The sequence below is a fragment of the Gallinula chloropus genome (genome assembly GCF_964237585.1).
Source record: "Gallinula chloropus genome assembly, chromosome: 3".
In the NCBI taxonomy this organism is placed as follows: domain Eukaryota; kingdom Metazoa; phylum Chordata; class Aves; order Gruiformes; family Rallidae; genus Gallinula; species Gallinula chloropus.
In genome coordinates this window covers 72306426-72377815 of record NC_140087.1, presented here as the reverse complement: position 1 = coordinate 72377815, position 71390 = coordinate 72306426, and positions in this window count along the sequence as shown.

Sequence of the window (71390 nt, the reverse complement as noted above, 5' to 3'; positions counted from 1 at the left end):
GGGAGCAGCTGCCAGACATGGCTCTGCCAGGAGCTGCTGAGCCCAGGTTACGGTTCCATCTGCTGTCTCCCCTCCCATCCGGCTGCAGCCCTCAGCACGGCCCTGCGGGCAGGCCAGGGCAGGCTGCGGGACTGCTGGCCTGGCCATCTCCATTGATGGGCTTTGCTCTTTTGCTCTTTGCAGCATGAGGGAGCAGCAGGAGGAAGAGGAGGAGGACGAGGACGAGGCTTCCTTGGTCTTTTTCTGCCCGGCAGAGCCCAGCTACAGCCCAGGAGCCAGGACAAGCGGGCTCTGCCTAGAGCCTCATGCTCTTTGGCCGGCCCCAGCAGCCCTCTGCATGGAGGACGGCACGCTGCTCCAGCCCATCCAGGTAAGCCAGCACATGCTTCTGGGCTCAGCCCCTTTGTGGCTGGACGCAGGAAGGTCTGGGGAAGAGCTCAGAGCTCTGGCCCTGGCCACCGCTGTTGGAAGGCAACTGCACAGCCAAGCCGCTGTCCTCCCCTATCTCCTGACGCAACTGCTGTCTGTCCTGCAGCAGGAAGAGCCTGTGCTGGAGGGCGCATTTTGCGGAGGTGCCAGCGGGGAGGTCTACGAGGAGCTCTGGGAGGTCTCTGGCTGCATTGCAGACGTGGGAGGCTTTCCCATGCTACTGCTGGAGGCCACCGTGACGGTACGCTCTCTTGCCCAGCCGGCTGCAGCCTTCCTGGCCCATCGGGGCTTGGCTGCTCAGGGGTCCCTGGCTACCTCCTGCCTTGAGGAGCTGCTGGTGGGGTGGCTGCCTGGAAGAGCAGCCCCACAGACACAGCCTCAAAGCTCCGAGGAGTGGGAGAGGCTGCCTGGTGCATTTTGAGGCAGCTGGGTTGAGACCAGGGCTTTGATCTGTGCAGACGTCGGTGCTGGAGGAGGTCACGGATGAGGCCTGCAGTGAAGTCTTTGGGGAGGAGCCAAGCTGGCTCTCCGTCCTGCCAGACGAGGAGTCACCAGCCCCCACCGAGAGCTCCTCAGGTATGAGGAGGGACTGAGGGCTGGGCTTGGGATGCTGGGGCCCTCAACATCGAAGAGGCAACTGGTGTAGGCCTTTGGGTAGGTGCTGCTTTAGGCATCTTTTCCTTCCGAGCAGTCACTTTGCTGCACATGCTTTTTCTTTCTAGACTCGCCTTTGGAAGAACAAAGTGGCCCTGCAGACAAGACAGCTCAGGCCTACGCCTTTCAGGGTGCACCCCTGGCCCTGCTGGACATCCTGGAAGAAGCCGGGGAAGACACAGTGCTGGAGTGTGGGATGGGAGAGGTGTGTCAGCTCCCCAAACACTCTGACAGCGTGTCTGGTGGAGGAAGGGACTTTCTCATGAGGCCCAGTTGCTGCTGTGCCTCTTCCATGATTGGGATTCCTTCGGAGGGGCATAGCTGTCGACTTCAGAGGGCTTCTGTTCAGGGTCTGCTTCAGCAGAACTTTGTCAAGGCTGTTTTGGGGGCCGAGGGGGCTGGGCTGCGAGATGTGGCTGAGGCAAAGCAGCCAAAGGAGAGCCAAGCTGCTCCAGGTCACCTCTTGCCTCCTGACAGCTCTGACACCTCTGTTGCAGGCACCTCCATCTTTGCCTGCAAGCCCTCCCGAGAGCATGGCAGACTCCCCGGGGCCCTCAGGAGCACTGGCCAGCCTTCCAGGGGATGGAAGGTAAAATGAGCTCGCTTTGGTTAACGTCAGAAGTGACTCGGGGGGATTGTGGCTTTCCCTACCTAACACCATGGTGGGATGGAAAGGTTTGCAGGCCCTGCCCAGGACGAGGCAAACAGCAGGAAGAGGAACAGAAGAGAGGCCTGGGGAGTGGAGCAGGAAGGCCGTGCAGGGAAGCGGATGAGGAAGAAGAGGAGAAGCCTGCTGGGGCTTCGAAAACTGAAAAGATGGAGGAAGGCACACAAGGTCTGAAAGCCCAGTTTCTTCTGAGTCCTCTCACTCCGGGCAGTGCTGTCACCCAAATGTACTCACTGGGAAGTCTAAACTGCGTCTCTGTTTTGTTTAGCTTGGGGGGCTTTGGTTGGCTTTCTTTGGTCTTACATGTTTTAGATAGTGGGGAGAGAGTGAGAAGAGAGAATCAGCTGCTTGCTGGCTTCTCTCTCACAATGAATACGTGCCAGACTGCCTCACAGAAGATGACATAATCACTTTTCTGTTCTAGATCGGAGTCTTCTCTGACTGCCTCCCAAGCAAGATTTAAAATCCACGTGTTTCTACACAAGGATGCCGTTCGGGAGTTTGTTGTATTTTCAGTTTTAAACTTAGTGTTATAGAATTTAGTTTGTTGGAGTTTGTTGTATTTTCAGTTTTAAACTTAGTGTTATAGAATTGAGTTTGTTCATTTCCCTAAGAGATTAAAGGACTTTCAGTTTTGTCTCAATAATTGTACAAGTAAATTAGTTCAGCGAGCTGGTGTCAGAGCCGGTATATTTTCAAGTTTCTATGAAAATACACACGTAATCACCCCTCTCCCAGCTTTCCTTCTCATCAGAGTCAAACAGCGTAGAGAACAAGACATTTATGCAAGACGTAAGCATAAACACTCTGATGTTATCAGGACACGCCACCTCTCTCCCACCTGGATGGCCACAGAAAATCCCTTGTTACCCCTTGCCCTTACCCTTGGCTGTTAGTCATGTGCCCAGCATTAGAGCTGCGAGCATTGGTGTCTCCGGCATTGGAATCAGTCCCCGTTAAAGCCTCGACGCTGAACCCAAGCTTTCAGAAGAGGCCCTTTCTCTCTGCACCATCCCAAAGTGCAGACCTGAACAACTGCTGCAATCGGAAGTGTTTCCAACCTTCCAGATGGCAAGCTGAGGAGGCAGCCCACAAAAGATGGGTGTGCAGTGAAATTTTCATTAACAGCCACCAACCTTTAGGAGTGAGGCATAGTCATCTGTGTACTATGCCAGACATCAGAGGTATCTCAGGAAACTGCTGGAGTGCTGCAAAATACCTTCTGCTGAGGTGGGACAATTTCCTACGGAGAGTCCAGTCACGGGATTCATCCCACCAAGTTTCAGGAATGGCCCTTAGCTCACAGCTTTCCGGCAGCACAGTCGCTTCCAGCTCCTCCTGCTAGTTGCCCTTGCTGCGTGTGCTTGTGGAGAGGTGCCGCGATGAGAGGGAAGAATGCTGCCGATCAATGTGATTGATAAAGCACTTCAACTTTATTGCAAGCACACACTTCCTTTTATAGTATTCCTACCACGTTTTATACTTGTCGTATTCTAATTGGCTCTTAACTAAAAGTTACATTTACATACTCCACCCATCTTGCAGCCTGGGAATCATGGCTTCTTCTCAGTCCCAGGAACACTGAATCCTTATCACACAGCCCTTGAGGTGTTACATGGGTGTTTCCCTGTGGACTCCGACCACCTCAGCAGCCCCTGCCTCATCTCCTCCAGCCTCTGTGCTGCAGTGTCCCCAGCATGCCTTGCAGCTCGGCTCTGCAGACTCTGTTCAAATCTTCACGCTCTTACAAAGGGTCTGAAGGTAAGACATGTTGGCTCCAGACTGTCGCCGATGGCAGGATGTAGTGCCTTGCAGGGGGCCTCAAAGCACCTCACACTTGGTGCCTGTAGCTTTGGTTTGTTCCAAACTTCAACTTACCCGCCAAGCTACACAATACGCAGGTGGAGGAGGCTGTCTACTTAATGGTTTCACACAAAGCACTTCACAAGACCTCTTAGGATTCACGAGCTTGTCTGAAATAGGGATGTATTTGGATCTTCCTGTAATAGAGAGAGGCAGCCGTAGCTAGACGAAGGAAGAGGTGCGCTCCTAAACCTCAGTGGAATTTACTTTGCTAGTACTGCTCAGAGGAGACATCCTGCCTGCCCAGAGGTGGGTAGTGTCATTAAAAAAATGGCAGTTACATTGAGAAAGAGCAGAAGAGAAAGAGTAAGGAATAACAAACTGGCCCTGCAGGCACCAAAGCTCAGGCCTACGCACTTCAGGATGCACCCCTGGCCCTGCTGGACATCCTGGAAGAAGCCGGGGAAGACACAGTGCTGGAGTGTGGGATGGGAGAGGCGTGTCAGCTCCCCAAGTTCTCACCAAGACGGTGTGGGGCCTGGTCTTACTGAGCTACACAGGCGACTGCTTGGACAACTGCTCCACTAGTAGCTCACACTGCTAGAAAACACAGTAATCTCTAATCCTTTGCGCTGGTAACTCATGAATCAAACTTCCAATATCCAAGTTTTTTTCTGTAATCAAATTCTTATTCATGTAATGATAGAAGATTAGATCAGGATGCATTTTTCCTACTGGAGCAAGTGTCCAGGCTACATAAGTCTGGCACATAGTTGGTGAATTTTTATGCCTTGTGGAAGCAAGACCCAATAATACCTTTTGAAAAAAAAAACAAACCCAATTTCTTAAAATTTTTACATGGTCCACAAACTTGCGGAAGGCTTTGTCAGTTACTCCTGTATTAAACGTTGCAAATGGGCAATTTTTTTTTTCCAATTAAGTAGCTAGTAATCAGCCCAAATGGGGATTTTCTGTTTTCCAGGTTAAATTTTTAAAGTAAGCTGCCCAGTTTCAATGATTGCTATCAAAAATCCTTTGGCTAAGTAGGCAGCCTTGCTCTCAGTGGATAAACACATCCCTGAACCTGCAGCACATACAAACAAACGCTGCAGAGCAAGTCATCAAACAAACCACATTGCAAGACGTGAGTTGTCACATCCAGTCTGTATGGGTGGGTGGGTGGGGGGTGTGTGTGGGGGGGCAGTTCTCCCACTTCTATGGCAATTCTGCCAAAGCACTCGGCTGCACAGCCTGGTGTCAGTGGTGTCGGCTGCTGCCTGCAGCGCCCTTCTCCCCGTGCTGTGAGCCACAGCGCAACCCCGACGGTCACCGGGGCCGAGCCCTGAGTGAGCTCTAGGACCTGGCGGAGCGCAAGGACCCGCCGCACAGTCTCCGTGTTCCATCCACCTCCCACCGGCCCACTATTAACTCTCTCCACCACCCACTCATTCCCACATGAACTTTTCCCCAGTAAGTCCCGCAAGTGAGTAGGAATCAAAATACCCTGATGTAACTGTTTTTCCCGCTCTGACGCCATCTAACGTGCTGTCCTGGTTTTGGTCAGGATGGAGTTAATTTCATTTGTAACAGTGGATGAAATGCTGTGTTTGAGAGTAAAATGGGAGTAGTGCTGATAACACCCTGATGTTTCTAGTTGCTGTCAGACAGTCAAGGACTTTCTCAGCTCTTCATGACAAAGGAGGGGCGAAGCCAGGACAGGTGACCCAACTGACCAAAGAGAGTATTCCACGCCAGTTACGTCCTGCCCAGGATATCGGGGGCTGACGGGAGGAAGGCCTGGGGCGGCTCCGGGACGCGCGGTTCTTGGGGGACGGTCGGGTTCTGGGACGGCTCTGGGTGGCACGGCCTGACTTGTATGGTTTGGTGAGAAACTGCATTGTGTATCAACTGCTTCATATATTTTGCTTTGAAGTCCTGTTAGTATTGTTACATTGTATCTTTCTGTTATCTTAGTAAACTATCCTTATCCCAACCCACGGGCCTCTTAATTTCTTGATTTTGGGGTTATTTGCCCCTTTCTCTTCCTTTTCCCTTCCCTTACTTCTCAACCCCCCCCCCCCCCCCCCCCCCTCCCTTTAACCTGCTTTTTTCCTTTAAGGAGCAGGCAGCTGCGTGGATCTTGGCCCTCAGCCGGGTGAAACCACGACAGTCTTTTTGGCGCCCAACGTGGGGCTCGAAAGGTTGGGATAACAGTAGATCTGACCCTGACCCGATTGCAATTAAGTCAAAGTTGTGATAAGCACTTTGATTTAAGCAGTCTCTGGTCACGATACTCTGGTATTTACTTACAAGGCTGTGCTCGCAGCTGTGGCAGCAAAAGCACCGTCTGTTGTATGCAATCCTAGCAGGATCCTTTAACATCCTGGGACTGCAGCTCCTGTTTTCGTTCCCGTACCTCATTTTGGTGTATTTTATGAAAACAGTTTATGATACAGTGATATCGATGGTCGTGAACTTGTTCTGGTACTTGTATGAGATTTTGCTGCCCTGTCCACTCTTTGGACAGGGAGGGATTAATAATGGCAGCTGGTATGGTGGGAGTACAGAAAGAAATATCTATGCTGCTTTCTCTTCCTTTGGGCTAAATACAACAGCTCTGGTAACAGTTTTTGAAAATTTCCAATATCCCTGGAATATTCAAACTAGCATTTTGCTGTTGTTATGTTTGGTGAATATGGTTCTGCTTTTGTTCAATATTAAGCAAAGGTTTATGAATACCACTCAAGAGTGTTCTGCGAGGCCAGATAATCACGAGTGGCAGGGTACGTGGCAGAGTATGGGCAACTACCTAGGCACTTTCTCACGTCCGATGTTTTGGAGTTTCACCCCTGAACAGTTACAGGACCCTGATAAAGTGGCTGCATATCTGAAAAGAAATTGCCGTAAGTTTCCCAGAGATGCACAGCTTACTGCACTGTGCTGGGCCCTGGCCACTATTTACCAAACACTGCTTGAGGGCAGTCAGCACTGTCAGAGGGAAAGGAAGGAAAACAGACCAGCAGAAACTGCAGCTACTGTAACCACTGGGACTAACACTGAGGCCTCTGTAACTTCTATGACTAGAACTGTGGCTACTGCAACCTGCCCAACTGAAACTGCAGCTACTGTAACCACTGGGACTAACACTGAGGCCACTGTAACTTCTATGACTAGAACTGTGGCTACTGCAACCTGCCCAACTGATGCTGCAGCTACTGCTGCCCCTACAGCAGATACTGCCGGTAAAACAAAAAAATCAACCCACATCAGTGTCTGTTGCTCCCGTACGAAAGAGGAAATACACAAAGAAAGTTGTTCCTGTAGTGAAGGATGAGGATGAGGATGAAATTGAATCAGGGCCACCCGATGAAGGTCAGGATAAAGCGGGGTCATCTGATGAAGGTCAGGATAAAGCAGGGTCATCTGATGAATCTCAGGATAAGGCAGGGCCATCCAAACCATCTCAGGATAAGGCAAAGCCATCTCAACCATCCCGGGATAAGGTTGTTCCATCTCAACCATCTCAGGATGAGGTTGTTGTTACACGATCTTTGTCCCTGAGTGAGCTGCGTGAGATTCGAAAAGATTTCAGCCGCCGCCCAGGTGAGCACATCATCACTTGGTTGCTCCGATGCTGGGATCACGGAGCCAGTAGTCTGGAATTAGATGGCAGAGAGGCCAAGCAGTTGGCATCCCTAGCTAGAGAAGGAGGCATTGATAAGGCAATTGGTGAAAAGCCTGAAATCCTCAGCCTCTGGAGGCGACTACTGTCAAGTGTGAGGGAAAGGTATCCCATTAAGGAATACATTACATGTCAAACACCCAAGTGTAACAACCTAGAGGCAGTTATCCAGCACCTGAGAGAATTAGCTGTACGGGAGGTAATTTATTATGATCTGGACAACCCACAGCTTCCCTCTGATCCTGATGACGTCCTGTGCACCCCAGATATGTGGCGTAAGGTTGTACGAAGTGCACCAGCAGGGCACACCAATTCATTGGCAACAATGGACTGGAGTGATACATATCCACCAACCGTATCTGAGGTGTCCAGCCACCTTCGGAGATATCAGGACAATGTTTCTCTCTCTGTGATCGCAGCAGTAGAGAAACTGGTCAAGCGACTTGACGAAAATGTGTCCATCTCCCAACCCGTATGCAGCCATGTTGCAGCTATTGGGAGAAAGCGTCCATCGTCCCAGAAGGGAGGATACAGTAGGTACACACCGCGAGAGACGCTGTGGTTTTACCTGCGTGACCATGGTGAGGACATGAGTAAGTGGGGTATGCAGCCCACCTCAGCCCTTCAAGCACGAGTAAATGAGTTGCGAGGTAAAGGAATTGCACAACGCGGTTCTGCCAGGAAGAACACTGCACCAGTGAACAGCCAACACAGTCAGCAACAATAGAGGTGCCCTGCCTCCAGCCAGGTGGAGGAGAGGGATAACCGTGTTTATTGGACTGTGTGGATCCGATGGCCTGGCACGTCAGACCCACAAGAGTACAAGGCTCTGGTGGATACTGGTGCCCAGTGTACGATAATGCCATCGAATCATGTTGGGACAGAACCTGTTAGCATTTTTGGAGTGACAGGGGGATCCCAACAATTGACTGTGTTAGAGGCTGAAATGAGCTTAACTGGGAAGGACTGGGAGAAACACCCAATTGTGACTGGCCCAGAAGCTCCATGCATTTTAGGTATGGATTACCTCCGTAGAGGGTATTTTAAAGACCCAAAAGGGTACCGATGGGCTTTTGGAATAGCTGCTTTGGAGACAGAAGCAATTGAACATTGCCTGGACTCTCGGACAATCCTTCTGTTGTGGGGTTGTTGAAAGTCGAAGAACAGCAAGTGCCAATTGCTACAACAACCGTGCACAGAAGACAATACCGTACTAACCGGGATTCCCTGATCCCCATCCATAAGCTGATTCGTCAACTGGAGAGTCAAGGAGTGATCAGCCGAACTCGCTCACCCTTTAACAGTCCCATATGGCCAGTGCGGAAGTCTGATGGAGAGTGGAGGCTGACAGTGGATTATCGTGGCCTAAATGAAGTCACTCCAGGTATGAGTGCCGCTGCACCCGACATGCTGGAACTGCAGTATGAACTGGAATCAAAGGCAGCCAAGTGGTATGCCACAATTGACATTGCAAATGCTTTCTTCTCAATACCACTGGCGCCAGAGTGCAGGCCACAGTTTGCTTTCACCTGGAGGGGCATCCAATACACGTGGAATCGTCTGCCCCAGGGGTGGAAACACAGCCCTACCATCTGCCATGGACTAATTCAGACTACACTGGAAAAGGGTGAAGCCCCAGAACACCTGCAGTATATTGATGACATCATTGTATGGGGCAATACAGCAGAGGAAGTATTTGAGAAAGGAAAAAGGATAATTCAAATCCTTTTAGAAGCTGGTTTTGCTATAAAGCAAAGTCAAGGGGCCTACGCAAGAAATCCAGTTTTTAGGAATAAAATGGCAGGATGGGCGTCGTCAGATCCCAATGGACATTATCAATAAAATAGCAGCTATGTCTCCACCAATCGACCTGGTCCTGCCCAGTCAAAATTTCCACGTACTGTGGAAGGAGACAGAGTCCCAGTGGTGCATATGAAGAGTATATTAGGGAAGACAGTTTGGGTCATCCCTGCTTCGAGCAAAGGTAAACCCATGTCTGGGATTGCTTTTGCTCAAGGACCTGGTTGTACTTGGTGGGTAATGCAGAAGAATAGAGAAGTTCGATGTGTACCCCAGAGGGATTTGATTTTAGGTGAGAATAGCCAATACAACTAATAAGGTAGAAATTGTATTATAATAATTGCTCTGTACATTCATTATTGCTATTATTGCTGTATGTTGTTGTATGTTGTACCAATGGAGTTACAGCCGGAGTCATACAAGTCAATGAAGGAAGAGTGCCACGATAACGGGACCAAGACCTGGTGTTCCAAGAACTTTTTCCTCCTTCCCTTTGAAAATGAACATCTTTGATTCACAGACTATGAACATGGACCATGTCAGATGTATTGGTCGAGAGCCTGAGATGCAGCATGCAACGATCCAGTGACGCATACTGACACCATGAGAGACTGTTACGACGAATGAAGCCTGAAGATCATCATGGACTAAATGTTCATTCACTCAACAAACTCAGAAGAATGGTCCATAGACTAAGGGAATAATACCTCTATGCACATGTGTGTGTATACATGTGTGCACACATATATATATATGTCTGAAACAAAAAATGGTTGGATTTGGTCATGACGTAAATGGTATGGAATAAGGGGTGGATAATGTCCTGGTTTTGGTCAGGATGGAGTTAATTTCATTTGTAACAGTGGATGAAATGCTGTGTTTGAGAGTAAAATGGGAGTAGTGCTGATAACACCCTGATGTTTCTAGTTGCTGTCAGACAGTCAAGGACTTTCTCAGCTCTTCATGACAAAGGAGGGGCGAAGCCAGGACAGGTGACCCAACTGACCAAAGAGAGTATTCCACGCCAGTTACGTCCTGCCCAGGATATCGGGGGCTGACGGGAGGAAGGCCTGGGGCGGCTCCGGGACGCGCGGTTCTTGGGGGACGGTCGGGTTCTGGGACGGCTCTGGGTGGCACGGCCTGACTTGTATGGTTTGGTGAGAAACTGCATTGTGTATCAACTGCTTCATATATTTTGCTTTGAAGTCCTGTTAGTATTGTTACATTGTATCTTTCTGTTATCTTAGTAAACTATCCTTATCCCAACCCACGGGCCTCTTAATTTCTTGATTTTGGGGTTATTTGCCCCTTTCTCTTCCTTTTCCCTTCCCTTACTTCTCAACCCCCCCCCCCCCCCTTTAACCTGCTTTTTTCCTTTAAGGAGCAGGCAGCTGCGTGGATCTTGGCCCTCAGCCGGGTGAAACCACGACACGTGCCCAGGCTGGGACGAGCAGCCTCTGCAGAGTCTCTCAGACGTCAGGAGACAGTGATGTGTTGATGAGTTCGCTGGGGATTGATGAGGTGTGGGTGGGAGTGGTGGATATTGAAATGAAATGTGTCCCTGATCTGATGGTTGTCGAAGCTGATAGTTGTCCATCTCTGTAGGATTCTTGTCCCACTGCTTAGGTTCCTCGTCCATGGGGGCAACATTGCTCTCTGCCTTAGGTGATGATTCTTCATAGAGGTAGTTTCTCTCTCAGTAGGTTTTCGGGTGGCGGGCTGGGCAGTTCTGCAAACCCTTTCACAGCAGGGCATGCTGACGCCCGCTCCGCTTTTTTCAGCTGTTCAAGGACAAGCTGAAGTTGTTGATGGAAGTTGACATTTTCGACTGCGTCATGGGGTGTTTTAGGCTCAGTAAAAGTTAAAGGCAGTCGGTTGTATGTTTGTTTCCACATTTTGCCTTCCAAAAGTACAGTAGTTAATGTTAATTTACCTAGAGAAGGACTTTTTATGATCTTTTACAGAACTGGCCAGTCTGAGTTCCAGTTCAGCTTTAGCCCTTCTGACTTTCTCCCTACATGATCTCACTAAATTCCTATAGTCAGCCCAAGACACCTGTCCCTTCTTCCAAAGGCCATATTTTCCCCTCTTTTCCTGAAGATCTTCCTGGATCTCCCTACTCAGCCAAGCTGGCTTCCTTCCTCGCCAACTCCTCTTCCAACACACTGGGACAGCCTGTTCTTGTGCCGCCAAGATTTCCTTCTTGAGGAGCAACCAACCCTCTTGGGCTCCTCTGCCCTCAAGGGCTGCCTCCCATGGAAGCTTCCGGAGCAGCTTCCTGAGCAGACCAAAGTCAGCCCTACGGAAGCCTAAGGTGCTTGTTCTGGTGTCTCCCTATCTTACTTCTCCTAGTACTAAGAATTCTATCAACTCATGATCACTATGCCCGAGGTTTCCTCCAACATTCACATCCCCCACTAGGCCTTCTCTGTTTACAAACCAGTCCAGCAGGGCACCTTCCCTGGTGGGTTCATTCACCAGCTGGGTCAGGAAGTTGTCTTCCAGACACTCCAGGAACCTGCTAGACTGCTTCCTCCCTGCTGTATTGTACATCCAGGAGACATCCGGTAAATTGAAGTCCCCAATAAGGACGAGGGCCACCACAACCAGGTGTTTTTTCCATCTAGCCTGGCCCTGTCCCCCTCCCCCTTCTTGGAGTTACACAACTCCAACAGGAACGCAACATGACAAGGAGTGCAAATTAAAATGCTCTTTCTGTGGAAATCTCTGGGTTCATGCGGTTCTGTCTTGAACAACACGCTACCTTAGACAGAGCTGTGGCAGCCCAGTATTCTTTGTTTTGCACAGCTGTGTTCATAGAGACAGCCTGGAAATCATACAGGTTGTAGGGATCTTTAAAGTTGTTCCTGTTTCGCTGAAGAGATATATATATATTCACCCCTATCTTTTATTAATAAAGGTCTCTGTCAAAGGAGGAAACTAATTTTCTATATGTTATGATTACATATACTTATCATTACGGGTTGTACACTGATATTTTTTACTTTAAGAAAAAAACCAACAGTACCCGAATGTTCTGATAAGAAGCTTTATAGAATCATAGAATATGTGTTAGGTTGGAAGGGACCTTTAGAGGTCATCTAGTCCAACCCCTGCAGTAAGCAGGGACACGTTTAACTAGATCAGGTCGCACAGAGCTTCGGAAATCCCTATCGTCTATGCCTCCAGCAATGGGGCCTCCACCACCTGTTCCCAGTGTTTCACCACCCTCAGAGTGAAAAACTTCTTCCTAATGTCTAATCTAAACCTACCCTGCTCTAGCTTAAAAGCTGTTGCTACATGCCGTTGCAAACAGTCCTTCCCCAGCTTTCCTGTAGGTCCCCTTGAGGTACTGGAAGTGTGACAGTTGCTATAAGGTCTCCCCAGAGCCTTGTCTTCTGCAGGCTGCTCAAGCCCAACTCTCTCGGGCTCTCTTAGTAGGAGAGATGCTCCAGCCCTCTGATCACCCTCATGGCCCTCCTCTGGACCTGCTCCAAGAGGTCCATGTCTCTCTTGTGCTGAGGGCTACAGAGCTGGACACAGTATTCCAGGTGGGGTCTCACCATAACAGAGTAGAGAGGAAGACTCACCTCTCTAGACCTGCTGGCCATGGTCCTTTTGATGCAACCCAGCATGCAATTGATCGTCTGGACTGCAAGAGCACATTGTTAGCTCATGTCCAGCTTTTCATCCATCAGTACACCCTTCTTCTGAAGGGCTGCTCTCTATCACATCATCATTCAGATCATTCATAACAAGGATTGCCATGGCCCATATGCAGGATATTGCACTTGCCTCTATTGAACTTCATGAGGTTTGCACAGCTCAGTAACCGGTCCAGGTCCCTCTGGATGACATCCTGGCCCCCTGACATTGCGACTGCACCAGTCAACTTGGTGTCATCTGCAAACTTTATGAGGGTGCACTCAATCCCACTCTCTATGTTGTTGATGAAGATATTAAGGAACACTGGTTGCAGTATAGATCCTTGCGGGACACCTCTTGTCACCCCTCTCCATCTGGACATCAAGCCATTGACCACTACCTTCTGGATGTGACTATCCAGCCAATTTCTTATCCACCATCAAATCCATACTTCTTCAATTTAGAAAGAAGGATGTTGTGGGGAGCTGTGTCAAAGACCTTGCAGAAGTCGAGAGAGATGACATCCATTGCCCTTCCTCTGTCCATTGATGTAGTCGCTGCATTGTAGAAAGCCACTAGGTTGGTCAGGTAGGACTTGCCCTTGGTGAAGCCACGCTGGCTGTCTCGAATCACCTCCCTGTCCTCCAAGTGCCTCAGCATAGCTTCTAGAAGGATTTGTTCCATGATCTTCCCAGGCACAGAGGTGAGGCTGACAGGTCAGTAGTTCCTGGAGTCCTCCTGTCTGCCCTTTTTAAAAATGGGTGTCATTTTTCCCTTCTTCCAGTCACCGGGGACTTCCCCTGACAGCTGTGACTTTTCAAATATCATGGAGAGTGGTTTGGCAACTACATCGGTCAATTCCCTCAGGACTCTGGGATGCATTTCATCAGATCCCATTGACTTCTGGACATTCAGGTCCCTCAGGTGGTCATGAACCTTGTGTGCAGTTACAGTGGGAGGAACTTTGTCCCCCAGGTCCCCATCATAAAGTCCTTCAACTCAGGAGATGTGAGGAGAGTATTTGGCAGTGAAGAGCATGGCAAAATGTTGTTGGGAACCTCAGCCTTCTCCTCCTCTGTTGTTACCAGTTTGCCACCCTTGCTCATCAAGGGCAGGTATACTGTCTTTAATCTTCCTTTTCTGGTTGACCTACTTATATAGAAGCCCTTTTTCATGTTCTTGCATCCTGTGCCAAGTTTACCTCCAGCTGTACCTTGGCCTTTCAGACCTCATCCCTATATAACTGGGCAGCATGCCTGTACTTTTCCCAGGATAGCTGACCCTGCCTGAACCACATGTGCAGTTCCTTCTTGCCTTTAAGTTTGGCCAGCAGGGTCCAACTCATCCATGCTGGTCTCTACTTCTTTGCCTACTTTCTTCCATTGGGTGATCCAGAGCTCAAAGAAAGAATCCTTGAAGATCTTCCAGCTCTATTCCACTCCCTTGTCCCCGAGGACAGTTTACCAGGGTGTCCTACTGACCAGCTCTTGAAGAGATGGCAGTTTGCTTTCCTAAAATTCAGGGTACTGACTATGCTCCTAGCCTGACAAATACACATTAGGCACCTGAACTCCACCAGAGCATGACCACTGCAGCCCAGGCTGCTGCAATCTTGACATGTGAGGTGGTTTGAGAGGCTAGAGGCCAAATACCCACCAAAGTCAATCTATCACTCCTCTTTTCAGCTGAAAAGGGGAGAAAATATATATTGTGAGGCTTGGGATTCAAGATAAGGACAGAAAAGGATCACTCTGCAATTAGTGACATGGGCAAAACAGACTCAACACAGAATAAGGAAAAAGTAATTTATGACACTACAGCTACACACCCAGTGAAACCAGAGTTGGGTAATGAGAAGTGGGGCCAGGTCTTAAAGCACGTTCCCCTCATCCCTCCCTTCTTCGCAGACTTGAGTCATAAATTCGCTCCCTTCTTCCCCCCCATCACAGCAAAGGGAGGGGTTTTCAGTCTGTTCCTCCTGAGTTGTCTTCTGTCTTAGCTGGGATGGGGTGGGGGCATTTCACCCACACACACTTCCTCTGCAGCACCGTGGGGTCCCACCCATGGGAGACAGTCCTCCACGAACTTCTCCAGCGTGAGTCCTCTCTATCAGGGAGTCATCTCCTCACCACTTGTCTCAGAGCAGCTTTCTTCCATGGGGTGCTGACACTTCAGGCCCAGACTGCTCCAGCCTGGTCCCCCTCAGAGTCACAAGTCCCACAGCAAACCTGCTGCAGCATGGGTCGGTCTTTCCAAAGGCTGTAGATGGTCTCTGCTCCCTGGCCTCATCCATGTGCTGCGGGGGGAAACCTGCTCCACCACAGTCTTCTCCACTGGCTGCAGGGGAATCTCTCTCTCTGGCACCTGGAGTGCCTCATTCTTCCCCTCCCCTCCTTCTTCCCTGGCCTTGACATGTGCACACCTTCCCACATCTTCTCACTCCCTTCTCTGGTAGCAAAATACACCTGCCTGCAGTTTCTTTCTCCTAAATGTGATTCACAGAGGTGCTCTGACCATCGCCGATTGGCTTGGCCTTGGTCAGCAGCAACTCTGGCCTTAAATAATTCGGTTTTTATTCTCTGGGGCCTGCAGAGAGCTTCTGGCTGCTTCTTGCAGGCAGCATCTCTGCAGCACCCCCCCCACACACACACCTTCTTCATTATAATCCACAAAACTGCAACAACATGTTTGATGAGATCACTTGGATTGGTGACTTTCAAGGCCGGTGCCACATAACGTCACGGAGATCTCTCTATTTGCTGACTTAGGGAGTTGCCATCGAGGCAACATACTTTACCAGCAGATACCAGGGTGGGTGAAATCCTCCAGCTGGACAGGAGCCTACGAGCATGATGCCCCCTGTAGCTGCAGCAAGAATGCTTCATCAGTAGCTTCCCCTTGGTTAAGCGGCCTGAAGTAGACACCAAGCACAAGCTTCCCGTTCCTACCTAAAATCTCTCAACGTCCTCTTGGCAATTCGTTAAGGACATCTGTTCACATCTATTCATTTCTTAACATAGAGGGGAACACCACTACCCCTCATTCCTCGCCTGCCCCTTCTGAACAGCTTGTAGCCATGGAGAGCCACACTCCAGTCATGGGATTCATCCCACCAAGTTTCAGGAATGGCCCGTAGCTCACAGCTTTCCAGCAGCACAGTCACTTCCAGCTCCTCCTGTTTGTTGCCCATGATGTGTGTGTTTGTGCAGAGCTACATCAGCTGGAATGTTGGCTTGGTCACCTGCCTAGAGAAATACACCTTGAGAATGATTCAAAGGAGTTTCCCGGTGGACTCTGACCACCAAAGCAGCCCGTTTGTGCACCAGTTACCAAAGAATCTTATGGGTGATCCAAAATCAGAGTCCCAGGAAGGATGCTGCAGCAATGTGCAGTGCAATGGGGCTGGGGGCTCGCATGTGCACCTTAGCATGTAGCACTGGCTGCCAGGCAAAGGCTCCCTTCACCTAAGCTCAAATTCGCCTCATCTTGATGGGCAATGACCGCTCTGCTGCTTCCCCTCTCTTGTGTGGACTCACGATGACAAAGCCTGCACTGCCTGTGAAACGATGGCTCTAGTGTTCACTCCCGCTCTTAGAGGGGCTTGAGAAAAACCAAAGCAAACCAACCCACCCAAAACTTAAGGCCAAGCTTGGAAACATTTCCATAAGAGTTTTAGACGCAACAAGGTACCCTGAAGTTATTATTATATTTGGTGTTCCTGGAAGTGCTGGGAATGCCACGTGTGTCCTGGAAACAGGAAAGACATGAAAGCCATTGGAAATAGGAGCCATCATGGCTTCAGAAAGGGAAACCCTGCATGTCATTCCCAAAACACTTCTACGGTGACATGACGTGGGTGCTGAGGGCAGCGCAGAGCCCATTGTACAGCTAGACTTGAGGAAGGTGTTTGTCCTGTCTGACAGAATAACGTCACGGAGAGGCTGGAGAGCCACGGGATGGCTATACAGGCAGCGCGCTGCCTGGAAAACTAGCCAAGCCTCCGGGGCCAGGGGCGGGAGAGCAGTGACACCAAATGGAGTTGGAGGCCAGGAACCTGCCCTGGATTGGCCAGGAACAGGCAGGAGGTCATAATGGCCAGAAGCCTCCAGAGGCTGTATCCCCTCAGGGCCCCGCCCACTTTGTCTTGGGGTCTGACAGCTGGTCAGGTGGAGCCCATAGAGACAGCAGCACAGGACCGAGCTCTAGTGTCAGGCAGCAGCGCTACGGGCAGGCACGCTCTGTCCGAGCAGCTCTGACCTGGCAGCGGCAGCCCTCTTGCCACCAACACCCTCGCCACTCGTGCTGCACCCTCAGTGCACAGCGAGGATCCCCCACGCCCAAGCGGGATGGGCCAGGCCAACAGTTGCTTCGGCTCCAGGTGAGCTACTGCAGGGCTCGGGGCTGGTGGGCACCCCCACGGCGGGGCCCCGCAGCAGCAGCGGCCTTGCTCACGCCCGCCGCTCTCTGCTCTGCAGGGAGGCTGTGAGCCAGGCCGACCTGGTGCTGAGAGCAGACGTGCAGCTGACCTGGGGGCACAAGAAGATCAAGAGGCGCCTTCTCCTCTTCGAAGAGGAACTGGTGATCGCCAAGTTGCGGTAAGACCCTGGCAGCCCAGCTCCCTTTCCCCCATGTTTGGCCCTGGAGCATTGCAGGGACACCCGCTCAACAGCCCCGCGCCCTGGGACAGCGGTGTGGGATGCACCAGTGTCCCTGTCCCAAGAACCGGTGGGGGATGGGGCTCTGCTGGCGGGGACCCCAAGGAGGCCACCTACAGCTCACTGCCCGCCCCTCCTCTCAGCAGATGGGGCATCACCATGCGCTCACAGCTGCGCCTGGCCCTGGACCAGCTGTGGGTGATAAGCGGCAGGAAGGAGGCAGCTCAGGTGGAGGAAGACCAGGATGAGGAAGGCAGCGAGGAGAACAGCACCTCCCTCATCTTCATCTGGCCCACTGGCTCCTGCATTGCGGATTTTGGGTGAGTCCTGGTGCCACGTCCCCTGGCCAGGAAGGAAGGGCTGCCAACCATGTCCACGCTGTGGTGTGCCCAAGCTCTGCCCTCTGTGGGAGTAGGGAGGGATGGCAGCAGTTCCACGTCCTGTGTCCCCTTTTGGTCTCCAGGAGGGAAGGGAAGGGCAGAAGCTGCTGCTCTGGCAGGACAGGGAACGAGGGCTTTGGCAATGCCCCTGTCCTGCCCCACAGGCCTTCGTCCTGGCCCTGTGTCCTTTTCCCATGGGGCTGGGCTGTGCAGGCACCCGTCTCTGCCCACGGCCTGGGGGGCAGTGGGGCCTGATGCTGCTCCTCCTCTCTTTCGGCAGCTCCCCAGAACTCAAGGCATTGTGGCTGCGCACACTTCGCAGGTAAAGTAGAGGGATGCTCCCGGCGCAGCCGGACAGGGCAACACGGCTCCCCAGATTCGCCCCTGGCTGTGGGCAGCCCTTGAGTAGAGCTGCCCACCGTAAGAGAAGGCTTGGGGCTCACCCAGCTCTCTCCCTGCCCCTTGCTGGTGCACAGCACACAGGAAGGAGCCAAGAGAGCCCACACCAGCTGCCTGCCATCGCTCAAACTGCGGGAGAAGGAGCTGAGCTGTCGCTATGCTGTGAGTGCCTCTCTCTGCTGTGGGCTCTGTCCCTGAGCTCTGGTCCCCCAGCCGAGCTGCAGAGGCATGGCTGCTCACCTTCCTGCACTTCTTCTCCCTTGCCCAGTGGACTCCATGCAGCACCGGGAGCCCGGACAGCCTGATGGAGGGCCAGGCAGAGGTGAGAACCGTTGCCTTTCAGCCACCTCTGGCTGTGCCAGGGATGTGTGGCCAAGTGGGGTGAGCTTGTTAGTGAGGGAGGGTCCCGCAGTGCCCCTCGGGGAGCTGAGAGTGTTGGGGAGCCATCGGGAATGTCAGCACATCCTGGTAGGAAACCTGCCATGTGGGGCAGAGAGCCCGTGCAGGCAGACAGTCCCAGCTGTGCTGCGCTCGGTCTGCCTGTGCCAGGCGGGCCTTGCTGCAGCAGCGCTGCCCTCTAAGCACAGCCTGGTTCTTGCAGGCTGAGCCCACGCAAAGCTCTCCAATGGTCCCATCTAGAAGCGGAGAGGGACTTTGCTACTCACCCGGTGAGTTTTGGAAAGAAAGACATCCTCCTCTTCCTCCTCCTCCTCCTCCACAGCAGTTGAGCTGTGCTCACCTTAATTGTCACCATGCAGGTTGGGCACCCCAAGGGCAGATGTCACCCGGAGGACGAGGGACACCCTCTGGGGAGCAGCTGCCAGACATGGCTCTGCCAGGAGCTGCTGAGCCCAGGTTACGGTTCCATCTGCTGTCTCCCCTCCCATCCGGCTGCAGCCCTCAGCACGGCCCTGCGGGCAGGCCAGGGCAGGCTGCGGGACTGCTGGCCTGGCCATCTCCATTGATGGGCTTTGCTCTTTTGCTCTTTGCAGCATGAGGGAGCAGCAGGAGGAAGAGGAGGAGGACGAGGACGAGGCTTCCTTGGTCTTTTTCTGCCCGGCAGAGCCCAGCTACAGCCCAGGAGCCAGGACAAGCGGGCTCTGCCTAGAGCCTCATGCTCTTTGGCCGGCCCCAGCAGCCCTCTGCATGGAGGACGGCACGCTGCTCCAGCCCATCCAGGTAAGCCAGCACATGCTTCTGGGCTCAGCCCCTTTGTGGCTGGACGCAGGAAGGTCTGGGGAAGAGCTCAGAGCTCTGGCCCTGGCCACCGCTGTTGGAAGGCAACTGCACAGCCAAGCCGCTGTCCTCCCCTATCTCCTGACGCAACTGCTGTCTGTCCTGCAGCAGGAAGAGCCTGTGCTGGAGGGCGCATTTTGCGGAGGTGCCAGCGGGGAGGTCTACGAGGAGCTCTGGGAGGTCTCTGGCTGCATTGCAGACGTGGGAGGCTTTCCCATGCTACTGCTGGAGGCCACCGTGACGGTACGCTCTCTTGCCCAGCCGGCTGCAGCCTTCCTGGCCCATCGGGGCTTGGCTGCTCAGGGGTCCCTGGCTACCTCCTGCCTTGAGGAGCTGCTGGTGGGGTGGCTGCCTGGAAGAGCAGCCCCACAGACACAGCCTCAAAGCTCCGAGGAGTGGGAGAGGCTGCCTGGTGCATTTTGAGGCAGCTGGGTTGAGACCAGGGCTTTGATCTGTGCAGACGTCGGTGCTGGAGGAGGTCACGGATGAGGCCTGCAGTGAAGTCTTTGGGGAGGAGCCAAGCTGGCTCTCCGTCCTGCCAGACGAGGAGTCACCAGCCCCCACCGAGAGCTCCTCAGGTATGAGGAGGGACTGAGGGCTGGGCTTGGGATGCTGGGGCCCTCAACATCGAAGAGGCAACTGGTGTAGGCCTTTGGGTAGGTGCTGCTTTAGGCATCTTTTCCTTCCGAGCAGTCACTTTGCTGCACATGCTTTTTCTTTCTAGACTCGCCTTTGGAAGAACAAAGTGGCCCTGCAGACAAGACAGCTCAGGCCTACGCCTTTCAGGGTGCACCCCTGGCCCTGCTGGACATCCTGGAAGAAGCCGGGGAAGACACAGTGCTGGAGTGTGGGATGGGAGAGGTGTGTCAGCTCCCCAAACACTCTGACAGCGTGTCTGGTGGAGGAAGGGACTTTCTCATGAGGCCCAGTTGCTGCTGTGCCTCTTCCATGATTGGGATTCCTTCGGAGGGGCATAGCTGTCGACTTCAGAGGGCTTCTGTTCAGGGTCTGCTTCAGCAGAACTTTGTCAAGGCTGTTTTGGGGGCCGAGGGGGCTGGGCTGCGAGATGTGGCTGAGGCAAAGCAGCCAAAGGAGAGCCAAGCTGCTCCAGGTCACCTCTTGCCTCCTGACAGCTCTGACACCTCTGTTGCAGGCACCTCCATCTTTGCCTGCAAGCCCTCTCGAGAGCATGGCAGACTCCCCGGGGCCCTCAGGAGCACTGGCCAGCCTTCCAGGGGATGGAAGGTAAAATGAGCTCGCTTTGGTTAACGTCAGAAGTGACTCGGGGGGATTGTGGCTTTCCCTACCTAACACCATGGTGGGATGGAAAGGTTTGCAGGCCCTGCCCAGGACGAGGCAAACAGCAGGAAGAGGAACAGAAGAGAGGCCTGGGGAGTGGAGCAGGAAGGCCGTGCAGGGAAGCGGATGAGGAAGAAGAGGAGAAGCCTGCTGGGGCTTCGAAAACTGAAAAGATGGAGGAAGGCACACAAGGTCTGAAAGCCCAGTTTCTTCTGAGTCCTCTCACTCCGGGCAGTGCTGTCACCCAAATGTACTCACTGGGAAGTCTAAACTGCGTCTCTGTTTTGTTTAGCTTGGGGGGCTTTGGTTGGCTTTCTTTGGTCTTACATGTTTTAGATAGTGGGGAGAGAGTGAGAAGAGAGAATCAGCTGCTTGCTGGCTTCTCTCTCACAATGAATACGTGCCAGACTGCCTCACAGAAGATGACATAATCACTTTTCTGTTCTAGATCGGAGTCTTCTCTGACTGCCTCCCAAGCAAGATTTAAAATCCACGTGTTTCTACACAAGGATGCCGTTCGGGAGTTTGTTGTATTTTCAGTTTTAAACTTAGTGTTATAGAATTTAGTTTGTTGGAGTTTGTTGTATTTTCAGTTTTAAACTTAGTGTTATAGAATTGAGTTTGTTCATTTCCCTAAGAGATTAAAGGACTTTCAGTTTTGTCTCAATAATTGTACAAGTAAATTAGTTCAGCGAGCTGGTGTCAGAGCCGGTATATTTTCAAGTTTCTATGAAAATACACACGTAATCACCCCTCTCCCAGCTTTCCTTCTCATCAGAGTCAAACAGCGTAGAGAACAAGACATTTATGCAAGACGTAAGCATAAACACTCTGATGTTATCAGGACACGCCACCTCTCTCCCACCTGGATGGCCACAGAAAATCCCTTGTTACCCCTTGCCCTTACCCTTGGCTGTTAGTCATGTGCCCAGCATTAGAGCTGCGAGCATTGGTGTCTCCGGCATTGGAATCAGTCCCCGTTAAAGCCTCGACGCTGAACCCAAGCTTTCAGAAGAGGCCCTTTCTCTCTGCACCATCCCAAAGTGCAGACCTGAACAACTGCTGCAATCGGAAGTGTTTCCAACCTTCCAGATGGCAAGCTGAGGAGGCAGCCCACAAAAGATGGGTGTGCAGTGAAATTTTCATTAACAGCCACCAACCTTTAGGAGTGAGGCATAGTCATCTGTGTACTATGCCAGACATCAGAGGTATCTCAGGAAACTGCTGGAGTGCTGCAAAATACCTTCTGCTGAGGTGGGACAATTTCCTACGGAGAGTCCAGTCACGGGATTCATCCCACCAAGTTTCAGGAATGGCCCTTAGCTCACAGCTTTCCGGCAGCACAGTCGCTTCCAGCTCCTCCTGCTAGTTGCCCTTGCTGCGTGTGCTTGTGGAGAGGTGCCGCGATGAGAGGGAAGAATGCTGCCGATCAATGTGATTGATAAAGCACTTCAACTTTATTGCAAGCACACACTTCCTTTTATAGTATTCCTACCACGTTTTATACTTGTCGTATTCTAATTGGCTCTTAACTAAAAGTTACATTTACATACTCCACCCATCTTGCAGCCTGGGAATCATGGCTTCTTCTCAGTCCCAGGAACACTGAATCCCTATCACACAGCCCTTGAGGTGTTACATGGGTGTTTCCCTGTGGACTCCGACCACCTCAGCAGCCCCTGCCTCATCTCCTCCAGCCTCTGTGCTGCAGTGTCCCCAGCATGCCTTGCAGCTCGGCTCTGCAGACTCTGTTCAAATCTTCACGCTCTTACAAAGGGTCTGAAGGTAAGACATGTTGGCTCCAGACTGTCGCCGATGGCAGGATGTAGTGCCTTGCAGGGGGCCTCAAAGCACCTCACACTTGGTGCCTGTAGCTTTGGTTCTTTCCAAACTTCAACTTACCCTCCAAGCTACACAATACGCAGGTGGAGGAGGCTGTCTACTTAATGGTTTCACACAAAGCACTTCACAAGACCTCTTAGGATTCACGAGCTTGTCTGAAATAGGGATGTATTTGGATCTTCCTGTAATAGAGAGAGGCAGCCGTAGCTAGACGAAGGAAGAGGTGCGCTCCTAAACCTCAGTGGAATTTACTTTGCTAGTACTGCTCAGAGGAGACATCCTGCCTGCCCAGAGGTGGGTAGTGTCATTAAAAAAATGGCAGTTACATTGAGAAAGAGCAGAAGAGAAAGAGTAAGGAATAACAAACTGGCCCTGCAGGCACCAAAGCTCAGGCCTACGCACTTCAGGATGCACCCCTGGCCCTGCTGGACATCCTGGAAGAAGCCGGGGAAGACACAGTGCTGGAGTGTGGGATGGGAGAGGCGTGTCAGCTCCCCAAGTTCTCACCAAGACGGTGTGGGGCCTGGTCTTACTGAGCTACACAGGCGACTGCTTGGACAACTGCTCCACTAGTAGCTCACACTGCTAGAAAACACAGTAATCTCTAATCCTTTGCGCTGGTAACTCATGAATCAAACTTCCAATATCCAAGTTTTTTTCTGTAATCAAATTCTTATTCATGTAATGATAGAAGATTAGATCAGGATGCATTTTTCCTACTGGAGCAAGTGTCCAGGCTACATAAGTCTGGCACATAGTTGGTGAATTTTTATGCCTTGTGGAAGCAAGACCCAATAATACCTTTTGAAAAAAAAAACAAACCCAATTTCTTAAAATTTTTACATGGTCCACAAACTTGCGGAAGGCTTTGTCAGTTACTCCTGTATTAAACGTTGCAAATGGGCAATTTTTTTTTTCCAATTAAGTAGCTAGTAATCAGCCCAAATGGGGATTTTCTGTTTTCCAGGTTAAATTTTTAAAGTAAGCTGCCCAGTTTCAATGATTGCTATCAAAAATCCTTTGGCTAAGTAGGCAGCCTTGCTCTCAGTGGATAAACACATCCCTGAACCTGCAGCACATACAAACAAACGCTGCAGAGCAAGTCATCAAACAAACCACATTGCAAGACGTGAGTTGTCACATCCAGTCCGTATGGGTGGGTGGGTGGGGGGTGTGTGTGGGGGGGCAGTTCTCCCACTTCTATGGCAAATCTGCCAAAGCACTCGGCTGCACAGCCTGGTGTCAGTGGTGTCGGCTGCTGCCCGCAGCGCCCTTCTCCCCGTGCTGTGAGCCACAGCGCAACCCCGACGGTCACCGGGGCCGAGCCCTGAGTGAGCTCTAGGACCTGGCGGAGCGCAAGGACCCGCCGCACAGTCTCCGTGTTCCGTCCACCTCCCACCGGCCCACTATTAACTCTCTCTACCGCCCGCTCATTCCCACATGAACTTTTCCCCAGTAAGTCCCGCAAGTGAGTAGGAATCAAAATACCCTGATGTAACCGTTTTTCCCGCTCTGACGCCATCTAACGTGCCCAGGCTGGGACGAGCAGCCTCTGCAGAGTCTCTCAGGCGTCAGGAGACAGTGATGTGTTGATGAGTTCGCTGGGGATTGATGAGGTGTGGGTGGGAGTGGTGGATATTGAAATGAAATGTGTCCCTGATCTGATGGTTGTCGAAGCTGATAGTTGTCCATCTCTGTAGGATTCTTGTCCCACTGCTTAGGTTCCTCGTCCATGGGGGCAACATTGCTCTCTGCCTTAGGTGATGATTCTTCATAGAGGTAGTTTCTCTCTCAGTAGGTTTTCGGGTGGCGGGCTGGGCAGTTCTGCAGACCCTTTCACAGCAGGGCATGCTGACGCCCGCTCCGCTTTTTTCAGCTGTTCAAGGACAAGCTGAAGTTGTTGATGGAAGTTGACATTTTCGACTGCGTCATGGGGTGTTTTAGGCTCAGTAAAAGTTAAAGGCAGTCGGTTGTATGTTTGTTTCCACATTTTGCCTTCCAAAGGTACAGTAGTTAATGTTAATTTACCTAGAGAAGGACTTTTTATTATCTTTTACAGAACTGGCCAGTCTGAGTTCCAGTTCAGCTTTAGCCCTTCTGACTTTCTCCCTACATGATCTCACTAAATTCCTATAGTCAGCCCAAGACACCTGTCCCTTCTTCCAAAGGCCATATTTTCCCCTCTTTTCCTGAAGATCTTCCTGGATCTCCCTACTCAGCCAAGCTGGCTTCCTTCCTCGCCAACTCCTCTTCCAACACACTGGGACAGCCTGTTCTTGTGCCGCCAAGATTTCCTTCTTGAGGAGCAACCAACCCTCTTGGGCTCCTCTGCCCTCAAGGGCTGCCTCCCATGGAAGCTTACGGAGCAGCTTCCTGAGCAGACCAAAGTCAGCCCTACGGAAGCCTAAGGTGCTTGTTCTGGTGTCTCCCTATCTTACTTCTCCTAGTACTAAGAATTCTATCAACTCATGATCACTATGCCCGAGGTTTCCTCCAACATTCACATCCCCCACTAGGCCTTCTCTGTTTACAAACAAGTCCAGCAGGGCACCTTCCCTGGTGGGTTCATTCACCAGCTGGGTCAGGAAGTTGTCTTCCAGACACTCCAGGAACCTGCTAGACTGCTCCCTCCCTGCTGTATTGTACATCCAGGAGACATCCGGTAAATTGAAGTCCCCAATAAGGACGAGGGCCACCACAACCAGGTGTTTTTTCCATCTAGCCTGGCCCTGTCCCCCTCCCCCTTCTTGGAGTTACACAACTCCAACAGGAACGCAACATGACAAGGAGTGCAAATTAAAATGCTCTTTCTGTGGAAATCTCTGGGTTCATGCGGTTCTGTCTTGAACAACACGCTACCTTAGACAGAGCTGTGGCAGCCCAGTATTCTTTGTTTTGCACAGCTGTGTTCATAGAGACAGCCTGGAAATCATACAGGTTGTAGGGATCTTTAAAGTTGTTCCTGTTTCGCTGAAGAGATATATATATATTCACCCCTATCTTTTATTAATAAAGGTCTCTGTCAAAGGAGGAAACTAATTTTCTATATGTTATGATTACATATACTTATCATTACGGGTTGTACACTGATATTTTTTACTTTAAGAAAAAAACCAACAGTACCCGAATGTTCTGATAAGAAGCTTTATAGAATCATAGAATATGTGTTAGGTTGGAAGGGACCTTTAGAGGTCATCTAGTCCAACCCCTGCAGTAAGCAGGGACACGTTTAACTAGATCAGGTCGCACAGAGCTTCGGAAATCCCTATCGTCTATGCCTCCAGCAATGGGGCCTCCACCACCTGTTCCCAGTGTTTCACCACCCTCAGAGTGAAAAACTTCTTCCTAATGTCTAATCTAAACCTACCCTGCTCTAGCTTAAAAGCTGTTGCTACATGCCGTTGCAAACAGTCCTTCCCCAGCTTTCCTGTAGGTCCCCTTGAGGTACTGGAAGTGTGACAGTTGCTATAAGGTCTCCCCAGAGCCTTGTCTTCTGCAGGCTGCTCAAGCCCAACTCTCTCGGGCTCTCTTAGTAGGAGAGATGCTCCAGCCCTCTGATCACCCTCATGGCCCTCCTCTGGACCTGCTCCAAGAGGTCCATGTCTCTCTTGTGCTGAGGGCTACAGAGCTGGACACAGTATTCCAGGTGGGGTCTCACCATAACAGAGTAGAGAGGAAGACTCACCTCTCTAGACCTGCTGGCCATGGTCCTTTTGATGCAACCCAGCATGCAATTGATCGTCTGGACTGCAAGAGCACATTGTTAGCTCATGTCCAGCTTTTCATCCATCAGTACACCCTTCTTCTGAAGGGCTGCTCTCTATCACATCATCATTCAGATCATTCATAACAAGGATTGCCATGGCCCATATGCAGGATATTGCACTTGCCTCTATTGAACTTCATGAGGTTTGCACAGCTCAGTAACCGGTCCAGGTCCCTCTGGATGACATCCTGGCCCCCTGACATTGCGACTGCACCAGTCAACTTGGTGTCATCTGCAAACTTTATGAGGGTGCACTCAATCCCACTCTCTATGTTGTTGATGAAGATATTAAGGAACACTGGTTGCAGTATAGATCCTTGCGGGACACCTCTTGTCACCCCTCTCCATCTGGACATCAAGCCATTGACCACTACCTTCTGGATGTGACTATCCAGCCAATTTCTTATCCACCATCAAATCCATACTTCTTCAATTTAGAAAGAAGGATGTTGTGGGGAGCTGTGTCAAAGACCTTGCAGAAGTCGAGAGAGATGACATCCATTGCCCTTCCTCTGTCCATTGATGTAGTCGCTGCATTGTAGAAAGCCACTAGGTTGGTCAGGTAGGACTTGCCCTTGGTGAAGCCACGCTGGCTGTCTCGAATCACCTCCCTGTCCTCCAAGTGCCTCAGCATAGCTTCTAGAAGGATTTGTTCCATGATCTTCCCAGGCACAGAGGTGAGGCTGACAGGTCAGTAGTTCCTGGAGTCCTCCTGTCTGCCCTTTTTAAAAATGGGTGTCATTTTTCCCTTCTTCCAGTCACCGGGGACTTCCCCTGACAGCTGTGACTTTTCAAATATCATGGAGAGTGGTTTGGCAACTACATCGGTCAATTCCCTCAGGACTCTGGGATGCATTTCATCAGATCCCATTGACTTCTGGACATTCAGGTCCCTCAGGTGGTCATGAACCTTGTGTGCAGTTACAGTGGGAGGAACTTTGTCCCCCAGGTCCCCATCATAAAGTCCTTCAACTCAGGAGATGTGAGGAGAGTATTTGGCAGTGAAGAGCATGGCAAAATGTTGTTGGGAACCTCAGCCTTCTCCTCCTCTGTTGTTACCAGTTTGCCACCCTTGCTCATCAAGGGCAGGTATACTGTCTTTAATCTTCCTTTTCTGGTTGACCTACTTATATAGAAGCCCTTTTTCATGTTCTTGCATCCTGTGCCAAGTTTACCTCCAGCTGTACCTTGGCCTTTCAGACCTCATCCCTATATAACTGGGCAGCATGCCTGTACTTTTCCCAGGATAGCTGACCCTGCCTGAACCACATGTGCAGTTCCTTCTTGCCTTTAAGTTTGGCCAGCAGGGTCCAACTCATCCATGCTGGTCTCTACTTCTTTGCCTACTTTCTTCCATTGGGTGATCCAGAGCTCAAAGAAAGAATCCTTGAAGATCTTCCAGCTCTATTCCACTCCCTTGTCCCCGAGGACAGTTTACCAGGGTGTCCTACTGACCAGCTCTTGAAGAGATGGCAGTTTGCTTTCCTAAAATTCAGGGTACTGACTATGCTCCTAGCCTGACAAATACACATTAGGCACCTGAACTCCACCAGAGCATGACCACTGCAGCCCAGGCTGCTGCAATCTTGACATGTGAGGTGGTTTGAGAGGCTAGAGGCCAAATACCCACCAAAGCCAATCTATCACTCCTCTTTTCAGCTGAAAAGGGGAGAAAATATATATTGTGAGGCTTGGGATTCAAGATAAGGACAGAAAAGGATCACTCTGCAATTAGTGACATGGGCAAAACAGACTCAACACAGAATAAGGAAAAAGTAATTTATGACACTACAGCTACACACCCAGTGAAACCAGAGTTGGGTAATGAGAAGTGGGGCCAGGTCTTAAAGCACGTTCCCCTCATCCCTCCCTTCTTCGCAGACTTGAGTCATAAATTCGCTCCCTTCTTCCCCCCCATCACAGCAAAGGGAGGGGTTTTCAGTCCGTTCCTCCTGAGTTGTCTTCTGTCTTAGCTGGGATGGGGTGGGGGCATTTCACCCACACACACTTCCTCTGCAGCACCGTGGGGTCCCACCCATGGGAGACAGTCCTCCACGAACTTCTCCAGCGTGAGTCCTCTCTATCAGGGAGTCATCTCCTCACCACTTGTCTCAGAGCAGCTTCCTTCCATGGGGTGCTGACACTTCAGGCCCAGACTGCTCCAGCCTGGTCCCCCTCAGAGTCACAAGTCCCACAGCAAACCTGCTGCAGCATGGGTCGGTCTTTCCAAAGGCTGTAGATGGTCTCTGCTCCCTGGCCTCATCCATGTGCTGCGGGGGGAAACCTGCTCCACCACAGTCTTCTCCACTGGCTGCAGGGGAATCTCTCTCTCTGGCACCTGGAGTGCCTCATTCTTCCCCTCCCCTCCTTCTTCCCTGGCCTTGACATGTGCACACCTTCCCACATCTTCTCACTCCCTTCTCTGGTAGCAAAATACACCTGCCTGCAGTTTCTTTCTCCTAAATGTGATTCACAGAGGTGCTCTGACCATCGCCGATTGGCTTGGCCTTGGTCAGCAGCAACTCTGGCCTTAAATAATTCGGTTTTTATTCTCTGGGGCCTGCAGAGAGCTTCTGGCTGCTTCTTGCAGGCAGCATCTCTGCAGCACCCCCCCCACACACACACCTTCTTCATTATAATCCACAAAACTGCAACAACATGTTTGATGAGATCACTTGGATTGGTGACTTTCAAGGCCGGTGCCACATAACGTCACGGAGATCTCTCTATTTGCTGACTTAGGGAGTTGCCATCGAGGCAACATACTTTACCAGCAGATACCAGGGTGGGTGAAATCCTCCAGCTGGACAGGAGCCTACGAGCATGATGCCCCCTGTAGCTGCAGCAAGAATGCTTCATCAGTAGCTTCCCCTTGGTTAAGCGGCCTGAAGTAGACACCAAGCACAAGCTTCCCGTTCCTACCTAAAATCTCTCAACGTCCTCTTGGCAATTCGTTAAGGACATCTGTTCACATCTATTCATTTCTTAACATAGAGGGGAACACCACTACCCCTCATTCCTCGCCTGCCCCTTCTGAACAGCTTGTAGCCATGGAGAGCCACACTCCAGTCATGGGATTCATCCCACCAAGTTTCAGGAATGGCCCGTAGCTCACAGCTTTCCAGCAGCACAGTCACTTCCAGCTCCTCCTGTTTGTTGCCCATGATGTGTGTGTTTGTGCAGAGCTACATCAGCTGGAATGTTGGCTTGGTCACCTGCCTAGAGAAATACACCTTGAGAATGATTCAAAGGAGTTTCCCGGTGGACTCTGACCACCAAAGCAGCCCGTTTGTGCACCAGTTACCAAAGAATCTTATGGGTGATCCAAAATCAGAGTCCCAGGAAGGATGCTGCAGCAATGTGCAGTGCAATGGGGCTGGGGGCTCGCATGTGCACCTTAGCATGTAGCACTGGCTGCCAGGCAAAGGCTCCCTTCACCTAAGCTCAAATTCGCCTCATCTTGATGGGCAATGGCCGCTCTGCTGCTTCCCCTCTCTTGTGTGGACTCATGATGACAAAGCCTGCACTGCCTGTGAAACGATGGCTCTAGTGTTCACTCCCGCTCTTAGAGGGGCTTGAGAAAAACCAAAGCAAACCAACCCACCCAAAACTTAAGGCCAAGCTTGGAAACATTTCCATAAGAGTTTTAGACGCAACAAGGTACCCTGAAGTTATTATTATATTTGGTGTTCCTGGAAGTGCTGGGAATGCCACGTGTGTCCTGGAAACAGGAAAGACATGAAAGCCATTGGAAATAGGAGCCATCATGGCTTCAGAAAGGGAAACCCTGCATGTCATTCCCAAAACACTTCTACGGTGACATGACGTGGGTGCTGAGGGCAGCGCAGAGCCCATTGTACAGCTAGACTTGAGGAAGGTGTTTGTCCTGTCTGACAGAATAACGTCACGGAGAGGCTGGAGAGCCACGGGATGGCTATACAGGCAGCGCGCTGCCTGGAAAACTAGCCAAGCCTCCGGGGCCAGGGGCGGGAGAGCAGTGACACCAAATGGAGTTGGAGGCCAGGAACCTGCCCTGGATTGGCCAGGAACAGGCAGGAGGTCATAATGGCCAGAAGCCTCCAGAGGCTGTATCCCCTCAGGGCCCCGCCCACTTTGTCTTGGGGTCTGACAGCTGGTCAGGTGGAGCCCATAGAGACAGCAGCACAGGACCGAGCTCTAGTGTCAGGCAGCAGCGCTACGGGCAGGCACGCTCTGTCCGAGCAGCTCTGACCTGGCAGCGGCAGCCCTCTTGCCACCAACACCCTCGCCACTCGTGCTGCACCCTCAGTGCACAGCGAGGATCCTCCACGCCCAAGCGGGATGGGCCAGGCCAACAGTTGCTTCGGCTCCAGGTGAGCTACTGCAGGGCTCGGGGCTGGTGGGCACCCCCACGGCGGGGCCCCGCAGCAGCAGCGGCCTTGCTCACGCCCGCCGCTCTCTGCTCTGCAGGGAGGCTGTGAGCCAGGCCGACCTGGTGCTGAGAGCAGACGTGCAGCTGACCTGGGGGCACAAGAAGATCAAGAGGCGCCTTCTCCTCTTCGAAGAGGAACTGGTGATCGCCAAGTTGCGGTAAGACCCTGGCAGCCCAGCTCCCTTTCCCCCATGTTTGGCCCTGGAGCATTGCAGGGACACCCGCTCAACAGCCCCGCGCCCTGGGACAGCAGTGTGGGATGCACCAGTGTCCCTGTCCCAAGAACCGGTGGGGGATGGGGCTCTGCTGGCGGGGACCCCAAGGAGGCCACCTACAGCTCACTGCCCGCCCCTCCTCTCAGCAGATGGGGCATCACCATGCGCTCACAGCTGCGCCTGGCCCTGGACCAGCTGTGGGTGATAAGCGGCAGGAAGGAGGCAGCTCAGGTGGAGGAAGACCAGGATGAGGAAGGCAGCGAGGAGAACAGCACCTCCCTCATCTTCATCTGGCCCACTGGCTCCTGCATTGCGGATTTTGGGTGAGTCCTGGTGCCACGTCCCCTGGCCAGGAAGGAAGGGCTGCCAACCATGTCCACGCTGTGGTGTGCCCAAGCTCTGCCCTCTGTGGGAGTAGGGAGGGATGGCAGCAGTTCCACGTCCTGTGTCCCCTTTTGGTCTCCAGGAGGGAAGGGAAGGGCAGAAGCTGCTGCTCTGGCAGGACAGGGAACGAGGGCTTTGGCAATGCCCCTGTCCTGCCCCACAGGCCTTCGTCCTGGCCCTGTGTCCTTTTCCCATGGGGCTGGGCTGTGCAGGCACCCGTCTCTGCCCACGGCCTGGGGGGCAGTGGGGCCTGATGCTGCTCCTCCTCTCTTTCGGCAGCTCCCCAGAACTCAAGGCATTGTGGCTGCGCACACTTCGCAGGTAAAGTAGAGGGATGCTCCCGGCGCAGCCGGACAGGGCAACACGGCTCCCCAGATTCGCCCCTGGCTGTGGGCAGCCCTTGAGTAGAGCTGCCCACCGTAAGAGAAGGCTTGGGGCTCACCCAGCTCTCTCCCTGCCCCTTGCTGGTGCACAGCACACAGGAAGGAGCCAAGAGAGCCCACACCAGCTGCCTGCCATCGCTCAAACTGCGGGAGAAGGAGCTGAGCTGTCGCTATGCTGTGAGTGCCTCTCTCTGCTGTGGGCTCTGTCCCTGAGCTCTGGTCCCCCAGCCGAGCTGCAGAGGCATGGCTGCTCACCTTCCTGCACTTCTTCTCCCTTGCCCAGTGGACTCCATGCAGCACCGGGAGCCCGGACAGCCTGATGGAGGGCCAGGCAGAGGTGAGAACCGTTGCCTTTCAGCCACCTCTGGCTGTGCCAGGGATGTGTGGCCAAGTGGGGTGAGCTTGTTAGTGAGGGAGGGTCCCGCAGTGCCCCTCGGGGAGCTGAGAGTGTTGGGGAGCCATCGGGAATGTCAGCACATCCTGGTAGGAAACCTGCCATGTGGGGCAGAGAGCCCGTGCAGGCAGACAGTCCCAGCTGTGCTGCGCTCGGTCTGCCTGTGCCAGGCGGGCCTTGCTGCAGCAGCGCTGCCCTCTAAGCACAGCCTGGTTCTTGCAGGCTGAGCCCACGCAAAGCTCTCCAATGGTCCCATCTAGAAGCGGAGAGGGACTTTGCTACTCACCCGGTGAGTTTTGGAAAGAAAGACATCCTCCTCTTCCTCCTCCTCCTCCTCCACAGCAGTTGAGCTGTGCTCACCTTAATTGTCACCATGCAGGTTGGGCACCCCAAGGGCAGATGTCACCCGGAGGACGAGGGACACCCTCTGGGGAGCAGCTGCCAGACATGGCTCTGCCAGGAGCTGCTGAGCCCAGGTTACGGTTCCATCTGCTGTCTCCCCTCCCATCCGGCTGCAGCCCTCAGCACGGCCCTGCGGGCAGGCCAGGGCAGGCTGCGGGACTGCTGGCCTGGCCATCTCCATTGATGGGCTTTGCTCTTTTGCTCTTTGCAGCATGAGGGAGCAGCAGGAGGAAGAGGAGGAGGACGAGGACGAGGCTTCCTTGGTCTTTTTCTGCCCGGCAGAGCCCAGCTACAGCCCAGGAGCCAGGACAAGCGGGCTCTGCCTAGAGCCTCATGCTCTTTGGCCGGCCCCAGCAGCCCTCTGCATGGAGGACGGCACGCTGCTCCAGCCCATCCAGGTAAGCCAGCACATGCTTCTGGGCTCAGCCCCTTTGTGGCTGGACGCAGGAAGGTCTGGGGAAGAGCTCAGAGCTCTGGCCCTGGCCACCGCTGTTGGAAGGCAACTGCACAGCCAAGCCGCTGTCCTCCCCTATCTCCTGACGCAACTGCTGTCTGTCCTGCAGCAGGAAGAGCCTGTGCTGGAGGGCGCATTTTGCGGAGGTGCCAGCGGGGAGGTCTACGAGGAGCTCTGGGAGGTCTCTGGCTGCATTGCAGACGTGGGAGGCTTTCCCATGCTACTGCTGGAGGCCACCGTGACGGTACGCTCTCTTGCCCAGCCGGCTGCAGCCTTCCTGGCCCATCGGGGCTTGGCTGCTCAGGGGTCCCTGGCTACCTCCTGCCTTGAGGAGCTGCTGGTGGGGTGGCTGCCTGGAAGAGCAGCCCCACAGACACAGCCTCAAAGCTCCGAGGAGTGGGAGAGGCTGCCTGGTGCATTTTGAGGCAGCTGGGTTGAGACCAGGGCTTTGATCTGTGCAGACGTCGGTGCTGGAGGAGGTCACGGATGAGGCCTGCAGTGAAGTCTTTGGGGAGGAGCTCTCCGTCCTGCCAGACGAGGAGTCACCAGCCCCCACCGAGAGCTCCTCAGGTATGAGGAGGGACTGAGGGCTGGGCTTGGGATGCTGGGGCCCTCAACATCGAAGAGGCAACTGGTGTAGGCCTTTGGGTAGGTGCTGCTTTAGGCATCTTTTCCTTCCGAGCAGTCACTTTGCTGCACATGCTTTTTCTTTCTAGACTCGCCTTTGGAAGAACAAAGTGGCCCTGCAGACAAGACAGCTCAGGCCTACGCCTTTCAGGGTGCACCCCTGGCCCTGCTGGACATCCTGGAAGAAGCCGGGGAAGACACAGTGCTGGAGTGTGGGATGGGAGAGGTGTGTCAGCTCCCCAAACACTCTGACAGCGTGTCTGGTGGAGGAAGGGACTTTCTCATGAGGCCCAGTTGCTGCTGTGCCTCTTCCATGATTGGGATTCCTTCGGAGGGGCATAGCTGTCGACTTCAGAGGGCTTCTGTTCAGGGTCTGCTTCAGCAGAACTTTGTCAAGGCTGTTTTGGGGGCCGAGGGGGCTGGGCTGCGAGATGTGGCTGAGGCAAAGCAGCCAAAGGAGAGCCAAGCTGCTCCAGGTCACCTCTTGCCTCCTGACAGCTCTGACACCTCTGTTGCAGGCACCTCCATCTTTGCCTGCAAGCCCTCCCGAGAGCATGGCAGACTCCCCGGGGCCCTCAGGAGCACTGGCCAGCCTTCCAGGGGATGGAAGGTAAAATGAGCTCGCTTTGGTTAACGTCAGAAGTGACTCGGGGGGATTGTGGCTTTCCCTACCTAACACCATGGTGGGATGGAAAGGTTTGCAGGCCCTGCCCAGGACGAGGCAAACAGCAGGAAGAGGAACAGAAGAGAGGCCTGGGGAGTGGAGCAGGAAGGCCGTGCAGGGAAGCGGATGAGGAAGAAGAGGAGAAGCCTGCTGGGGCTTCGAAAACTGAAAAGATGGAGGAAGGCACACAAGGTCTGAAAGCCCAGTTTCTTCTGAGTCCTCTCACTCCGGGCAGTGCTGTCACCCAAATGTACTCACTGGGAAGTCTAAACTGCGTCTCTGTTTTGTTTAGCTTGGGGGGCTTTGGTTGGCTTTCTTTGGTCTTACATGTTTTAGATAGTGGGGAGAGAGTGAGAAGAGAGAATCAGCTGCTTGCTGGCTTCTCTCTCACAATGAATACGTGCCAGACTGCCTCACAGAAGATGACATAATCACTTTTCTGTTCTAGATCGGAGTCTTCTCTGACTGCCTCCCAAGCAAGATTTAAAATCCACGTGTTTCTACACAAGGATGCCGTTCGGGAGTTTGTTGTATTTTCAGTTTTAAACTTAGTGTTATAGAATTTAGTTTGTTGGAGTTTGTTGTATTTTCAGTTTTAAACTTAGTGTTATAGAATTGAGTTTGTTCATTTCCCTAAGAGATTAAAGGACTTTCAGTTTTGTCTCAATAATTGTACAAGTAAATTAGTTCAGCGAGCTGGTGTCAGAGCCGGTATATTTTCAAGTTTCTATGAAAATACACACGTAATCACCCCTCTCCCAGCTTTCCTTCTCATCAGAGTCAAACAGCGTAGAGAACAAGACATTTATGCAAGACGTAAGCATAAACACTCTGATGTTATCAGGACACGCCACCTCTCTCCCACCTGGATGGCCACAGAAAATCCCTTGTTACCCCTTGCCCTTACCCTTGGCTGTTAGTCATGTGCCCAGCATTAGAGCTGCGAGCATTGGTGTCTCCGGCATTGGAATCAGTCCCCGTTAAAGCCTCGACGCTGAACCCAAGCTTTCAGAAGAGGCCCTTTCTCTCTGCACCATCCCAAAGTGCAGACCTGAACAACTGCTGCAATCGGAAGTGTTTCCAACCTTCCAGATGGCAAGCTGAGGAGGCAGCCCACAAAAGATGGGTGTGCAGTGAAATTTTCATTAACAGCCACCAACCTTTAGGAGTGAGGCATAGTCATCTGTGTACTATGCCAGACATCAGAGGTATCTCAGGAAACTGCTGGAGTGCTGCAAAATACCTTCTGCTGAGGTGGGACAATTTCCTACGGAGAGTCCAGTCACGGGATTCATCCCACCAAGTTTCAGGAATGGCCCTTAGCTCACAGCTTTCCGGCAGCACAGTCGCTTCCAGCTCCTCCTGCTAGTTGCCCTTGCTGCGTGTGCTTGTGGAGAGGTGCCGCGATGAGAGGGAAGAATGCTGCCGATCAATGTGATTGATAAAGCACTTCAACTTTATTGCAAGCACACACTTCCTTTTATAGTATTCCTACCACGTTTTATACTTGTCGTATTCTAATTGGCTCTTAACTAAAAGTTACATTTACATACTCCACCCATCTTGCAGCCTGGGAATCATGGCTTCTTCTCAGTCCCAGGAACACTGAATCCTTATCACACAGCCCTTGAGGTGTTACATGGGTGTTTCCCTGTGGACTCCGACCACCTCAGCAGCCCCTGCCTCATCTCCTCCAGCCTCTGTGCTGCAGTGTCCCCAGCATGCCTTGCAGCTCGGCTCTGCAGACTCAGTTCAAATCTTCACGCTCTTACAAAGGGTCTGAAGGTAAGACATGTTGGCTCCAGACTGTCGCCGATGGCAGGATGTAGTGCCTTGCAGGGGGCCTCAAAGCACCTCACACTTGGTGCCTGTAGCTTTGGTTCTTTCCAAACTTCAACTTACCCGCCAAGCTACACAATACGCAGGTGGAGGAGGCTGTCTACTTAATGGTTTCACACAAAGCACTTCACAAGACCTCTTAGGATTCACGAGCTTGTCTGAAATAGGGATGTATTTGGATCTTCCTGTAATAGAGAGAGGCAGCCGTAGCTAGACGAAGGAAGAGGTGCGCTCCTAAACCTCAGTGGAATTTACTTTGCTAGTACTGCTCAGAGGAGACATCCTGCCTGCCCAGAGGTGGGTAGTGTCATTAAAAAAATGGCAGTTAAATTGAGAAAGAGCAGAAGAGAAAGAGTAAGGAATAACAAACTGGCCCTGCAGGCACCAAAGCTCAGGCCTACGCACTTCAGGATGCACCCCTGGCCCTGCTGGACATCCTGGAAGAAGCCGGGGAAGACACAGTGCTGGAGTGTGGGATGGGAGAGGCGTGTCAGCTCCCCAAGTTCTCACCAAGACGGTGTGGGGCCTGGTCTTACTGAGCTACACAGGCGACTGCTTGGACAACTGCTCCACTAGTAGCTCACACTGCTAGAAAACACAGTAATCTCTAATCCTTTGCGCTGGTAACTCATGAATCAAACTTCCAATATCCAAGTTTTTTTCTGTAATCAAATTCTTATTCATGTAATGATAGAAGATTAGATCAGGATGCATTTTTCCTACTGGAGCAAGTGTCCAGGCTACATAAGTCTGGCACATAGTTGGTGAATTTTTATGCCTTGTGGAAGCAAGACCCAATAATACCTTTTGAAAAAAAAAACAAACCCAATTTCTTAAAATTTTTACATGGTCCACAAACTTGCGGAAGGCTTTGTCAGTTACTCCTGTATTAAACGTTGCAAATGGGCAATTTTTTTTTTCCAATTAAGTAGCTAGTAATCAGCCCAAATGGGGATTTTCTGTTTTCCAGGTTAAATTTTTAAAGTAAGCTGCCCAGTTTCAATGATTGCTATCAAAAATCCTTTGGCTAAGTAGGCAGCCTTGCTCTCAGTGGATAAACACATCCCTGAACCTGCAGCACATACAAACAAACGCTGCAGAGCAAGTCATCAAACAAACCACATTGCAAGACATGAGTCGTCACATCCAGTCCGTATGGGTGGGTGGGTGGGGGGTGTGTGTGGGGGGGCAGTTCTCCCACTTCTATGGCAAATCTGCCAAAGCACTCGGCTGCACAGCCTGGTGTCAGTGGTGTCGGCTGCTGCCCGCAGCGCCCTTCTCCCCGTGCTGTGAGCCACAGCGCAACCCCGACGGTCACCGGGGCCGAGCCCTGAGTGAGCTCTAGGACCTGGCGGAGCGCAAGGACCCGCCGCACAGTCTCCGTGTTCCGTCCACCTCCCACCGGCCCACTATTAACTCTCTCTACCGCCCGCTCATTCCCACATGAACTTTTCCCCAGTAAGTCCCGCAAGTGAGTAGGAATCAAAATACCCTGATGTAACCGTTTTTCCCGCTCTGACGCCATCTAACGTGCCCAGGCTGGGACGAGCAGCCTCTGCAGAGTCTCTCAGGCGTCAGGAGACAGTGATGTGTTGATGAGTTCGCTGGGGATTGATGAGGTGTGGGTGGGAGTGGTGGATATTGAAATGAAATGTGTCCCTGATCTGATGGTTGTCGAAGCTGATAGTTGTCCATCTCTGTAGGATTCTTGTCCCACTGCTTAGGTTCCTCGTCCATGGGGGCAACATTGCTCTCTGCCTTAGGTGATGATTCTTCATAGAGGTAGTTTCTCTCTCAGTAGGTTTTCGGGTGGCGGGCTGGGCAGTTCTGCAAACCCTTTCACAGCAGGGCATGCTGACGCCCGCTCCGCTTTTTTCAGCTGTTCAAGGACAAGCTGAAGTTGTTGATGGAAGTTGACATTTTCGACTGCGTCATGGGGTGTTTTAGGCTCAGTAAAAGTTAAAGGCAGTCGGTTGTATGTTTGTTTCCACATTTTGCCTTCCAAAAGTACAGTAGTTAATGTTAATTTACCTAGAGAAGGACTTTTTATTATCTTTTACAGAACTGGCCAGTCTGAGTTCCAGTTCAGCTTTAGCCCTTCTGACTTTCTCCCTACATGATCTCACTAAATTCCTATAGTCAGCCCAAGACACCTGTCCCTTCTTCCAAAGGCCATATTTTCCCCTCTTTTCCTGAAGATCTTCCTGGATCTCCCTACTCAGCCAAGCTGGCTTCCTTCCTCGCCAACTCCTCTTCCAACACACTGGGACAGCCTGTTCTTGTGCCGCCAAGATTTCCTTCTTGAGGAGCAACCAACCCTCTTGGGCTCCTCTGCCCTCAAGGGCTGCCTCCCATGGAAGCTTACGGAGCAGCTTCCTGAGCAGACCAAAGTCAGCCCTACGGAAGCCTAAGGTGCTTGTTCTGGTGTCTCCCTATCTTACTTCTCCTAGTACTAAGAATTCTATCAACTCATGATCACTATGCCCGAGGTTTCCTCCAACATTCACATCCCCCACTAGGCCTTCTCTGTTTACAAACAAGTCCAGCAGGGCACCTTCCCTGGTGGGTTCATTCACCAGCTGGGTCAGGAAGTTGTCTTCCAGACACTCCAGGAACCTGCTAGACTGCTCCCTCCCTGCTGTATTGTACATCCAGGAGACATCCGGTAAATTGAAGTCCCCAATAAGGACGAGGGCCACCACAACCAGGTGTTTTTTCCATCTAGCCTGGCCCTGTCCCCCTCCCCCTTCTTGGAGTTACACAACTCCAACAGGAACGCAACATGACAAGGAGTGCAAATTAAAATGCTCTTTCTGTGGAAATCTCTGGGTTCATGCGGTTCTGTCTTGAACAACACGCTACCTTAGACAGAGCTGTGGCAGCCCAGTATTCTTTGTTTTGCACAGCTGTGTTCATAGAGACAGCCTGGAAATCATACAGGTTGTAGGGATCTTTAAAGTTGTTCCTGTTTCGCTGAAGAGATATATATATATTCACCCCTATCTTTTATTAATAAAGGTCTCTGTCAAAGGAGGAAACTAATTTTCTATATGTTATGATTACATATACTTATCATTACAGGTTGTACACTGATATTTTTTACTTTAAGAAAAAAACCAACAGTACCCGAATGTTCTGATAAGAAGCTTTATAGAATCATAGAATATGTGTTAGGTTGGAAGGGACCTTTAGAGGTCATCTAGTCCAACCCCTGCAGTAAGCAGGGACACGTTTAACTAGATCAGGTCGCACAGAGCTTCGGAAATCCCTATCGTCTATGCCTCCAGCAATGGGGCCTCCACCACCTGTTCCCAGTGTTTCACCACCCTCAGAGTGAAAAACTTCTTCCTAATGTCTAATCTAAACCTACCCTGCTCTAGCTTAAAAGCTGTTGCTACATGCCGTTGCAAACAGTCCTTCCCCAGCTTTCCTGTAGGTCCCCTTGAGGTACTGGAAGTGTGACAGTTGCTATAAGGTCTCCCCAGAGCCTTGTCTTCTGCAGGCTGCTCAAGCCCAACTCTCTCGGGCTCTCTTAGTAGGAGAGATGCTCCAGCCCTCTGATCACCCTCATGGCCCTCCTCTGGACCTGCTCCAAGAGGTCCATGTCTCTCTTGTGCTGAGGGCTACAGAGCTGGACACAGTATTCCAGGTGGGGTCTCACCATAACAGAGTAGAGAGGAAGACTCACCTCTCTAGACCTGCTGGCCATGGTCCTTTTGATGCAACCCAGCATGCAATTGATCGTCTGGACTGCAAGAGCACGTTGTTAGCTCATGTCCAGCTTTTCATCCATCAGTACACCCTTCTTCTGAAGGGCTGCTCTCTATCACATCATCATTCAGATCATTCATAACAAGGATTGCCATGGCCCATATGCAGGATATTGCACTTGCCTCTATTGAACTTCATGAGGTTTGCACAGCTCAGTAACCGGTCCAGGTCCCTCTGGATGACATCCTGGCCCCCTGACATTGCGACTGCACCAGTCAACTTGGTGTCATCTGCAAACTTTATGAGGGTGCACTCAATCCCACTCTCTATGTTGTTGATGAAGATATTAAGGAACACTGGTTGCAGTATAGATCCTTGCGGGACACCTCTTGTCACCCCTCTCCATCTGGACATCAAGCCATTGACCACTACCTTCTGGATGTGACTATCCAGCCAATTTCTTATCCACCATCAAATCCATACTTCTTCAATTTAGAAAGAAGGATGTTGTGGGGAGCTGTGTCAAAGACCTTGCAGAAGTCGAGAGAGATGACATCCATTGCCCTTCCTCTGTCCATTGATGTAGTCGCTGCATTGTAGAAAGCCACTAGGTTGGTCAGGTAGGACTTGCCCTTGGTGAAGCCACGCTGGCTGTCTCGAATCACCTCCCTGTCCTCCAAGTGCCTCAGCATAGCTTCTAGAAGGATTTGTTCCATGATCTTCCCAGGCACAGAGGTGAGGCTGACAGGTCAGTAGTTCCTGGAGTCCTCCTGTCTGCCCTTTTTAAAAATGGGTGTCATTTTTCCCTTCTTCCAGTCACCGGGGACTTCCCCTGACAGCTGTGACTTTTCAAATATCATGGAGAGTGGTTTGGCAACTACATCGGTCAATTCCCTCAGGACTCTGGGATGCATTTCATCAGATCCCATTGACTTCTGGACATTCAGGTCCCTCAGGTGGTCATGAACCTTGTGTGCAGTTACAGTGGGAGGAACTTTGTCCCCCAGGTCCCCATCATAAAGTCCTTCAACTCAGGAGATGTGAGGAGAGTATTTGGCAGTGAAGAGCATGGCAAAATGTTGTTGGGAACCTCAGCCTTCTCCTCCTCTGTTGTTACCAGTTTGCCACCCTTGCTCATCAAGGGCAGGTATACTGTCTTTAATCTTCCTTTTCTGGTTGACCTACTTATATAGAAGCCCTTTTTCATGTTCTTGCATCCTGTGCCAAGTTTACCTCCAGCTGTACCTTGGCCTTTCAGACCTCATCCCTATATAACTGGGCAGCATGCCTGTACTTTTCCCAGGATAGCTGACCCTGCCTGAACCACATGTGCAGTTCCTTCTTGCCTTTAAGTTTGGCCAGCAGGGTCCAACTCATCCATGCTGGTCTCTACTTCTTTGCCTACTTTCTTCCATTGGGTGATCCAGAGCTCAAAGAAAGAATCCTTGAAGATCTTCCAGCTCTATTCCACTCCCTTGTCCCCGAGGACAGTTTACCAGGGTGTCCTACTGACCAGCTCTTGAAGAGATGGCAGTTTGCTTTCCTAAAATTCAGGGTACTGACTATGCTCCTAGCCTGACAAATACACATTAGGCACCTGAACTCCACCAGAGCATGACCACTGCAGCCCAGGCTGCTGCAATCTTGACATGTGAGGTGGTTTGAGAGGCTAGAGGCCAAATACCCACCAAAGCCAATCTATCACTCCTCTTTTCAGCTGAAAAGGGGAGAAAATATATATTGTGAGGCTTGGGATTCAAGATAAGGACAGAAAAGGATCACTCTGCAATTAGTGACATGGGCAAAACAGACTCAACACAGAATAAAGGAAAAATAATTTATTACACTACAGCTACACACCCAGTGAAACCAGAGTTGGGTAATGAGAAGTGGGGCCAGGTCTTAAAGCACGTTCCCCTCATCCCTCCCTTCTTCGCAGACTTGAGTCATAAATTCGCTCCCTTCTTCCCCCCCATCACAGCAAAGGGAGGGGTTTTCAGTCCGTTCCTCCTGAGTTGTCTTCTGTCTTAGCTGGGATGGGGTGGGGGCATTCCACCCACACACACTTCCTCTGCAGCACCGTGGGGTCCCACCCATGGGAGACAGTCCTCCACGAACTTCTCCAGCGTGAGTCCTCTCTATCAGGGAGTCATCTCCTCACCACTTGTCTCAGAGCAGCTTCCTTCCATGGGGTGCTGACACTTCAGGCCCAGACTGCTCCAGCCTGGTCCCCCTCAGAGTCACAAGTCCCACAGCAAACCTGCTGCAGCATGGGTCGGTCTTTCCAAAGGCTGTAGATGGTCTCTGCTCCCTGGCCTCATCCATGTGCTGCGGGGGGAAACCTGCTCCACCACAGTCTTCTCCACTGGCTGCAGGGGAATCTCTCTCTCTGGCACCTGGAGTGCCTCATTCTTCCCCTCCCCTCCTTCTTCCCTGGCCTCGACATGTGCACACCTTCCCACATCTTCTCACTCCCTTCTCTGGTAGCAAAATACACCTGCCTGCAGTTTCTTTCTCCTAAATGTGATTCACAGAGGTGCTCTGACCATCGCCGATTGGCTTGGCCTTGGTCAGCAGCAACTCTGGCCTTAAATAATTCGGTTTTTATTCTCTGGGGCCTGCAGAGAGCTTCTGGCTGCTTCTTGCAGGCAGCATCTCTGCAGCACCCCCCCCCACACACACACCCCTTCTTCATTATAATCCACAAAACTGCAACAACATGTTTGATGAGATCACTTGGATTGGTGACTTTCAAGGCCGGTGCCACATAACGTCACGGAGATCTCTCTATTTGCTGACTTAGGGAGTTGCCATCGAGGCAACATACTTTACCAGCAGATACCAGGGTGGGTGAAATCCTCCAGCTGGACAGGAGCCTACGAGCATGATGCCCCCTGTAGCTGCAGCAAGAATGCTTCATCAGTAGCTTCCCCTTGGTTAAGCGGCCTGAAGTAGACACCAAGCACAAGCTTCCCGTTCCTACCTAAAATCTCTCAACGTCCTCTTGGCAATTCGTTAAGGACATCTGTTCACATCTATTCATTTCTTAACATAGAGGGGAACACCACTACCCCTCATTCCTCGCCTGCCCCTTCTGAACAGCTTGTAGCCATGGAGAGCCACACTCCAGTCATGGGATTCATCCCACCAAGTTTCAGGAATGGCCCGTAGCTCACAGCTTTCCAGCAGCACAGTCACTTCCAGCTCCTCCTGTTTGTTGCCCATGATGTGTGTGTTTGTGCAGAGCTACATCAGCTGGAATGTTGGCTTGGTCACCTGCCTAGAGAAATACACCTTGAGAATGATTCAAAGGAGTTTCCCGGTGGACTCTGACCACCAAAGCAGCCCGTTTGTGCACCAGTTACCAAAGAATCTTATGGGTGATCCAAAATCAGAGTCCCAGGAAGGATGCTGCAGCAATGTGCAGTGCAATGGGGCTGGGGGCTCGCATGTGCACCTTAGCATGTAGCACTGGCTGCCAGGCAAAGGCTCCCTTCACCTAAGCTCAAATTCGCCTCATCTTGATGGGCAATGGCCGCTCTGCTGCTTCCCCTCTCTTGTGTGGACTCACGATGACAAAGCCTGCACTGCCTGTGAAACGATGGCTCTAGTGTTCACTCCCGCTCTTAGAGGGGCTTGAGAAAAACCAAAGCAAACCAACCCACCCAAAACTTAAGGCCAAGCTTGGAAACATTTCCATAAGAGTTTTAGACGCAACAAGGTACCCTGAAGTTATTATTATATTTGGTGTTCCTGGAAGTGCTGGGAATGCCACGTGTGTCCTGGAAACAGGAAAGACATGAAAGCCATTGGAAATAGGAGCCATCATGGCTTCAGAAAGGGAAACCCTGCATGTCATTCCCAAAACACTTCTACGGTGACATGACGTGGGTGCTGAGGGCAGCGCAGAGCCCATTGTACAGCTAGACTTGAGGAAGGTGTTTGTCCTGTCTGACAGAATAACGTCACGGAGAGGCTGGAGAGCCACGGGATGGCTATACAGGCAGCGCGCTGCCTGGAAAACTAGCCAAGCCTCCGGGGCCAGGGGCGGGAGAGCAGTGACACCAAATGGAGTTGGAGGCCAGGAACCTGCCCTGGATTGGCCAGGAACAGGCAGGAGGTCATAATGGCCAGAAGCCTCCAGAGGCTGTATCCCCTCAGGGCCCCGCCCACTTTGTCTTGGGGTCTGACACTTGGTCAGGTGGAGCCCATAGAGACAGCAGCACAGGACCGAGCTCTAGTGTCAGGCAGCAGCGCTACGGGCAGGCACGCTCTGTCCGAGCAGCTCTGACCTGGCAGCGGCAGCCCTCTTGCCACCAACACCCTCGCCACTCGTGCTGCACCCTCAGTGCACAGCGAGGATCCTCCACGCCCAAGCGGGATGGGCCAGGCCAACAGTTGCTTCGGCTCCAGGTGAGCTACTGCAGGGCTCGGGGCTGGTGGGCACCCCCACGGCGGGGCCCCGCAGCAGCAGCGGCCTTGCTCACGCCCGCCGCTCTCTGCTCTGCAGGGAGGCTGTGAGCCAGGCCGACCTGGTGCTGAGCGCAGACGTGCAGCTGACCTGGGGCCACAAGAAGATCAAGAGGCGCCTTCTCCTCTTCGAAGAGGAACTGGTGATCGCCAAGTTGCGGTAAGACCCTGGCAGCCCAGCTCCCTTTCCCCCATGTTTGGCCCTGGAGCATTGCAGGGACACCCGCTCAACAGCGCCGCGCCCTGGGACAGCAGTGTGGGATGCACCAGTGTCCCTGTCCCAAGAACCGGTGGGGGATGGGGCTCTGCTGGCGGGGACCCCAAGGAGGCCACCTACAGCTCACTGCCCGCCCCTCCTCTCAGCAGATGGGGCATCACCATGCGCTCACAGCTGCGCCTGGCCCTGGACCAGCTGTGGGTGATAAGCGGCAGGAAGGAGGCAGCTCAGGTGGAGGAAGACCAGGATGAGGAAGGCAGCGAGGAGAACAGCACCTCCCTCATCTTCATCTGGCCCACTGGCTCCTGCATTGCGGATTTTGGGTGAGTCCTGGTGCCACGTCCCCTGGCCAGGAAGGAAGGGCTGCCAACCATGTCCACGCTGTGGTGTGCCCAAGCTCTGCCCTCTGTGGGAGTAGGGAGGGATGGCAGCAGTTCCACGTCCTGTGTCCCCTTTTGGTCTCCAGGAGGGAAGGGAAGGGCAGAAGCTGCTGCTCTGGCAGGACAGGGAACGAGGGCTTTGGCAATGCCCCTGTCCTGCCCCACAGGCCTTCGTCCTGGCCCTGTGTCCTTTTCCCATGGGGCTGGGCTGTGCAGGCACCCGTCTCTGCCCACGGCCTGGGGGGCAGTGGGGCCTGATGCTGCTCCTCCTCTCTTTCGGCAGCTCCCCAGAACTCAAGGCATTGTGGCTGCACACACTTCGCAGGTAAAGTAGAGGGATGCTCCCGGCGCAGCCGGACAGGGCAACACGGCTCCCCAGATTCGCCCCTGGCTGTGGGCAGCCCTTGAGTAGAGCTGCCCACCATAAGAGAAGGCTTGGGGCTCACCCAGCTCTCTCCCTGCCCCTTGCTGGTGCACAGCACACAGGAAGGAGCCAAGAGAGCCCACACCAGCTGCCTGCCATCGCTCAAACTGCGGGAGAAGGAGCTGAGCTGTCGCTATGCTGTGAGTGCCTCTCTCTGCTGTGGGCTCTGTCCCTGAGCTCTGGTCCCCCAGCCGAGCTGCAGAGGCATGGCTGCTCACCTTCCTGCACTTCTTCTCCCTTGCCCAGTGGACTCCATGCAGCACCGGGAGCCCGGACAGCCTGATGGAGGGCCAGGCAGAGGTGAGAACCGTTGCCTTTCAGCCACCTCTGGCTGTGCCAGGGATGTGTGGCCAGTGGGGTGAGCTTGTTGGTGAGGGAGGGTCCCGCAGTGCCCCTCGGGGAGCTGAGAGTGTTGGGGAGCCATCGGGAATGTCAGCACATCCTGGTAGGAAACCTGCCATGTGGGGCAGAGAGCCCGTGCAGGCAGACAGTCCCAGCTGTGCTGCGCTCGGTCTGCCTGTGCCAGGCGGGCCTTGCTGCAGCAGCGCTGCCCTCTAAGCACAGCCTGGTTCTTGCAGGCTGAGCCCACGCAAAGCTCTCCAATGGTCCCATCTAGAAGCGGAGAGGGACTTTGCTACTCACCCGGTGAGTTTTGGAAAGAAAGACATCCTCCTCTTCCTCCTCCTCCTCCTCCACAGCAGTTGAGCTGTGCTCACCTTAATTGTCACCATGCAGGTTGGGCACCCCAAGGGCAGATGTCACCCGGAGGACGAGGGACACCCTCTGGGGAGCAGCTGCCAGACATGGCTCTGCCAGGAGCTGCTGAGCCCAGGTTACGGTTCCATCTGCTGTCTCCCCTCCCATCCGGCTGCAGCCCTCAGCACGGCCCTGCGGGCAGGCCAGGGCAGGCTGCGGGACAGCTGGCCTGGCCATCTCCATTGATGGGCTTTGCTCTTTTGCTCTTTGCAGCATGAGGGAGCAGCAGGAGGAAGAGGAGGAGGACGAGGACGAGGCTTCCTTGGTCTTTTTCTGCCCGGCAGAGCCCAGCTACAGCCCAGGAGCCAGGACAAGCGGGCTCTGCCTAGAGCCTCATGCTCTTTGGCCGGCCCCAGCAGCCCTCTGCATGGAGGACGGCACGCTGCTCCAGCCCATCCAGGTAAGCCAGCACATGCTTCTGGGCTCAGCCCCTTTGTGGCTGGACGCAGGAAGGTCTGGGGAAGAGCTCAGAGCTCTGGCCCTGGCCACCGCTGTTGGAAGGCAACTGCACAGCCAAGCCGCTGTCCTCCCCTATCTCCTGACGCAACTGCTGTCTGTCCTGCAGCAGGAAGAGCCTGTGCTGGAGGGCGCATTTTGCGGAGGTGCCAGCGGGGAGGTCTACGAGGAGCTCTGGGAGGTCTCTGGCTGCATTGCAGACGTGGGAGGCTTTCCCATGCTACTGCTGGAGGCCACCGTGACGGTACGCTCTCTTGCCCAGCCGGCTGCAGCCTTCCTGGCCCATCGGGGCTTGGCTGCTCAGGGGTCCCTGGCTACCTCCTGCCTTGAGGAGCTGCTGGTGGGGTGGCTGCCTGGAAGAGCAGCCCCACAGACACAGCCTCAAAGCTCCGAGGAGTGGGAGAGGCTGCCTGGTGCATTTTGAGGCAGCTGGGTTGAGACCAGGGCTTTGATCTGTGCAGACGTCGGTGCTGGAGGAGGTCACGGATGAGGCCTGCAGTGAAGTCTTTGGGGAGGAGCCAAGCTGGCTCTCCGTCCTGCCAGACGAGGAGTCACCAGCCCCCACCGAGAGCTCCTCAGGTATGAGGAGGGACTGAGGGCTGGGCTTGGGATGCTGGGGCCCTCAACATCGAAGAGGCAACTGGTGTAGGCCTTTGGGTAGGTGCTGCTTTAGGCATCTTTTCCTTCCGAGCAGTCACTTTGCTGCACATGCTTTTTCTTTCTAGACTCGCCTTTGGAAGAACAAAGTGGCCCTGCAGACAAGACAGCTCAGGCCTACGCCTTTCAGGGTGCACCCCTGGCCCTGCTGGACATCCTGGAAGAAGCCGGGGAAGACACAGTGCTGGAGTGTGGGATGGGAGAGGTGTGTCAGCTCCCCAAACACTCTGACAGCGTGTCTGGTGGAGGAAGGGACTTTCTCATGAGGCCCAGTTGCTGCTGTGCCTCTTCCATGATTGGGATTCCTTCGGAGGGGCATAGCTGTCGACTTCAGAGGGCTTCTGTTCAGGGTCTGCTTCAGCAGAACTTTGTCAAGGCTGTTTTGGGGGCCGAGGGGGCTGGGCTGCGAGATGTGGCTGAGGCAAAGCAGCCAAAGGAGAGCCAAGCTGCTCCAGGTCACCTCTTGCCTCCTGACAGCTCTGACACCTCTGTTGCAGGCACCTCCATCTTTGCCTGCAAGCCCTCCCGAGAGCATGGCAGACTCCCCGGGGCCCTCAGGAGCACTGGCCAGCCTTCCAGGGGATGGAAGGTAAAATGAGCTCGCTTTGGTTAACGTCAGAAGTGACTCGGGGGGATTGTGGCTTTCCCTACCTAACACCATGGTGGGATGGAAAGGTTTGCAGGCCCTGCCCAGGACGAGGCAAACAGCAGGAAGAGGAACAGAAGAGAGGCCTGGGGAGTGGAGCAGGAAGGCCGTGCAGGGAAGCGGATGAGGAAGAAGAGGAGAAGCCTGCTGGGGCTTCGAAAACTGAAAAGATGGAGGAAGGCACACAAGGTCTGAAAGCCCAGTTTCTTCTGAGTCCTCTCACTCCGGGCAGTGCTGTCACCCAAATGTACTCACTGGGAAGTCTAAACTGCGTCTCTGTTTTGTTTAGCTTGGGGGGCTTTGGTTGGCTTTCTTTGGTCTTACATGTTTTAGATAGTGGGGAGAGAGTGAGAAGAGAGAATCAGCTGCTTGCTGGCTTCTCTCTCACAATGAATACGTGCCAGACTGCCTCACAGAAGATGACATAATCACTTTTCTGTTCTAGATCGGAGTCTTCTCTGACTGCCTCCCAAGCAAGATTTAAAATCCACGTGTTTCTACACAAGGATGCCGTTCGGGAGTTTGTTGTATTTTCAGTTTTAAACTTAGTGTTATAGAATTTAGTTTGTTGGAGTTTGTTGTATTTTCAGTTTTAAACTTAGTGTTATAGAATTGAGTTTGTTCATTTCCCTAAGAGATTAAAGGACTTTCAGTTTTGTCTCAATAATTGTACAAGTAAATTAGTTCAGCGAGCTGGTGTCAGAGCCGGTATATTTTCAAGTTTCTATGAAAATACACACGTAATCACCCCTCTCCCAGCTTTCCTTCTCATCAGAGTCAAACAGCGTAGAGAACAAGACATTTATGCAAGACGTAAGCATAAACACTCTGATGTTATCAGGACACGCCACCTCTCTCCCACCTGGATGGCCACAGAAAATCCCTTGTTACCCCTTGCCCTTACCCTTGGCTGTTAGTCATGTGCCCAGCATTAGAGCTGCGAGCATTGGTGTCTCCGGCATTGGAATCAGTCCCCGTTAAAGCCTCGACGCTGAACCCAAGCTTTCAGAAGAGGCCCTTTCTCTCTGCACCATCCCAAAGTGCAGACCTGAACAACTGCTGCAATCGGAAGTGTTTCCAACCTTCCAGATGGCAAGCTGAGGAGGCAGCCCACAAAAGATGGGTGTGCAGTGAAATTTTCATTAACAGCCACCAACCTTTAGGAGTGAGGCATAGTCATCTGTGTACTATGCCAGACATCAGAGGTATCTCAGGAAACTGCTGGAGTGTTGCAAAATACCTTCTGCTGAGGTGGGACAATTTCCTACGGAGAGTCCAGTCACGGGATTCATCCCACCAAGTTTCAGGAATGGCCCTTAGCTCACAGCTTTCCGGCAGCACAGTCGCTTCCAGCTCCTCCTGCTAGTTGCCCTTGCTGCGTGTGCTTGTGGAGAGGTGCCGCGATGAGAGGGAAGAATGCTGCCGATCAATGTGATTGATAAAGCACTTCAACTTTATTGCAAGCACACACTTCCTTTTATAGTATTCCTACCACGTTTTATACTTGTCGTATTCTAATTGGCTCTTAACTAAAAGTTACATTTACTTACTCCACCCATCTTGCAGCCTGGGAATCATGGCTTCTTCTCAGTCCCAGGAACACTGAATCCTTATCACACAGCCCTTGAGGTGTTACATGGGTGTTTCCCTGTGGACTCCGACCACCTCAGCAGCCCCTGCCTCATCTCCTCCAGCCTCTGTGCTGCAGTGTCCCCAGCATGCCTTGCAGCTCGGCTCTGCAGACTCTGTTCAAATCTTCACGCTCTTACAAAGGGTCTGAAGGTAAGACATGTTGGCTCCAGACTGTCGCCGATGGCAGGATGTAGTGCCTTGCAGGGGGCCTCAAAGCACCTCACACTTGGTGCCTGTAGCTTTGGTTCTTTCCAAACTTCAACTTACCCTCCAAGCTACACAATACGCAGGTGGAGGAGGCTGTCTACTTAATGGTTTCACACAAAGCACTTCACAAGACCTCTTAGGATTCACGAGCTTGTCTGAAATAGGGATGTATTTGGATCTTCCTGTAATAGAGAGAGGCAGCCGTAGCTAGACGAAGGAAGAGGTGCACTCCTAAACCTCAGTGGAATTTACTTTGCTAGTACTGCTCAGAGGAGACATCCTGCCTGCCCAGAGGTGGGTAGTGTCATTAAAAAAATGGCAGTTACATTGAGAAAGAGCAGAAGAGAAAGAGTAAGGAATAACAAACTGGCCCTGCAGGCACCAAAGCTCAGGCCTACGCACTTCAGGATGCACCCCTGGCCCTGCTGGACATCCTGGAAGAAGCCGGGGAAGACACAGTGCTGGAGTGTGGGATGGGAGAGGCGTGTCAGCTCCCCAAGTTCTCACCAAGACGGTGTGGGGCCTGGTCTTACTGAGCTACACAGGCGACTGCTTGGACAACTGCTCCACTAGTAGCTCACACTGCTAGAAAACACAGTAATCTCTAATCCTTTGCGCTGGTAACTCATGAATCAAACTTCCAATATCCAAGTTTTTTTCTGTAATCAAATTCTTATTCATGTAATGATAGAAGATTAGATCAGGATGCATTTTTCCTACTGGAGCAAGTGTCCAGGCTACATAAGTCTGGCACATAGTTGGTGAATTTTTATGCCTTGTGGAAGCAAGACCCAATAATACCTTTTGAAAAAAAAAACAAACCCAATTTCTTAAAATTTTTACATGGTCCACAAACTTGCGGAAGGCTTTGTCAGTTACTCCTGTATTAAACGTTGCAAATGGGCAATTTTTTTTTTCCAATTAAGTAGCTAGTAATCAGCCCAAATGGGGATTTTCTGTTTTCCAGGTTAAATTTTTAAAGTAAGCTGCCCAGTTTCAATGATTGCTATCAAAAATCCTTTGGCTAAGTAGGCAGCCTTGCTCTCAGTGGGTAAACACATCCCTGAACCTGCAGCACATACAAACAAACGCTGCAGAGCAAGTCATCAAACAAACCACATTGCAAGACGTGAGTTGTCACATCCAGTCCGTATGGGTGGGTGGGTGGGGGGTGTGTGTGGGGGGGCAGTTCTCCCACTTCTATGGCAAATCTGCCAAAGCACTCGGCTGCACAGCCTGGTGTCAGTGGTGTCGGCTGCTGCCCGCAGCGCCCTTCTCCCCGTGCTGTGAGCCACAGCGCAACCCCGACGGTCACCGGGGCCGAGCCCTGAGTGAGCTCTAGGACCTGGCGGAGCGCAAGGACCCGCCGCACAGTCTCCGTGTTCCGTCCACCTCCCACCGGCCCACTATTAACTCTCTCTACCGCCCGCTCATTCCCACATGAACTTTTCCCCAGTAAGTCCCGCAAGTGAGTAGGAATCAAAATACCCTGATGTAACCGTTTTTCCCGCTCTGACGCCATCTAACGTGCCCAGGCTGGGACGAGCAGCCTCTGCAGAGTCTCTCAGGCGTCAGGAGACAGTGATGTGTTGATGAGTTCGCTGGGGATTGATGAGGTGTGGGTGGGAGTGGTGGATATTGAAATGAAATGTGTCCCTGATCTGATGGTTGTCGAAGCTGATAGTTGTCCATCTCTGTAGGATTCTTGTCCCACTGCTTAGGTTCCTCGTCCATGGGGGCAACATTGCTCTCTGCCTTAGGTGATGATTCTTCATAGAGGTAGTTTCTCTCTCAGTAGGTTTTCGGGTGGCGGGCTGGGCAGTTCTGCAAACCCTTTCACAGCAGGGCATGCTGACGCCCGCTCCGCTTTTTTCAGCTGTTCAAGGACAAGCTGAAGTTGTTGATGGAAGTTGACATTTTCGACTGCGTCATGGGGTGTTTTAGGCTCAGTAAAAGTTAAAGGCAGTCGGTTGTATGTTTGTTTCCACATTTTGCCTTCCAAAGGTACAGTAGTTAATGTTAATTTACCTAGAGAAGGACTTTTTATGATCTTTTACAGAACTGGCCAGTCTGAGTTCCAGTTCAGCTTTAGCCCTTCTGACTTTCTCCCTACATGATCTCACTAAATTCCTATAGTCAGCCCAAGACACCTGTCCCTTCTTCCAAAGGCCATATTTTCCCCTCTTTTCCTGAAGATCTTCCTGGATCTCCCTACTCAGCCAAGCTGGCTTCCTTCCTCGCCAACTCCTCTTCCAACACACTGGGACAGCCTGTTCTTGTGCCGCCAAGATTTCCTTCTTGAGGAGCAACCAACCCTCTTGGGCTCCTCTGCCCTCAAGGGCTGCCTCCCATGGAAGCTTACGGAGCAGCTTCCTGAGCAGACCAAAGTCAGCCCTACGGAAGCCTAAGGTGCTTGTTCTGGTGTCTCCCTATCTTACTTCTCCTAGTACTAAGAATTCTATCAACTCATGATCACTATGCCCGAGGTTTCCTCCAACATTCACATCCCCCACTAGGCCTTCTCTGTTTACAAACAAGTCCAGCAGGGCACCTTCCCTGGTGGGTTCATTCACCAGCTGGGTCAGGAAGTTGTCTTCCAGACACTCCAGGAACCTGCTAGACTGCTTCCTCCCTGCTGTATTGTACATCCAGGAGACATCCGGTAAATTGAAGTCCCCAATAAGGACGAGGGCCACCACAACCAGGTGTTTTTTCCATCTAGCCTGGCCCTGTCCCCCTCCCCCTTCTTGGAGTTACACAACTCCAACTGGAACGCAACATGACAAGGAGTGCAAATTAAAATGCTCTTTCTGTGGAAATCTCTGGGTTCATGCGGTTCTGTCTTGAACAACACGCTACCTTAGACAGAGCTGTGGCAGCCCAGTATTCTTTGTTTTGCACAGCTGTGTTCATAGAGACAGCCTGGAAATCATACAGGTTGTAGGGATCTTTAAAGTTGTTCCTGTTTCGCTGAAGAGATATATATATATTCACCCCTATCTTTTATTAATAAAGGTCTCTGTCAAAGGAGGAAACTAATTTTCTATATGTTATGATTACATATACTTATCATTACAGGTTGTACACTGATATTTTTTACTTTAAGAAAAAAAACAACAGTACCCGAATGTTCTGATAAGAAGCTTTATAGAATCATAGAATATGTGTTAGGTTGGAAGGGACCTTTAGAGGTCATCTAGTCCAACCCCTGCAGTAAGCAGGGACACGTTTAACTAGATCAGGTCGCACAGAGCTTCGGAAATCCCTATCGTCTATGCCTCCAGCAATGGGGCCTCCACCACCTGTTCCCAGTGTTTCACCACCCTCAGAGTGAAAAACTTCTTCCTAATGTCTAATCTAAACCTACCCTGCTCTAGCTTAAAAGCTGTTGCTACATGCCGTTGCAAACAGTCCTTCCCCAGCTTTCCTGTAGGTCCCCTTGAGGTACTGGAAGTGTGACAGTTGCTATAAGGTCTCCCCAGAGCCTTGTCTTCTGCAGGCTGCTCAAGCCCAACTCTCTCGGGCTCTCTTAGTAGGAGAGATGCTCCAGCCCTCTGATCACCCTCATGGCCCTCCTCTGGACCTGCTCCAAGAGGTCCATGTCTCTCTTGTGCTGAGGGCTACAGAGCTGGACACAGTATTCCAGGTGGGGTCTCACCATAACAGAGTAGAGAGGAAGACTCACCTCTCTAGACCTGCTGGCCATGGTCCTTTTGATGCAACCCAGCATGCAATTGATCGTCTGGACTGCAAGAGCACATTGTTAGCTCATGTCCAGCTTTTCATCCATCAGTACACCCTTCTTCTGAAGGGCTGCTCTCTATCACATCATCATTCAGATCATTCATAACAAGGATTGCCATGGCCCATATGCAGGATATTGCACTTGCCTCTATTGAACTTCATGAGGTTTGCACAGCTCAGTAACCGGTCCAGGTCCCTCTGGATGACATCCTGGCCCCCTGACATTGCGACTGCACCAGTCAACTTGGTGTCATCTGCAAACTTTATGAGGGTGCACTCAATCCCACTCTCTATGTTGTTGATGAAGATATTAAGGAACACTGGTTGCAGTATAGATCCTTGCGGGACACCTCTTGTCACCCCTCTCCATCTGGACATCAAGCCATTGACCACTACCTTCTGGATGTGACTATCCAGCCAATTTCTTATCCACCATCAAATCCATACTTCTTCAATTTAGAAAGAAGGATGTTGTGGGGAGCTGTGTCAAAGACCTTGCAGAAGTCGAGAGAGATGACATCCATTGCCCTTCCTCTGTCCATTGATGTAGTCGCTGCATTGTAGAAAGCCACTAGGTTGGTCAGGTAGGACTTGCCCTTGGTGAAGCCACGCTGGCTGTCTCGAATCACCTCCCTGTCCTCCAAGTGCCTCAGCATAGCTTCTAGAAGGATTTGTTCCATGATCTTCCCAGGCACAGAGGTGAGGCTGACAGGTCAGTAGTTCCTGGAGTCCTCCTGTCTGCCCTTTTTAAAAATGGGTGTCATTTTTCCCTTCTTCCAGTCACCGGGGACTTCCCCTGACAGCTGTGACTTTTCAAATATCATGGAGAGTGGTTTGGCAACTACATCGGTCAATTCCCTCAGGACTCTGGGATGCATTTCATCAGATCCCATTGACTTCTGGACATTCAGGTCCCTCAGGTGGTCATGAACCTTGTGTGCAGTTACAGTGGGAGGAACTTTGTCCCCCAGGTCCCCATCATAAAGTCCTTCAACTCAGGAGATGTGAGGAGAGTATTTGGCAGTGAAGAGCATGGCAAAATGTTGTTGGGAACCTCAGCCTTCTCCTCCTCTGTTGTTACCAGTTTGCCACCCTTGCTCATCAAGGGCAGGTATACTGTCTTTAATCTTCCTTTTCTGGTTGACCTACTTATATAGAAGCCCTTTTTCATGTTCTTGCATCCTGTGCCAAGTTTACCTCCAGCTGTACCTTGGCCTTTCAGACCTCATCCCTATATAACTGGGCAGCATGCCTGTACTTTTCCCAGGATAGCTGACCCTGCCTGAACCACATGTGCAGTTCCTTCTTGCCTTTAAGTTTGGCCAGCAGGGTCCAACTCATCCATGCTGGTCTCTACTTCTTTGCCTACTTTCTTCCATTGGGTGATCCAGAGCTCAAAGAAAGAATCCTTGAAGATCTTCCAGCTCTATTCCACTCCCTTGTCCCCGAGGACAGTTTACCAGGGTGTCCTACTGACCAGCTCTTGAAGAGATGGCAGTTTGCTTTCCTAAAATTCAGGGTACTGACTATGCTCCTAGCCTGACAAATACACATTAGGCACCTGAACTCCACCAGAGCATGACCACTGCAGCCCAGGCTGCTGCAATCTTGACATGTGAGGTGGTTTGAGAGGCTAGAGGCCAAATACCCACCAAAGCCAATCTATCACTCCTCTTTTCAGCTGAAAAGGGGAGAAAATATATATTGTGAGGCTTGGGATTCAAGATAAGGACAGAAAAGGATCACTCTGCAATTAGTGACATGGGCAAAACAGACTCAACACAGAATAAAGAAAAAGTAATTTATTACACTACAGCTACACACCCAGTGAAACCAGAGTTGGGTAATGAGAAGTGGGGCCAGGTCTTAAAGCACGTTCCCCTCATCCCTCCCTTCTTCGCAGACTTGAGTCATAAATTCGCTCCCTTCTTCCCCCCCATCACAGCAAAGGGAGGGGTTTTCAGTCTGTTCCTCCTGAGTTGTCTTCTGTCTTAGCTGGGATGGGGTGGGGGCATTCCACCCACACACACTTCCTCTGCAGCACCGTGGGGTCCCACCCATGGGAGACAGTCCTCCACGAACTTCTCCAGCGTGAGTCCTCTCTATCAGGGAGTCATCTCCTCACCACTTGTCTCAGAGCAGCTTCCTTCCATGGGGTGCTGACACTTCAGGCCCAGACTGCCCCAGCCTGGTCCCCCTCAGAGTCACAAGTCCCACAGCAAACCTGCTGCAGCATGGGTCGGTCTTTCCAAAGGCTGTAGATGGTCTCTGCTCCCTGGCCTCATCCATGTGCTGCGGGGGGAAACCTGCTCCACCACAGTCTTCTCCACTGGCTGCAGGGGAATCTCTCTCTCTGGCACCTGGAGTGCCTCATTCTTCCCCTCCCCTCCTTCTTCCCTGGCCTTGACATGTGCACACCTTCCCACATCTTCTCACTCCCTTCTCTGGTAGCAAAATACACCTGCCTGCAGTTTCTTTCTCCTAAATGTGATTCACAGAGGTGCTCTGACCATCGCCGATTGGCTTGGCCTTGGTCAGCAGCAACTCTGGCCTTAAATAATTCGGTTTTTATTCTCTGGGGCCTGCAGAGAGCTTCTGGCTGCTTCTTGCAGGCAGCATCTCTGCAGCACCCCCCCCACACACACACCTTCTTCATTATAATCCACAAAACTGCAACAACATGTTTGATGAGATCACTTGGATTGGTGACTTTCAAGGCCGGTGCCACATAACGTCACGGAGATCTCTCTATTTGCTGACTTAGGGAGTTGCCATCGAGGCAACATACTTTACCAGCAGATACCAGGGTGGGTGAAATCCTCCAGCTGGACAGGAGCCTACGAGCATGATGCCCCCTGTAGCTGCAGCAAGAATGCTTCATCAGTAGCTTCCCCTTGGTTAAGCGGCCTGAAGTAGACACCAAGCACAAGCTTCCCGTTCCTACCTAAAATCTCTCAACGTCCTCTTGGCAATTCGTTAAGGACATCTGTTCACATCTATTCATTTCTTAACATAGAGGGGAACACCACTACCCCTCATTCCTCGCCTGCCCCTTCTGAACAGCTTGTAGCCATGGAGAGCCACACTCCAGTCATGGGATTCATCCCACCAAGTTTCAGGAATGGCCCGTAGCTCACAGCTTTCCAGCAGCACAGTCACTTCCAGCTCCTCCTGTTTGTTGCCCATGATGTGTGTGTTTGTGCAGAGCTACATCAGCTGGAATGTTGGCTTGGTCACCTGCCTAGAGAAATACACCTTGAGAATGATTCAAAGGAGTTTCCCGGTGGACTCTGACCACCAAAGCAGCCCGTTTGTGCACCAGTTACCAAAGAATCTTATGGGTGATCCAAAATCAGAGTCCCAGGAAGGATGCTGCAGCAATGTGCAGTGCAATGGGGCTGGGGGCTCGCATGTGCACCTTAGCATGTAGCACTGGCTGCCAGGCAAAGGCTCCCTTCACCTAAGCTCAAATTCGCCTCATCTTGATGGGCAATGGCCGCTCTGCTGCTTCCCCTCTCTTGTGTGGACTCACGATGACAAAGCCTGCACTGCCTGTGAAACGATGGCTCTAGTGTTCACTCCCGCTCTTAGAGGGGCTTGAGAAAAACCAAAGCAAACCAACCCACCCAAAACTTAAGGCCAAGCTTGGAAACATTTCCATAAGAGTTTTAGACGCAACAAGGTACCCTGAAGTTATTATTATATTTGGTGTTCCTGGAAGTGCTGGGAATGCCACGTGTGTCCTGGAAACAGGAAAGACATGAAAGCCATTGGAAATAGGAGCCATCATGGTTTCAGAAAGGGAAACCCTGCATGTCATTCCCAAAACACTTCTACGGTGACATGACGTGGGTGCTGAGGGCAGCGCAGAGCCCATTGTACAGCTAGACTTGAGGAAGGTGTTTGTCCTGTCTGACAGAATAACGTCACGGAGAGGCTGGAGAGCCACGGGATGGCTATACAGGCAGCGCGCTGCCTGGAAAACTAGCCAAGCCTCCGGGGCCAGGGGCGGGAGAGCAGTGACACCAAATGGAGTTGGAGGCCAGGAATCTGCCCTGGATTGGCCAGGAACAGGCAGGAGGTCATAATGGCCAGAAGCCTCCAGAGGCTGCATCCCCTCAGGGCCCCGCCCACTTTGTCTTGGGGTCTGACAGCTGGTCAGGTGGAGCCCATAGAGACAGCAGCACAGGACCGAGCTCTAGTGTCAGGCAGCAGCGCTACGGGCAGGCACGCTCTGTCCGAGCAGCTCTGACCTGGCAGCGGCAGCCCTCTTGCCACCAACACCCTCGCCACTCGTGCTGCACCCTCAGTGCACAGCGAGGATCCTCCACGCCCAAGCGGGATGGGCCAGGCCAACAGTTGCTTCGGCTCCAGGTGAGCTACTGCAGGGCTCGGGGCTGGTGGGCACCCCCACGGCGGGGCCCCGCAGCAGCAGCGGCCTTGCTCACGCCCGCCGCTCTCTGCTCTGCAGGGAGGCTGTGAGCCAGGCCGACCTGGTGCTGAGAGCAGACGTGCAGCTGACCTGGGGGCACAAGAAGATCAAGAGGCGCCTTCTCCTCTTCGAAGAGGAACTGGTGATCGCCAAGTTGCGGTAAGACCCTGGCAGCCCAGCTCCCTTTCCCCCATGTTTGGCCCTGGAGCATTGCAGGGACACCCGCTCAACAGCGCCGCGCCCTGGGACAGCAGTGTGGGATGCACCAGTGTCCCTGTCCCAAGAACCGGTGGGGGATGGGGCTCTGCTGGCGGGGACCCCAAGGAGGCCACCTACAGCTCACTGCCCGGCCCTCCTCTCAGCAGATGGGGCATCACCATGCGCTCACAGCTGCGCCTGGCCCTGGACCAGCTGTGGGTGATAAGCTGCAGGAAGGAGGCAGCTCAGGTGGAGGAAGACCAGGATGAGGAAGGCAGTGAGGAGAACAGCACCTCCCTCATCTTCATCTGGCCCACTGGCTCCTGCATTGCGGATTTTGGGTGAGTCCTGGTGCCACGTCCCCTGGCCAGGAAGGAAGGGCTGCCAACCATGTCCACGCTGTGGTGTGCCCAAGCTCTGTCCTCCGTGGGAGTAGGGAGGGATGGCAGCAGTTCCACGTCCCGTGTCCCCTTTTGGTCTCCAGGAGGGAAGGGAAGGGCAGAAGCCGCTGCTCTGGCAGGACAGGGAACGAGGGCTTTGGCAATGCCTCTGTCCTGCCCCACAGGCCTTCGTCCTGGCCCTGTGTCCTTTTCCCATGGGGCTGGGCTGTGCAGGCACCCGTCTCTGCCCACGGCCTGGGGGGCAGTGGGGCCTGATGCTGCTCCTCCTCTCTTTCGGCAGCTCCCCAGAACTCAAGGCATTGTGGCTGCGCACACTTCGCAGGTAAAGTAGAGGGATGCTCCCGGCGCAGCCGGACAGGGCAACACGGCTCCCCAGATTCGCCCTTGGCTGTGGGCAGCCCTTGAGTAGAGCTGCCCGCCGTAAGAGAAGGCTTGGGGCTCACCCAGCTCTCTCCCTGCCCCTTGCTGGTGCACAGCACACAGGAAGGAGCCAAGAGAGCCCACACCAGCTGCCTGCCATCGCTCAAACTGCGGGAGAAGGAGCTGAGCTGTCGCTATGCTGTGAGTGCCTCTCTCTGCTGTGGGCTCTGTCCCTGAGCTCTGGTCCCCCAGCCGAGCTGCAGAGGCATGGCTGCTCACCTTCCTGCACTTCTTCTCCCTTGCCCAGTGGACTCCATGCAGCACCGGGAGCCCGGACAGCCTGATGGAGGGCCAGGCAGAGGTGAGAACCGTTGCCTTTCAGCCACCTCTGGCTGTGCCAGGGATGTGTGGCCAGTGGGGTGAGCTTGTTGGTGAGGGAGGGTCCCGCAGTGCCCCTCGGGGAGCTGAGAGTGTTGGGGAGCCATCGGGAATGTCAGCACATCCTGGTAGGAAACCTGCCATGTGGGGCAGAGAGCCCGTGCAGGCAGACAGTCCCAGCTGTGCTGCGCTCGGTCTGCCTGTGCCAGGCGGGCCTTGCTGTAGCAGCGCTGCCCTCTAAGCACAGCCTGGTTCTTGCAGGCTGAGCCCACGCAAAGCTCTCCAATGGTCCCATCTAGAAGCGGAGAGGGACTTTGCTACTCACCCGGTGAGTTTTGGAAAGAAAGACATCCTCCTCTTCCTCCTCCTCCTCCTCCACAGCAGTTGAGCTGTGCTCACCTTAATTGTCACCATGCAGGTTGGGCACCCCAAGGGCAGATGTCACCCGGAGGACGAGGGACACCCTCTGGGGAGCAGCTGCCAGACATGGCTCTGCCAGGAGCTGCTGAGCCCAGGTTACGGTTCCATCTGCTGTCTCCCCTCCCATCCGGCTGCAGCCCTCAGCACGGCCCTGCGGGCAGGCCAGGGCAGGCTGCGGGACTGCTGGCCTGGCCATCTTCATTGATGGGCTTTGCTCTTTTGCTCTTTGCAGCATGAGGGAGCAGCAGGAGGAAGAGGAGGAGGACGAGGACGAGGCTTCCTTGGTCTTTTTCTGCCCGGCAGAGCCCAGCTACAGCCCAGGAGCCAGGACAAGCGGGCTCTGCCTAGAGCCTCATGCTCTTTGGCCGGCCCCAGCAGCCCTCTGCATGGAGGACGGCACGCTGCTCCAGCCCATCCAGGTAAGCCAGCACATGCTTCTGGGCTCAGCCCCTTTGTGGCTGGACGCAGGAAGGTCTGGGGAAGAGCTCAGAGCTCTGGCCCTGGCCACCGCTGTTGGAAGGCAACTGCACAGCCAAGCCGCTGTCCTCCCCTATCTCCTGACGCAACTGCTGTCTGTCCTGCAGCAGGAAGAGCCTGTGCTGGAGGGCGCATTTTGCGGAGGTGCCAGCGGGGAGGTCTACGAGGAGCTCTGGGAGGTCTCTGGCTGCATTGCAGACGTGGGAGGCTTTCCCATGCTACTGCTGGAGGCCACCGTGACGGTACGCTCTCTTGCCCAGCCGGCTGCAGCCTTCCTGGCCCATCGGGGCTTGGCTGCTCAGGGGTCCCTGGCTACCTCCTGCCTTGAGGAGCTGCTGGTGGGGTGGCTGCCTGGAAGAGCAGCCCCACAGACACAGCCTCAAAGCTCCGAGGAGTGGGAGAGGCTGCCTGGTGCATTTTGAGGCAGCTGGGTTGAGACCAGGGCTTTGATCTGTGCAGACGTCGGTGCTGGAGGAGGTCACGGATGAGGCCTGCAGTGAAGTCTTTGGGGAGGAGCCAAGCTGGCTCTCCGTCCTGCCAGACGAGGAGTCACCAGCCCCCACCGAGAGCTCCTCAGGTATGAGGAGGGACTGAGGGCTGGGCTTGGGATGCTGGGGCCCTCAACATCGAAGAGGCAACTGGTGTAGGCCTTTGGGTAGGTGCTGCTTTAGGCATCTTTTCCTTCCGAGCAGTCACTTTGCTGCACATGCTTTTTCTTTCTAGACTCGCCTTTGGAAGAACAAAGTGGCCCTGCAGACAAGACAGCTCAGGCCTACGCCTTTCAGGGTGCACCCCTGGCCCTGCTGGACATCCTGGAAGAAGCCGGGGAAGACACAGTGCTGGAGTGTGGGATGGGAGAGGTGTGTCAGCTCCCCAAACACTCTGACAGCGTGTCTGGTGGAGGAAGGGACTTTCTCATGAGGCCCAGTTGCTGCTGTGCCTCTTCCATGATTGGGATTCCTTCGGAGGGGCATAGCTGTCGACTTCAGAGGGCTTCTGTTCAGGGTCTGCTTCAGCAGAACTTTGTCAAGGCTGTTTTGGGGGCCGAGGGGGCTGGGCTGCGAGATGTGGCTGAGGCAAAGCAGCCAAAGGAGAGCCAAGCTGCTCCAGGTCACCTCTTGCCTCCTGACAACTCTGACACCTCTGTTGCAGGCACCTCCATCTTTGCCTGCAAGCCCTCCCGAGAGCATGGCAGACTCCCCGGGGCCCTCAGGAGCACTGGCCAGCCTTCCAGGGGATGGAAGGTAAAATGAGCTCGCTTTGGTTAACGTCAGAAGTGACTCGGGGGGATTGTGGCTTTCCCTACCTAATACCATGGTGGGATGGAAAGGTTTGCAGGCCCTGCCCAGGACGAGGCAAACAGCAGGAAGAGGAACAGAAGAGAGGCCTGGGGAGTGGAGCAGGAAGGCCGTGCAGGGAAGCGGATGAGGAAGAAGAGGAGAAGCCTGCTGGGGCTTCGAAAACTGAAAAGATGGAGGAAGGCACACAAGGTCTGAAAGCCCAGTTTCTTCTGAGTCCTCTCACTCCGGGCAGTGCTGTCACCCAAATGTACTCACTGGGAAGTCTAAACTGCGTCTCTGTTTTGTTTAGCTTGGGGGGCTTTGGTTGGCTTTCTTTGGTCTTACATGTTTTAGATAGTGGGGAGAGAGTGAGAAGAGAGAATCAGCTGCTTGCTGGCTTCTCTCTCACAATGAATACGTGCCAGACTGCCTCACAGAAGATGACATAATCACTTTTCTGTTCTAGATCGGAGTCTTCTCTGACTGCCTCCCAAGCAAGATTTAAAATCCACGTGTTTCTACACAAGGATGCCGTTCGGGAGTTTGTTGTATTTTCAGTTTTAAACTTAGTGTTATAGAATTTAGTTTGTTGGAGTTTGTTGTATTTTCAGTTTTAAACTTAGTGTTATAGAATTGAGTTTGTTCATTTCCCTAAGAGATTAAAGGACTTTCAGTTTTGTCTCAATAATTGTACAAGTAAATTAGTTCAGCGAGCTGGTGTCAGAGCCGGTATATTTTCAAGTTTCTATGAAAATACACACGTAATCACCCCTCTCCCAGCTTTCCTTCTCATCAGAGTCAAACAGCGTAGAGAACAAGACATTTATGCAAGACGTAAGCATAAACACTCTGATGTTATCAGGACACGCCACCTCTCTCCCACCTGGATGGCCACAGAAAATCCCTTGTTACCCCTTGCCCTTACCCTTGGCTGTTAGTCATGTGCCCAGCATTAGAGCTGCGAGCATTGGTGTCTCCGGCATTGGAATCAGTCCCCGTTAAAGCCTCGACGCTGAACCCAAGCTTTCAGAAGAGGCCCTTTCTCTCTGCACCATCCCAAAGTGCAGACCTGAACAACTGCTGCAATCGGAAGTGTTTCCAACCTTCCAGATGGCAAGCTGAGGAGGCAGCCCACAAAAGATGGGTGTGCAGTGAAATTTTCATTAACGGCCACCAACCTTTAGGAGTGAGGCATAGTCATCTGTGTACTATGCCAGACATCAGAGGTATCTCAGGAAACTGCTGGAGTGCTGCAAAATACCTTCTGCTGAGGTGGGACAATTTCCTACGGAGAGTCCAGTCACGGGATTCATCCCACCAAGTTTCAGGAATGGCCCTTAGCTCACAGCTTTCCGGCAGCACAGTCGCTTACAGCTCCTCCTGCTAGTTGCCCTTGCTGCGTGTGCTTGTGGAGAGGCACTTCAGCTGGGCTTGGTCACCTCCCTAGGGGAAAAGCCCTTGAGGGTGCTTGAGGTGTTTCCCTGTGGACTCCGACCACCTCAGCAGCCCCTGCCTCATCTCCTCCAGCCTCTGTGCTGCAGTGTCCCCAGCATGCCTTGCAGCTCGGCTCTGCAGACTCTGTTCAAATCTTCACGCTCTTACAAAGGGTCTGAAGGTAAGACATGTTGGCTCCAGACTGTCGCCGATGGCAGGATGTAGTGCCTTGCAGGGGGCCTCAAAGCACCTCACACTTGGTGCCTGTAGCTTTGGTTGTTTCCAAACTTACCCGCCAAGCTACACAATACGCAGGTGGAGGAGGCTGTCTACTTAATGGTTTCACACAAAGCACTTCACAAGACCTCTTAGGATTCACGAGCTTGTCTGAAATAGGGATGTATTTGGATCTTCCTGTAACAGAGAGAGGCAGCCGTAGCTAGACGAAGGAAGAGGTGCGCTCCTAAACCTCAGTGGAATTTACTTTGCTAGTACTGCTCAGAGGAGACATCCTGCCTGCCCAGAGGTGGGTAGCGTCATAAAAAAATGGCAGTTAAATTGAGAAGGAGAAAGAGCAGAAGAGAAAGAGTAAGGAATAACAGTCGGAAGTTAAAAATCCCTACGGAGAATACCAACTATTGTGTTTCTGAAGTGCAGTACCACGTTTAGGGTCAGAGTAATTCCATTTTGGAGCCACTTTATTGGAAATAGTAAAAATAAAAAGAAGAGCTAATGTAAATAGTCTTGACACAGTGTTCTGATTCCACACTTGGTAGAAATACGCGGAATATCACCGTCATTCTGGCCCCTCCTGCTTAGGCCCGACCCACATTTTTCAGTGTTTTTGCCATTCCCACCACACCGGCCTACTCTGACCTTGAGCAAGCCTGTCCCTGTGCGTCTGGTCCCTTTCTGGACACTGGGGGTGATAGGACAGCAAGCCTGCAAGGACAAAATGCCCGGGGTGAACATTACCCTAGTGAGCCCTGGGAACATGGGGTAAAGAAATATGCTCTCAAACACAGGGAGAATTCAGGTTTAAAATGGCTGCCACAGTGTTGGATTTCTGTTCCGGTTGCCACAGGGTTTTTGGGTGATCCAAAATCAGAGTCCCATGAAGGATGCTGCAGCAATGTGTAGTGCAATGGGGCTGGGGGCTCGCATGTGCACCTTAGTATGTAGCTTCTAGAAGGATTTGTTCCATGATCTTCCCAGGCACAGAGGTGAGGCTGACAGGTCAGTAGTTCCTGGAGTCCTCCTTTCTGCCCTTTTTAAAAATGGATGCAATTTTTCCCTTCTTCCAGTCACCAGGGCCTTCACTTTTGAAATGTCAAAAAAAGCTAATAACAGATGAGTTTAGATAAAGACAGTTTAATATGACAGAAAAGGAAAATAAAAAGATGATGATGATGATAGGAAGAACTGTACAGAACAAGCAACACATGACACAGTTGCTGACTACTCACAAACCACTGATGCCCAGCTAGTTTCTAAACTGCCAGTGAGTTTACCACAGGTTAGATAGTGAGCATGATGTCATATGGTATGGAATATCCCTGTGGCAGTTTGCATCAGCATTCTGGCCATATCCCCTCCCACCTTCTCTTTCAGCACCAGCTTCTTCACTGGAGGGGCAGTATGAGAGGCTGAAAAGTCCTTGTCTTGGTGTAAACATTGCCCAGCAGCAGCTAAAACATCAGTGTGTTATCAACATGATTCTCATCCTAAATCCAAAACACAGCACTATACCCACTGCTGGGAAGAACATTAACCCTATCTCAGCCCAAACTAGGACAATGCTACAGCCACCTAGTGCAATGTTATCTCTCACCAAATGTTAGAAGCCCAGTAAGACTGCTATTTTCAGTAGAAAATACATTATCAGACCACACTAGATGTAAAAGGTGGGATGCCTGTGTTTTACAAATTTGTTAGAAGGGTACTGGAGGACACTGTTCACAAGCATTTGGAGAAGACTTATTACAGTGATGAGGAAAGAAAGCCGTGTCTTTTGTTAATCCAATTTCTGTCATTTTAGGTACTTTTCAAAGAAGGTGATATACCAAAAACATGCTTTGCAAGTGGATGCTTTGGGAAGTGTCTTTTTCAAATTCCCATTCTTTGATGTTAAGGACAACATTTTTGTTACGGTCTTTTTTGACTTCATTGTCTCATGGTCTGACATGCTAGTAGTCCGACGAATACATTCTTCTCTTGAGCATTCCTGAGAGTCTAAAATTGGACAATATATGCTATTAGGAAAAAAACCCTGTATATTCAGTCGTACAGGGAAAATGGAACATTCAACTGCAATGTGACTTGTAAAACGGTTTGCTTTTATGAATAAGGTACAATTATCCTATGGGACAGAATTTTATTAATGCACAGGGAGGTTGGGGAAAGAAATAAAGATAAAATTACAGCCCTATCTCTTGTGCTTTGACACTGTAGGCATCAGAAGCAGTATTAGATAAAAAACCCTGATCATTCTTAAAGGCTCATGATTAGACTAAGTTTAAGCTCTGGAAAATACAACTAAGGAAAAAGCCAAAATCTATGCTGTAATTTGTTCTCAGCCTCAGTAATTCCAGCAGCATGGTATCTGCTATGAAAGCAAGAAGATTCTAAGTTGTATTTTTAAAAAAACAGTTCTTCACTAGAGACAATCTAAAAATTCAGAACGCTGTAATGCAGGGTTTGTATTTTTTTGCAAGTTCATTCTGAAAAAAATCTCTTCATTAAATGCAGTATGGGTGAAAAAAGAGATTCAAAGTGAAATGGAAGCACTGAAAAGCATGTGCACTATGTTAGCCTGCTTTTATGAAACCATAAGAAATATAATTACCAGCAGCTGAAATGAAGAAACCAAGGACATGGGAGAGCCAGCTCCACTGGCTTCTTACACACCTGGTGGGTGGCTTAGCCTCTGTGTGCGCTAAAGCATGCACAGTTTGGATGTATTTTTAATCTGTGAAGTTTCAACTAGGTTTACATGTCAGGACTAAACAGAAAATAAATAAAACCCGTGAAGGACATACTGATTTCATGCACAGCTTGCTCTCATTTAACCAATTACCTCTTCAGTAACAACCAAAAATGAACCACAGGACCGGTGGTGGGAAAACGGATTAAAATTAACTCAGATAACTGTGGGTCCAACTCCACTGTGGGCATGCAGTAAAAGAAAAACCAACCCAAAAACAGGTTATATAATTCAGACTAAAAGGGCTAATTCATAATCCAGACCATATCAAAGGGGCAATGGCATCAAAGGAGAATCACTCAGAGCAGCCAAAATCGTTTAAATCTCCTGTGCCAGGAGCAGCTGCCCCATGCTACATACACACGTCCCACGAGAGCATGGAAGATCAGTGCCCTAATCTTGAAGTACAGAATTCCATAATACAAACTACTAAAAGGAAGGACAAGGTAAGCACTGTTGATACCAAAAATATATCTCAAAGAAACTACTCTGTAACCTTCTTTATTTTCCTAGTACTTGCTTGCTCTAACTTCTTTCTCCTGGTACATGCAACACTGAGGTGTGGGGTAGCTCTTCAAACAGCAGCCTTTTCTTTTGAAGACTGATTTCAGGGCTTTGATGAAAAGAGCAGCTTTCCCTGATGTGACAGGAGTCTTAACAAAACGTAACAGCTGCCATAGCGTTCTCGTTGTGGCTCTTTGAGACCCCTCAAAGCGGTCCACGAATATTCCATGTTCAGTTGGGGAACAAACAAGAAAGAACAGGAACAGAAGCCACTTTCCAGAAAGATGGTGGAAAGTGATAGGGGACCTGATAACAGAGCAGTGATTATCTACTATCTAGATAACCATGTAAAATGACTACCTAGATGCCAATACCTTTACTAATTGTCTGGCAGAGACCAGTTACTCCCTCGCACATGCCTGAGACAAATCTGTCACACCAGCAGTACACAGATGCAGAAGACAACACAGCCCAGAATAGACAAGTAAATCCTCATCTCCCCCACAAGACTGTCACATCAAGAGACACCAATGTCCACTCAGGCCTGGAAATCTTGGAGGAAGTATAAACTGGCCACACTTGGACATTGTCCTAAAAAATGCATTATTTGTACTAGTGTGAAGTTTGATTTTTTGCATGCTTACCCTTCCCTGGGTCAAAATTCTGCAAGTGGCCTCTGCTAACTGTTAGGAAGAAACACTTTTTCCTTTTGTAAACTTACCTGTTCTCCAGCTAGGACACAGTGCTGCACTGTGCTGCTCAGCTGCCATCTAACCTAGACCGGTACAGCTGTAGAACAGCCCTCATTCACTCTGAATTATATTTTCCATGCAATAAATGCCACCAAAAACGAACATTTATTACAAAAAGAGGTGCAAACCAGTTCCCTGGCTGGAAAGAAGGATTATGGAGCTTAGGAATTATCTTGTGCTTGAGTCTATGGATGGAGACTGATCTTTGGTTCAAAGGTGCAGGGATATCCTTTATTTTTGGGGCCAGGCTCTAATTGTTACAGAATCCTTTCTTCACAGTCTCATACGTGAAGTGGAGATTGCTGCAAGAACATCTGAGAAAGGAGTAGAGAACTGTGCTGTACTGAACTGGGTGGCACAGCCCGTGCAGCCAGTTCTGTGCTAAGTGGGGTGCACGAGCAAAGAGGGCGGGTAGCAAATGGCAGCCCCCAAATGAGATTTCCTCTGTTGCCTGGAGAATGACAGAGCGCTGGCTGTGTCCTGTGTGTGGAAGATGACAGGGAAATCTGTGTTAGCACCCCCTGATACACTCGTATCCGTGCTTTTGTGAGCTAAAATTTTTATCTAGGCAAAATAGACACAGTAAACTGCACTGTGAGCGCTGGAACTGATACAGACTGGCAGTTTCCTAATTGGGCTTTAATACTCCCTAATCACTCCCCAGACATATTTCCATTTCTAATTTCCATGGTTGCATTCCTCCTTTCAGCTTTCTCTCACACCACCTACTACTTAAATTAGCAGCACCTATTGTGGCTGGTGGTACAAACCAGAATAAAGATGCTTACTGGTCAGATAGCTTCTGATATCTGGGATGGAAACCATTCTGATGAAAACTGAAGTTCTGTTGAATTATTTTTTCACAGACTCAATAAGAAGCTCACATCCTTCAGCTGTGTAACCAAAGCAAGCAAAATTAGCTTGCTGCTTGTGTAATTCTGTAACCAAGGTAATAGTTGATGGTAGATGAGGTAATGGATGGTGAAAGTAACTGACCATGGCAATGAACAGTGCTGTTGCACTTCTTGTACAGTCCTACCCCATCTTGATAACAGGCCAAGGAACATTGATCATGAAGCAAGTCATTCTGGACAGGTGAGTTACATTGTGCATGCCCAAGAACACGGCTGTGCAACCATCGACGACCACCAGTGTCCTGTGAGGACCACCAACTCAAATCACTGAACATGAGTGGTGAGGAGGAGAATATGCAGATAGCTTCCAAGAAAGCATTATGATATGACAGCCTTTCCCCAAAAATATAAAGAATATGTCTATCTTTATTTGTCTGTGTAACCTGCATACTTTTGATTGTGTGGCATGCATGTTAGGTGGAGCTATCCTCCCTGCATCCAGCACTGCAATAAGGAATGCCTGCCTTTTAACACTACATTGGTGTTACAAGGTTTATTCCCCATTGTGGTGACATCTACATCTCTCATATAAATGTAGATGCAAGAGATCGATTAGTTCAAAATCCATTGAGAAGTGATAGAATTTTTTGTTTGTTTGTTGAATTTAGGGTAAAATACCCCGGGTGTGTTTTAATCCAGTCCACAAGATGCAGGAATGGAGGTTTCCCTTCAAGAAGGGGTGCTTCTTTCTTCAGGCTCAGAAAACTATTTTCCTTTCTCACCACCTACTGTATGAAAGGGAAAGGAAACCAAAAGATGAACTGTGCCAGAAGACTTGGGATTATGATCTTCAAGAGCTTCCTTACACAGGATGATAGTATGAGAATGTTCACGAAAGAGAAGACAATTTCATTGTCAACTACTTCGTAACCAGATCTATGGCAGGACTACAGCCCCAAACATTGGTAATCCAATGACAGATGCTAGGGGCATACAAGGGAAATGGACTGCACAAAGCAGGCAGGTTTGCATCATCTCCCAAAATAGGCTCTATTCCTGCTAATGTTAGAGGCAGAATCTTGGACTTCACTACAGCAATTTTTCTGAACCTTCAGTTCTTGGCAGGTATACATCGTCCCTTCACCTTGTGATGCCACTTCAAAGGTTTTGCTTGTTACAGTATTTGAGAGCAATATGAACATTCATTTAGTTTCACTTCAAGACAATTAACAAACAATTAAATCACAGCAGTCATCGTATTCCATCATTAAATCTGAAAAATACTAATACTTGTCTGCTTTTATACAGGTGAAAGCAATAGAGTATGTATGAATCCATTTGCATAGGCTCATATAGTATATCATTCCTCATTGTATAGGCTGTGTTCTGTTTGCAGTGACTTCACTAGCACTTCTACAGATGTTCAGTGGCATGAACCAAGCCAGGCTCTAGTGCAATGGTTGAAAATTACAACATTTACTGGGGAGCATCGATCCAGGCTTCCCAGAACTTGCCAGGAATCACTCAAATAATGCAGTAGGAGTCACCCACTGCTGTTACAAAATTTAAGCAGCGGGGAACAAAAGCTTATCAGAAAGAACTATAATTACACATGTACATTTGCATAACACACACTTTCCTCTTTCATTCTTGCTTTGTGTTTCCTTTCTGTGTCTGCTCTGTAAGCTGCTGTGTGAAGAGAAGGGCATTTCTTCTCTTCTGAGGATGTCTGGGAGTTAAGGGTAGAGAAATACATTGATTTCAACAACTATTGGGTGGTCATATATTATAATTTAAAAAAATCAACAGAGGCATTCATTTAACAGCCACGGAAAGCACTTTCAAACCAATCTTAACTCAGTCTTAACTCAGTTTTCATTGCAGCTTTTTTTCTCAGTTAAGATATACAGCATTTCACATGCATTAAAATTTACTTATGAAAGGAATATTGAAACAGGAATATTGATAAATAACTTAAAAATAGCAGTGCCCAGAGCACTAAAATTAATGTACCGTATTTTCACATGGAGTATATAATTGCTTGGTACAGTTCCATCAACTGAAACAGCCCCAAATCTTCAGAAAAATAAATTCTAACTTTATAATAACAAATCATTGGTTTTTAGGACACTTGAGCCAAATACTAACTAAATGAGAATACTTCCATTCATCAGGTGAATTAGATTCATTTACATGGGTCTAAAGAGAGTGTAAGGGATTTAGAGATATAAAATGTAGAGGTCTGATTTTGGCTATTTAAATTAGCATCATAAAATAGAACTCTGGTACCTGATATGAAAGATGATAATAAACAGTTTAGAATGGTTAAGAAAAAGCTAAGATAATGGAAAACAGAATATAATGTCTCTGCTTCCTATTTGTCAGCTAGTTACAGCTTCTCTGCTATGAGAAGATATTCTAAATGATGAAGGCAAACGTAAACTTACACTGTAGCGTATTTGGTAAGAGCAGTTAAGTGATATGAGGCTCTCCATTGTACTCTGCTTTGAAGAGACAGAGGGCAGTGGGTTATAATAAATTAAGGGGAGTCCACCAACAGTGGCAGGACAGTAGCTGGGTTTTAAGCAAAATGGCTTTTTTCATATTTGAATTGTTAATCAATACCAAATACTTCCTTCAGGAAAATGCCCCAAGATAAATGGCAGCCTCTGAAATGTTCTTTACACTGTCCCTAGGAGGAAGACTTTCACAGCCGCTGCCTGGGGCGGAACCATGGCAGCCCCGTAATGCAGGGGGAAATGGTGCAGGACTCAGCACTTGGATATATGCAAGTCTGTGGGGCCAGATGAGATCCACCCGAGGGTACTGAGGGAACTGAGTTTCCTGAAGCAGGAGGCAGGAGACATTGTGGAAGCTGCAGAGAGACTCACTAGCTGCAAAAAAGATTTGAACACTTGTTAAATAAGATGAAGAAACCACCGCTGTGGAAACCAGGATTGCTGCGGAGCATGCTAGGGTACAACGTCCTTACTGTTCGTTTTCCAGTTTGCCCTTGCACAGGTGGAATCTTAGTAGCCGCCAAGACTTTCAGTTCCCATTTATTTTGGTGGGAATTGAGAATTTTTAGATTGGCAAAGCTCCATTCCCTGAAAGCTGTGATAAGCAGAGAGACACTTGGAGAAATTGCCATGTGATTTCAACGTCTGCCTTTTGTCTAGAAGATCAGTTTGCATTCAAGGGGAGTCTTGACAGGATTAGAAAATCACGAGTAGAAAGGAGCATTAAATAGTTCTGCCCTGGTTCTTGGGATTCTATTGGAACAACTTTGTATGAGCAACATTTGTCCTGCCAGTAGAAAGGCTTTGCTATTAATAGTCACAGGGTGGGTGTCTTTTAATGCTGTGTTGCCAAAAGCAAATGGCTGGAATTTTAATGTGGCTTTGAGCTCAACTTTCTTCCTTTTTTTTCCCTTTCTCTGCTCATTCCTTTCCACTTGAATTCCTATGGATCTACCAGGTATTACGGTGCTGTTCGCAGGAATTAATTCCATCTGATTTTAAGCTTTAGATGGATCCTCTTGCTCTCAGCTAACACGTGTCTGTAGTTTGAAATACAAGTGCAGGAAG